This window comes from Lissotriton helveticus, chromosome 7, assembly GCF_964261635.1.
Source record: "Lissotriton helveticus chromosome 7, aLisHel1.1, whole genome shotgun sequence".
Classification (NCBI taxonomy): domain Eukaryota; kingdom Metazoa; phylum Chordata; class Amphibia; order Caudata; family Salamandridae; genus Lissotriton; species Lissotriton helveticus.
The window spans coordinates 478686588-478758676 of record NC_136068.1 but is presented as its reverse complement, the minus strand read 5'-3'; the positions used below and the strand labels follow the sequence as shown (position 1 = coordinate 478758676).

Genomic DNA, 72089 nt, shown 5'->3' with positions numbered 1-72089 from the left:
TCACATGTCTATGTGCACACCCAGTTACACCCTCTTATCTTTCGCGACTGTTTCGCGTCATGCCTCTTGTTCCACCCACTGCTACGCCTACTGCAATGTAATGCTATGTGTTTGCGTTATGTATATATGCTCATGTATTGTTATTAAAAGTCAGCGCGCTCATCCCAGATCCAGCCCCAGCAGCTGCTGGGCCCTGTCATCCTATTCCTATGCAGGTTGTCCTGTTCCTGTCCTTATGCTGTAATAAACCTGCAAAACTCCTACTACCTCGAATTTTGACTCTTATTTATTGAGCTATCTGTTATTCATTCATTCATTCAAAAATAGATCCGGTATTATTTATTTATATACCACATAATGGCGCCCGAACAGGGACTTGCCCTTTCCCCACGCGTCGGTGAAGCCACGCCGACCCCCTGACCCTCTGCAGTCGTGACGGAACTCTTCTGCGCAGTGGCAGATATTTCTGCTCAAGTATCCCTCAGACCCACGGAGAAGACGGAGGAGGCGGTCCAGCATCCAAACGAGACGGTGGAGGAACGCGGCGAGTCCCGACCAGAGCCCAAGCCAAGAGTACAAGGTCCGAGGTATCCGGAGGTCCACCCGTAACTGAAGTCCGAAGTTCGTCGTCATCGTCGTAGCAGTCCAGTCCAGTCTGAGGCTTTCCGTTCTTGCTGCCCGGTGAGTACCGTTACTGGGGTGGTATCTAGACAGGGTCAATTTAATTGACTCTGGTCTGTGGGTTGGTGGTACACAGTCCCACAAACGAAGTGTTCACTTCGGTGGATGCGGGTCCTGACGTGTCTCTTTAAGAGACCGGTAAGTTTCGTACTGTTTCAGCAGTGCATCTAGTTTCTGTTCTAGTCAGTTCTGTTCTCGAGAAATTTCAAGTGTTCTGTTCTCAGTATTTCCAGGTAGTATTCTGTTCGAACTGATTATTTTAAATGTTTTTCATGTATTTTAATGTCGTGGTATGAATGGGGAATAAGTATCGTGTTTATTGTGTATTGTATTGTGTCTAGATTACAGTCCAGTCATGCCCATATTTTCCAAGTTACGTCAGTTGAAAACTAGAAAGGGTCTGCTGGAAGCAGCAGTTCCCGTCCCGCCTAGGGACAGTCCAGGTCACTTTATGTATCAGAAACATGGCATAAGCGCCATATTATATTTAGATTTATGGGTAGAGTATACAAAGGAGCTAGAAGAAAAGTATAGATGGCCCGTATCGGGTACATGGGATGCCGAATGCATCATGCGAGTAGAAGAAGCATTATGGAAAAAGAAAGCCAGACAGTCACAGAAAGATGCCATCGAGTTATGGCGTAAAGAAGCCCATAAAAGAACTGAAAAAGAAATCAGAAAATCAGAATTAAGTAGAGAATCCTTAGAGCTAGCCCAAGAAAAAGAATTAATCGAGATAGGTGAACAAGTCAAAACTGAACAGAAAGACAGACAGAGGCATGCCCTTATAAAGGGTATGTATCCTCTTCTTGCCGAGGGCTTGCCAAAAGCGACCCCGGAGGCATCCAGTAAATTCCCGCCACCACTAGTTCCGACCAAGCTACGTCACAAACCGACCGCAGCTGATATTTTTATTTCGTCCTATCTGGACGACACAGTCCCTGAATATGCAGATCCTGTTCGCGCTCCGCCAGTCCCTGTAAATCAGGCACATCCTGCTCCTCCAGACACCGGGGCACCCCATGCAGTACCTGCTACGGTACCCCCGGTCCAGCCAGCATTTCAATTTCCCGCTCCACCACGAAGAATATCAGTCGATGATTCTAGTCTAGGGGCCGCAGGAGGAGGTCCTCCTCAAACCCCGCCGCCATACAAGCGTTTATCAGCACTCGAATTACATGCTCAAGCATCACAGCGTACTCCTAAAAATAATAAGTCTGTTGCAGAGATCAGGCAAACCCTTGGCGAATGTGTCTATGACCCAGTTCCAGGCGAGTTTAATATGGTTTTATATTCCGTACGCGTAAGGAGAGTGACCGAGTATCTAGTCACCCTGCCGAATATGAAAGAAGATCTAGACAGGATATATCGTTTCATCCGTACAGGGGATGACCCACAAAGTATTAGTGATGCCATGTCTCAAAGGAAAGCCGAGATTCAGCGCATGATATTAAAGTTCTTAATTAACTGTCTAATAAGAGAACAGGATCATCCGTCTAAAGACCCGGAAGAAATGAAAACTCTGACAAAGTGGAGTGATAATATAGCCGAGGGTAAGCACAATACCATTGGTGCCATGGAAAGTATGTACAAGAAAATCCGTAGAGAGATAATAAAGATACACGAACAGCGTAAAGCAGCACAAGTAAGCGAGAAAGAAAGTACCTCTGATCCTGAAGAAGAAGACGATGAGAATACCGCCAGAATAGCGTATGTAGGAAAACCTAGATTTCCAGATCGCCATTTACGTCTAGAACACAAGCCAATTTCCCATCATTCAGCACCAGAACAAGGTTCCCTAGAACAAGTATTCCAAGCTACCGATCACATTCTGAAATCACGAATCGGTTATAGTGAGTTAAGTACTATGCATGAACAAGAAATAGTTCGGTCAGCAGTCCGATGGATTACTGATTCTACCACTTTTCCAGACGAAATAGTGGCACAAATGTTTCTGAAAATGCCCCCAGCCGAGCAGCGACTGGTGGGTATGTATATGATTCAGCACCTCATTACTCTGTATGAGGGTCAACATTCTGATCCAGGCCCGTTACATGATATCCTGAACGAGTTACTCCAGTATAGATGGAGAGGTTTAGGTACCGATTTAATTAGTGTCATTCTAGAACAACGCCATAAATATAAAATGTTCTTGAACCCGCATTTCGTTCATGTCTCACCCCCAGAAAGTAAATCATTCTACATAGACAGACAGAATCCGTTACGAGAAGTCCACCCAGTCAGAGGAGCGGGTGGCGAAATGCAGCGAGTGTTTGTTTACACCCCGATTACAAAGATGGAACTCCTCGAAATGAAGAAATTAATTCCCTGTCATGACAAAGATCCAGCAGGGTACCATAGAGAATTAAAAGATATGCTCCGTATGGGAGAATACACATACCCGGATATCATTAAAATGTTAAAGGTCCTGTTGCCCGCAGGGGTGTATGAAAAGCTAAAGGAAAAAGAATGGGAGGTGGGAGAGAAAAAGATCGATTGGGCAGTTCTAGAAGCTGAAGACAAGGCACGAGTACCAGGTACTGGTCTAGGAGAGAAATGTAAAGAATTACCAGAATTATTGATTCAAGTTTTACCCAGATTATTGACAACTAGAAAAGAAGACTGGGATGCAATCTCAGCCTGTAAACAGAAACAAGATGAAGATATTAGTGATTTTTATTCTAGGTTTGAAAAGTGCTTTAGTATCAACAGTGGTCTCAAGACAAGTAGTGAGTCGTACCCTCACCTTTTCGTTACTAAATTAGTCGAGAATTCAAGTCCACCAATTAAAAACCGAGTTCTGAAAGTCGAAAGTACCTGGCAAGCTAATACTCCGTCCCAGATGCTCCAGATGCTCCAGTATCACCAGAATAGAATCAGAGAAGAACAAGAACACGAAAGAAAACGTATGAAAGACACAAAAATGAAAGTGCTAGTTGCACAATCTGTTCCTCACGACAGTCAGAAGAGGGGTCCGAATCAAGCCAGTCATCCTGCAGCACCCGTTAAAGGGAACTGCAATTATTGTAAACAGCCAGGTCATTTCATAAACGAGTGTACAGTTCTGAAACATAACATAGCTACTGGTAAGACTAAAGAAAGACCACGTCCGCCTAGACAAGAACAAGTTTCACAGACTCCTCAGTCACAGAATGCACCACAGACAGTTACAGCACCGCAGCCTATTGCTGCAACACAGCATGTTACATCGCAGATGTACCAGTATGCACAGTCTGAGTATCCAGAGTATCAGCAGTATTCATGAAACAGCCTAGAGAGGGAGGTAGGCTTGCCTCTCATCGAGATACCTGTAGATCAAGAGGGTCCCTATGTTCACAGTCAAGTATTAGGGAAAGACAGAAAGTTTTTGATTGATACAGGGGCAAGTAGGACCACAATTAGTCACGCCGAAGTTCCAGGGGCTCCGCTCTCAGGCTCTAGAAATGTTTCCCTTGGATTTTCAGGAAAGCCTATCGTAAATGAGATTTCAAAGCCAGTCACTCTAGAAGTAGGTCCATTGTCCCGCACTACTGATCTGTTACTTACTAAGTCATGTCCAGAAAATCTGTTAGGCATTAAGACATTGAAAGAGTTAGGTGCAGTTATATGTTGTTCCCCCGAGGGAATACGATTGTTCCTACGTGACTTTAAGGGTCACTATGTATTACGAGATTTTGATCCGAGATTGTCTTATGTCCCGCAGCATTTATGGGCGCAAGGTCCAACTGATGTAGGTTACATGCAAATCACACCCCATCGTGTGACTCTCAAACCAGGTGTAGTGTTACCACGAATCAGGCAGTATAGATTGCCACCTGAGGCTGTAGCAGCCTTATCCAAAATTATAGACGAGCTCATGGCTCAAGGAGTAGTTGTAGAAACTGACTCCAATGTATGTAACTCTCCGATCATTCCAGTCATGAAACGTACTGATCCAAATGCACCCCCAGTATATCGATTAGTGATTGATTTACGAGAACTTAACAAATGTATTATTCCTCAGTACCCAGTTGTCCCAGATATCTCTTCCCTATTGACAGCCATTGATTCCGAAGCCATGTTCTTTACAGTAATCGACCTCAAGAATGCATTTTTTAGTGTTCCCATCCATCCAGACAGCCAGTTTCTTTTCGGATTTTGTTTAAATGGAAGGAGCTATATGTTTACACGAGCTCCTCAAGGTTTCACAGAAAGTCCTAGTATTTACAGTCAAGCACTTAAGAGACAACTAGACAATATTCACATGCCAACTGACACTGCCCTGCTCCAGTATGTCGATGATCTACTGATCACAGCCCGTTCCGAACGTGACTGCGAGCGAGCGTCACTGACGGTTCTGTATTTCCTAGCCGAGATGGGGCACAAGGTGTCCCCTTCGAAGCTTCAATTCTGTGTCCAGCAAGTGGTCTACTTAGGACACTTGCTGTCCAAGAGGGGTAGGCAGTTGACACCCGATCGCATCCAGTTGATAGCGAGTCTTCCTCAGCCCAAGACCCAGAAGGAGGTACGTGCCTTTATTGGCCTTACTTCTTATTGTAGACAATGGATTCCTCAGTATGCGTTTCTAGCCAAACCACTGATACAGTTAACGACACAGGAGGCAGCCGCATCGACTGTTCTCCCTTGGACATCTGAACATACACTTAGTTTCAACGAGTTAAAGAAAGCTTTATGTCAAGCTCCAGTTCTAGCTACACCGAACTACAGTAAGCCTTTTACACTTTTCGTCACTGAACGCGAAGGTACAGCATTATCTGTTCTCACACAAGATCAAGCAGGACAATACAAGCCGTGTGCTTATTTTTCTAGCACATTAGATCCAGTCGCCCAGGCTTTGCCCGCGTGCCTCAAGTCAGTTGCAGCCACAGCACTAGCTATCAGACAAAGTGATTCCATAGTTTTAGGACACTCCCTGACAGTACAAGTTCCACACTCCGTGGAAGTTCTTTTAAATAGAACACAAACACAGCACTTGACAATTGCACGTTTAACGGGTTATGAATTGACACTGTTCCAGCCACACATAGAAATCAGACGCTGCAACGTCCTGAACCCTGCTACACTGTTGCCATCAGCTAGTTCAAATTCTGCCGCACACAATTGTGTGGAAGTAGTCAACATTACGACAAAGCCAAGACAAGACCTGACAGACATTCCGTTACCAGACCCTGACCTGACACTTTATGTGGATGGGTCATGTATGAGAACAAGTACAGGAGAACTAGTCGCCGCGTATGCAGTGACTACTGACACTGAAGTTATTGAGACACACCGCATTGACACTCTGTCCGCTCAAGCAGCAGAGCTAGTTGCTCTGACACAAGCTTGTATACACGCCAAGGAAAAGAAAGTTAATATTTACACAGATTCACGCTACGCATTTGGAGTCGTTCACGACTTTGGAGTGCTCTGGCAGGAGAGAGGTTTCATGACTTCTCATGGAACCAAAATTCAGCATGGTTTCCTTATCCAAGCTCTGTTAGATGCAATACATTTACCGACATCCATTGCTATTATGAAATGCAAAGCACATACGAAAGTTACTGACATTATTTCCCAAGGTAATGATCTAGCAGATCGCACAGCCAAGCTTACAGCACAGACTCCAGACATTCAAGTTAATCCGACACAGACACAAACTCCAGATCTGACTACATGTATGACAGTTAAGGACCCCACCCAGGATGTCATAGATATCCAGTTACATGCTACTCCCGATGAAATCAAGAAATGGTCTGAACAAGGAGGGGTCCAGACAGATCAAGGATGGGTGACGAAGGGAAGAACCACATGGTTTCTCCCCGACTCTATGGTTCAAGTCATCATTAATACCGCACATAGTCCAGCACATTTAGGAGAAAAAGCAATGTTAGACAGTATCCAGAACATTTGGTTCAACAAGCATTTACGAGCTGCAGCCAAGCAGAAAGTCCGTACCTGTATGATATGTTGTCAGTTTAATCCAGGTAAAAGTGTCCCGGTGGAACAAGGGGGATTCCAGCCTCCTGACCACCCTTTTGAGGTCCTCCAGATGGATTATATTCAGATGGAGCGATGTCGAGGTTTCAAGTATGTTCTTGTAGTTGTATGCGCTTTGTCCAGATGGACAGAAGCATATCCAGTCCCAGATTACACAGCCGCGACCACTGCCAAGCAGTTGGTTCGTGAGTTTTTCCCTCGATATGGACTCCCTAGAGTCGTATATTCTGATAACGGTCAGCCATTCTCCTCAGAGTTAATGAAGCACGTTTCCCTGTTGTTAGGGTACCAGTGGAAGTTTCATTGTGTACGCCATCCTGAAGCAGCTGGTCTGGTCGAGAGACATAATCAGACTCTGAAAATCCGAATTGCCAAAATATGTAAAGAGAAAGGTGTGGACTGGCTAGTAGCTCTGCCAGTTGCTTTGTTTTATATGCGCATGGTCGCACATTCCAGATCAGGTCTGTCCCCGTATGAGGTCGTTTTCGGCCGCCCCCCTAACATGTGGGGTACTCCTAGACCCCGAAGTATTACTGATGTTTCATGTAATATGCTGACAGATTACCTAGCTTCCTTGATGTCTGCCCTCAACTCATGTCGTTCACAGGTTGCCGCCGCATTTCCAGACAATACCGAGGTGGCCCCGCATGAAATCGTTCCAGGTTCAATGGTCCTCGTACGTAACTTCGACAGATCAAGTCCGCTGGAGCCACGTTGGAAGGAGCCCCGTCAGGTCCTCCTCACCACCCGTACAGCCGTGAAATTGGAAGGACGCCGCGGCTGGGTACACCTTTCGCACGTCAAGAAATTCTACGGATTAAAGCCGGTCTCCAAGAACATTTCCCAGGATTTAAAAACTTGTCAAAACATTGTTCCTAAGGACTGTCCCGCAAATGACATTGGCACAACCCCTCCCCTGTTAGAGAAAACTCCGCAGCAGGAGTATAAGCAAAAGCTACGGTCTAGTAAAATAAGTCAGCCAGTTTGATTGTCTAAGTCCTCCCCTAGGTGAAACGGTTAGACTGTTTCTGACATGTATAAAATAGACCCCCATAGTGAGAGAGTCAGTCAAAACTCAATCCGATGTATCGTTTTTCTAAGTTTCATATTATTTCTCAGCCTTTTGACTTCCTGCACTAGTTACGCATTTTATCTGTGTTTTCCAGTTCCTCATGTAAATAAGCATTCTAATGTTACAGTAGAGCACACGTTTAGTGATCTGCCTCCTCATGAATATTCATACCGCCTCGCTATGCGTAATAACTCATTTATCCGCATGTTACATTACTCACACCAGACCAGCAATGCCACTAATTGTTGGGTGTGTGGTCGACTCCCCCCTTTCCAGACCCCGAAGGGAGTTCTGCCACTTTTTCCTTATCCTTTTTCCCATAATGGTTCGTGTGGAGCATGGTCCACGTTAACGTCATCCTCAACAGATATGTCTTTTCTTAACAGTACATGTTTTCCAGACAAGCAAGGTCTTCCCCACAGAACAGGTTTAGATCTAGAAAATGAAGTGTATAATTTAGGTAACTATTCGTCGAATTTCATGGTCCTGAATGTTCAGTCTGATACTACTCCAGACTTACCTGCTATTTCAGTACTACCAGTCAAAGGCGAATTATGTGTCCGAAATAATGGTTCTGTACATGTAGGACATAGTGAATGTACTACTATTGTCAAGTATAGTGACAGTGGGAAATCTATCTTTAAAGCTTCACGTCATTCATATTTTATTTGTGGTCAGACCGCATATGTTCGTCTGCCCCTCGATTGGGAGGGAACCTGTTACATTGCCTTCCTACTGCCACCTGTTTTTCTAGCCCCACCTGATTATCATAGAAACACACACCTAGTACATACTAGACACAAGAGAAATCTCCCGATTGTCGACTATACTGAAACTGCTGCAGAGCAATTCATTGATATTGATAAAGGTGTTTTCCCTTATTTAGGTACAGTTGTAAATAGTAAGCTAATCCGTAGGTTAACAAGAACCCTTGAAGCTGTAGTAGATGAGACTGCCTCCGCTCTAGGTAACTTAACCGAAGAGCAATCCTTTATGAGAATTGTTGTGCTCCAGAATCGTCTCGTCCTTGACGTCATACTGGCCGATAGGGGCGGGGCCTGTAGACTCATCGGATCCAGTTGCTGCATTTTCATTCCAAATAACGCGCCGTCTGTTTATTCAGCTATAACCAGACTCCATAAAATTGCCCATCTGATACACCAAGATCCAGGCACCTGGACATGGTCCGGTTGGTTCTGGAATATAATTTCCGCCTGGGGATGGAAAGTCTTGTCCTTTCTAGGTATCGCAGTAGCGATCATATTCAGCTGCTGCCTCTGTATACAATGTGGCCCTGCGATTTGCGGTATGTGTGCTACCTCTTGTATTCCTAGTCCCAAGCCCCGTTCTAAATCTCGTTCCAAGACAATTCGAGATGAACAAATGGTACTGTATGAAATGATAGATGGTATCATGAATATTGATGTTTCCTGATGGAAACGTAGTGACAAGGAGGGAATGTGGAAAAGTAAATTTTGTCATGTTCTATGTCCCTACGTGTCATCCATCATATGTTATGTGTGCATGATTAAATATGCATATGTATTCCCCATGTCCGATTCAAGACGCAATTATAGTTGTGTCCACCTCTGGTATGTCATTTCCCAGTTCTCGTGAGTAATATGAGTGTCAGGCCTATGTAAAGTTATGTTGCCACGTTTCTCAGTGTGCACGTTAATTCATTGAAAATCCCCGTTTCTAGGCCTCAACAGGGCCCGGACACCAGATTCAGCTCCTGTCTCCTGAAGCCTCGCTGAGGAGCGATACAGCCCCCACCTGTATCCTCGACCTTTCACTTACTTCCTGCCTCGCAGTGCCCGGTGCAGCTTGGCTCTGCCTCTGAGTCTGCCAAGACTATGTTATGATTCCAGCTATCAGTTTAGTCCTCCTTCTCTGCATTCCCAAGCTACTGAACTGCATCAATAGTTTCCGTCATTGTCTAGCCTATTCGGCCCCATGCTAAGAGAAATACTGTATTTAATGGTCATTTAATATTCTTCATCACGCACTACATGTAGAATAAATGCATGCTCTAGCCTTAGAGTCTGTTAGCTTTTCCCCTCATGACTTCTAGTTTATATCAACATGTTCCCTAAACATTAGATACCAGATAGGGTTTAGGTACATGTCGCTCCGACCCTCCAGACTTTAGTCTCTGCTCCTAGCACAGAGTTCATAGCCCCCAGCTTCTCCTAGTAACACGTCATTGCCAGTTTGCGCGCACCATCAGGTTAGAGGTCCCGGCTCCTTAGGTAGCCCCCTCCAATGTTTCCGCCAATTCATGACATATTCTGTTACATTTGCATCACATGTCTATGTGCACACCCAGTTACACCCTCTTTAGCCCTTATCTTTCGCGACTGTTTCGCGTCATGCCTCTTGTTCCACCCACTGCTACGCCTACTGCAATGTAATGCTATGTGTTTGCGTTATGTATATATGCTCATGTATTGTTATTAAAAGTCAGCGCGCTCATCCCAGATCCAGCCCCAGCAGCTGCTGGGCCCTGTCATCCTATTCCTATGCAGGTTGTCCTGTTCCTGTCCTTATGCTGTAATAAACCTGCAAAACTCCTACTACCTCGAATTTTGACTCTTATTTATTGAGCTATCTGTTATTCATTCATTCATTCAAAAATAGATCCGGTATTATTTATTTATATACCACACCCTACCCTTCAAAAATACTTGAAAAAGTCATAAATAAACAGCTGGCAAACTACATCGATCAAAACAACCTGTTAGATAACACCCAGTTCGGGTTCAGGAGTGGACATGGAACGGAGACGGCGCTTATTAAGGCCTCTGAAGAGATCAGACAGATCATGGACCAGGGCGGTTCAGCCGTACTGATCCTGCTGGATCTATCAGCGGCCTTTGACACGGTCGATCACAACATCTTGATCGACCGTGTCAAAGCCATGGGCATAAGGGGTAGGGCTGCGGAACTGCTGACCTCTTTCCTGGCCAATAGAGAACAGTCAGTGAAGATGGGGAACTTCTATTCACCATCGTTTGTACTGCCTTGCGGAGTCCCCCAGGGATCCTCGCTGAGTCCGACGCTTTTTAACATCTATGTGTCGGACTTGGCGAGGGTCATTAAAACCTATGGAATGGGAGTGACTTCGTACGCCGACGATACTCAGTTGGTACTCGCAGTACACAAGAATGGGATCGAAGTGGCAGCCAACTTTCAGACTGGGATGAGAGCCATTAGTCGCTGGATGGACAGTAATTGTCTAAAACTGAACACGGATAAGACCGAGGTGATGGTGTTTGGAGATCTAAAACCATCCTGGTCTCCGATCTGGTGGCCACCGGAAATGGGCAACCCACCCATCCCAGTCCCAAAGGTTAGAAACCTAGGAGTGTTGTTCGACAGCAAACTAAGTTTCACCAACCACGCAAATGCAGTAGTCTCCTCTGCCTTCTTTACGCTGCGGAAGGTGAAAAAGATACTACCCTACCTTCCATTATCGGCAGGGAAAACCCTGATGTCCTCCTTGGTGTTATCCAAGGTGGACTACTGCAATGGGCTTCTGCTGAATGCCCAGGAGCAGGTCTTTAAAAAGCTACAAATGGTGCAGAACGCCGCGGCGCGAATTCTGACCAAAACTCCCAAGTTCGCACCGATCTCATCAGTCATTTACCAACTGCACTGGCTCCCAGTAAAAAAGAGAACAAAATTCAAGGCTTTGTGCATCATATACAAGGCACTGAATAGCCAAGGACCCGACTTTTTTAGGGAATCACTGCAGCTGTATGCTCCCAAAAGAGCGCTAAGATCTGCCTCCTCCACATCACTATGCATTCAACGAGTGAGAACAGTCAACTGGGGAGATAGACGCTTCTTGGTGGCTGCCTCGAGGCTCTGGAACTCCCTCCCCCATCACATAAAAACCAGCCCCTCACTGTTGCTCTTCAGAAGGCAAGTGAAGACATGGCTATTCACTCAATAATGCACAGGTAGTGCCTCTCTGTCTGCCCAGCGCCGAGACACCATTCGTGGTATTTGTTCGCGCTTTAGAAATTTATAAATAAATAAATAAATAAATAAATAATTATTGCTGAAAGACCATAAAATGAAGCACAATGCAATTCCAAAATTAAAACTCATGCTTACCAAAGCTATGAAATGCATCTTATTTTATATATATTCCAAAACTGACCTAAGCATGTCAAACCTTAAAAAAGAATTTTAACAAAAAATAGGAAAACTGCTTTTGCCAAAATCTATTAAAAAAAAAAAGAAATATATTGTAAGTAAAAAATGGAAAATGTCAACAAATATTTAGTCTTACCGTATAACATTATAAAATTACTTGTATTACATCTATTTTTCTCATAGGTTCCAAAATAGTAATTTCTGGCTATGTAATCATCGTTACAGAATGGGAAAGCCCTACTGACCTTTGTAGCTTATAGAAACACTAAATAGAGCATTACCACTGAAACACGCTCTGGAAGTGCAGTAAGTGCTACTCTGAAGGCTGTTATGGTTGATCAACTACTATTAGAACATTGGAATGTTGATTTTGATTTTGGTTTTGGTTTTGATTTTTCTGGCCCCTAATCCATTTCAAATCAAGAAAACAAATGTGTTATTTTAATGGTTGACTATTTTTCAAAGTGGAAGTACCATGATTTTGTAAAAACTCCTGATTCTAGTAAGATAGTAAGGTTTTCCATTTAGAAGGTTCTCCCAAAGTCATCATTACTGATAACGGTACCCATTTTGTGTCCGAAAAGATGTGCAATTATTTGAAGGAATTAGATATTAAACAACTTAAAAGTCGCTTTGTATTCACCTTTACAACCGGTTTGGTGGAGAGAGGAAATAAAGTGATCAAAGAAGGATACAAACAGCTTAGGCCTCTAACCTTAACGTTGAAGATTTCATTAAACAAAAAGTTTGGAGTTACAACACAGCGCCTCACTGCACCACAGGTATCTCACCTTTTAATTTATTAAGAGGGAGGGAGGCACATTCCGTTTTGTCTCCAACATGGTTACAAGATATTGCTGGAGAGAAGAAGATTAACTTGAAGAAAATATGTGAGAGAGTGAATGAGAAACAAGCTCAAATTAAAGTTTATTTTGATTAAAAAAACGCAGTCCCTCCATTGCAGATGTTCTGGTAGGTAACTGGGTTTTAATTAGCAGAACATAAAGGGCTTTTTATGGAATACTTTTCACCATTGCAGTCTAACGTTACAATTACGTTGTTAAGCGAATTGCTGCAAGCTTCAACATCTGAATCAACACAGCTCACGTTAAATGACCTTTTAACATTTCTACATACCCCCTGGAAGTTACTCATTTTTTCACAAATTACACATCTTTTGTTGATGGATTGGCAATTTGGGGAATTGCTAATGTGGTTTTTGGATCAGCATCTGTAGCAAAACAAAAAATGTGTCTTTTGAACAAATTAAAAAATTTTGTTTTTAACATTTACTGCACATAAGGAATTGTCTTGGTCAGTTTCTGATGATGAAAAAAGATTAATTCCGCTTTTAGAGTTATCCTGCATTGCTTTACTGGAGAGAGTGGTACGTTCAATGCTTAAAGCTAGGTTAATTACCTCAGAAAGAGAAGGGTTTTTGCATCCTAAAATTCTCTCTTTAATTTTACGTGAAGCGCAGTTAAAAACGGACTGATCCCTGATATAATTATCAGACAGTGGTCCGAAATCACATGTGGTTGCCAAAACTCTGAGTGCAGATATATAGTATGAATTAAGATCGCCAGGTGTCGCTGTTGAATTTACAACATCAGCGCGTGCGGCTTTCTCAAAAGAAAACAGTTGTGATTAGCAACTAGACGCTTAACCCCTTCCACGCTCATGACGAGCTGGGCTCGTCATGAGGTAGCCTCCTCGCACGCTCATGACGAGCCCAGCTCGTCATGAAACAATGGGAATGAGAAAAACTCAGCACAGGAGGGGAAAATGCATAGCATCGATGTGGTTAAGGAAATGCGCACTATCCAATTACAGGCGGTAACGTAGAGACGGCAAAGAGTGGCAAAGATCACTGGCCAATTAGAAAATGTCTCTTATGAAAAGTGTAACCGCTTACAGTCTAGGCACTCGTTAGATCCGAATATGTCAATAGAGTGCGGGCCAATGGGAGCTCTGTAAAATTAAAATTTCACGTACCTTTTCTGGGTCAAATCCTTGACAAACAGCAAAAACAAAGTCTAATCAGAGGACGTCGAGGAACCGGACGTCGAGAATAACCGGACTTAATGAGATGGTAAGTCAAAAAGGGTTGACGAAGGATGTAAAAATAAATAAATCCTCGGCGTGGGTGTAGTCACTCCCGGATCGTCGCCAAATGTAAAATTAAGTAATCCAAGAAATCTTGTAGAGTTTGAAAAAGTAGTTTATTAACAAATAACTCCACCCAGCGTACGGAGCATCCCTTCTGTGGAAAGCACGACCGGTGACTGAGAAGCATCGTTTTAACCTCCACCAAACGGATCCACCATGCTTGAGCCACATATTCAAAACACAACAAGATACATTGCAATACATGAGACATCATGTGCAACACGTGCATGAACAATTGAAATACAATAAAGCATTGCGAGCTACTCGTGCGATGCACGCTTACCACTACACCATCATACTCGACTGCTTCCTTTGGATCAGCCTCATGTACACAAGTTAATTTGATGCAAGAAGATTTAAGTGAACTAAAAGAAGTATAGGGATCAGCACAGGAAGCTTTGGAGAAAGCAAAAGCTTGTTACAACTCCTATGTTGATTGTAAAGAAATCCAGCTCCCCTGTGGGGTTGTGATGTGAAATGTGGTTACCTACAAAAAAATTACATTTAAAGAAAATTAAGTTTCCACTGAAATATGTAGGCCTATTTCTACTGGCTAGATTGTGAATTCAGTTACCGTAAGACTGAAGTTGTTTCAATAGATGAAAGTTGCTTTTCAGTTGCACAAGATGCTTATTACGAAGACTGAGGTTGATATCTTGTCAATATAGAAAGCCAGTTGTAGAGATAAATGGAATTACTTAAATACTATGTTAAGGGGCGGTTCCTCCTTTCGGTGTAGGATCGTTGCCCCACTGCTTTCTCGCAGTGCGAGTAGCAGAAACAATAAATGGTAAAGAAAGCAGAAGGCAGAGTATGCGGGCGGGCGGGAGTGTATGTCTGGTTCTTAGCGGGTCGGGTAGGAGTAGCTTGCCCACTATTGTGGGCCCTGACTGTTTGGTCAGCCCTCTGGGGCCAACCAAACCAGTCATGCACCCTCTGTATTTTCTCTATGTAGGCTACATGGGCCTACATAGAGAAAATGGCCTCTCTTCAGTCTCCCGGCTGGACGCTGTTGGCACCAATCACAATGTTGTCATTACAGCGTTGTGATTGGGTTAGGGGAGGGGAGGGAGGATGCATGCTTCTTGTACAGGAAATGGGACCTGGCCAGGAGCGGAGGCGGCACGGGACCCGGTAAGATATGTTTTTTACATTTTATTCTTAACCCCCCCGCCCCACCCCTCGCCCGCACACCCGCGAATCATGAGAGCCGCAACTGTGTAAAAGGTTTAGTTTCAGGAAGGCAGCTTCACATCAGGAAAACAGAGAGTTAGTTACACAGAGATATATTTAAGGTATATATTTCACCATTCAGGTTAGATGCAGAATGTTCAAGGTAGCTTAGTAAGATATCTTTTCTTGTATTTAGATACGCATTTCAGCCTGCCGACATCGGTGCCCTGCAGATTGATGAATCAGAGTGGTATGTCTGATGTCTCTGTTATCTCTCTAGGCCCATTCTCCTCTTCTCGTGTTCACTACTGTCAAACATATTACATAGTGTATTGTCGATGATGGTTGGTGTGAGGGCTGGGAGAGTGCATCGCTCCCACTGGATCTAGAGTTGGGTACAGGGTTTGTGCTTTCTGAGATGGACATGTATATGTTGTCCTATAGTGTAAGCAGCGATTAATGCAGTTGTTTGCCATTTAGATTGTGTTTTTCAATTGTGAACCCAACAAACCTGCATGCTGATGTCCTTGGGGCTGAATCTTTAAAGACCCCATAAATGACTGGGTACTGATGCAACAGAAATATGCACATCCGGCCAGGTTCAGGACAAATGCTCAGCAACATCTCCTGAGCTTCAGTCCGTCTACGCTGGGCTCTGCCTAGCAAAGGAAATAGATAATTAATTGGTACCTGCTGCCCTCACTGCAGAAGTTTGCAGCAATGAAGTCTACTCAGGTTAGGAGTTTGGATTTTAAATAATAGTTTGACTTTTGGTTGGATCTGTTTTTCTTACTGCAACCCAATTTAGGAAAATGTCCTTGCCCCCTCAGGTACTATTTGTGTTTATCTTGACTTCAAGGAGAAGATCTACTGCACCAACACAGAAGAATGTTTGCCGAGAGCATGAATCTGAGTGTAGTTGTTTCTCTCAAGATGAGGACTTTGTCATGGAAATAGGGGAAGGTGTACTGCCCACTTTGTAGATAGAATCTGCCTTTTGCCAGTGGGTACATGAGCAGATGTGTAATAGTCTGGTGCAGTAGACTGAAGTCTGCATTGAGATGGTTTTCAAGAAGCAGGCCCATTCTAGTGCCATGATAACCTTTCAGTCCAACTAAGACGTTCACGTAGGAAGAGGGTAAAGAGTCTATTGGAAGCAGACTGGGATGCCTAATACGGGGATTCGGGATTGCATCACCCATCATCATTGCTGACTATATAGACTCCTTACCGAAACGGCTATGGTGCAAGGGAATGGAAAATTCCACTTCTCCCTCAATTTCAGAGTCATCTTCCAATCACTGCGACTTGTTGAATTTGAAAGGGGTGGTATCTATTGGAAACACTACCCTAGCTTTTTTAATTTAAAGGAAAGAGTTCCTAAACGTTTTTTGTTAAAAAAACAACTTAGATTTGGTGATGCAGTGAGCGCACGGTAAGTGGTTTTATTTATTATTTATGTTTTCTATCTTGTCGTCTGTCGACTCCGCCCCCTTTGGCTCTGACCCGCAGCACCGCTCTTACCTGTACCGGCCGCTAGTTGCGGCCCACACAATGAAGAGGTGGTGAGGCGGAGGGAGGGAGTACGGGGAGCAGAGGAGGGGGAGCGTGCGGGGAGGGTTTAATAAAAAAATTTTAAACACTTTCATGAGCAGAGGCCCCCTCCTGTGTCGCGTCGCGCCTCCGTGTTCTCTTCCTGGTCCCAGGCTCCCAGTATACACTGGGACAGACTCCCTATGCAATCCCTAGCTGCTCTCATGCTATGAGAGCAGCAGGGGATTGGTCTTAGCGGGCTGAAAAGATGCTCCGCTCAGACCAGGGAGTCTGTGGGGTTTATCCAACCCGGCTGTTCAATGCAGCCGGGCTGGAAAAACCTACGTGTGCATGTTTGGCTGGCCTGAGACGGCCGGCCAAACACATATGCGTACTTAGAGAGTGCACATAGCACTCCTCCTCACCCCTCCCATGCCTTAACCGCACCCCTCCCTGAACGTGCGGGCTCTGAGCTGGCAAATGAAAAATAAATCTATTTAGGTCATCATTTTATTTTACACCTGCTGGCTCAGAGCCAGTGGGGCAATGCTTCTCCAAAAATTGCAGAGGAGCTGCCCAATTTGGCCGCGCCTGACCAGCACTTATTTTTGAACATCAACTATTTAGGACCTGCAAGAGGAGGAAAAACACACACAGATCTGCAAAATGGAGGAGGAGAAAGACGCCAAAACTGTTACAAAGGGAGAAAGCAGAACCTACAAGAGCAAGGAAAAGGGTAAGGGAGTGTCTGGTAGTGGATTAAAGAGGCATAATGTGTATGTAAGACTACCAGCCTTGGTATTCAATGCACCAACATTTAGTTCTACTGGCTGCCTGTTTCTGAGCAGAGTGGCACCAGCACTTCTGTCACAAATTAAACACTGCAATCTCCCTACTTAGTTTTACATTTTCTGCCTTATCCAAGCTTGAAAAATAAAGCTCTCCCCAAAATGAGTTCTGATGCCCACAATCTGAAACCACCAGAACAAATAAGTAAGCTTTACCCTTCTCCTTTACAATGCTATAGCGTTAGGGGGTCGGACTAAAATGGATTGTGAATTAAAATCCACAACACTTTTCCTTTTAACCGCTTGCAAATACCAGTTGGGTAGAAAGAGACCATTGTCTCTCTGGTGCCCATTGTATGCAGATGCATAGGAAACTAGAGCATCTTCAGAGAGCACCTCTGCACAGCTGACATGCTGTCTACATCAAATGCCATAGCTAGAGATACCCTAAAACCCTTTTTTGGTGAGGAGGGTATTAATTAATCGAAACATGACCGACCCACTTTTTGTGAATCTTGTATTCAACACGTGTGCATACTCAAAAGCTTATTTTAACCACAGTACTTGAAGTAGGAGTTAATGGATGGTACATTTTTGACTGTTTACAAAAATGTGGAATCAAAAGAGGCCCTGTACTGCACGAAACTGTCAGTATGCCAGTAAATGTGCTGGGTTGGCACCAGAATTCGTGTGATGCTTACACCAGCAGCTTCAGCTGAGGTAATCTTGAAGCTTCACAGACCACGTAGATGCCAGTGTCCTACCTGGAGTTTCAGTTTCAACCTGCTCAGGTGTTGGGTTACAGTTCCTGGGGACAATCACCAGTAACCCTCTGCAAAAGTGTGTGAAAGCTGTGATGTTGTGACCTGACATATATGCTGTACTTTTAGGCACTTAGGGCCACATGTATCCATTTTTTTCTCCATTTGCGACCTCAAAAAAGCATTTTTATATGTATCAAACCCAAACTGCGATTCAGTAGCACGTTACCGAATGGCAATTTTGGTTTTCAACCAAATACTGATTCAGTATTTGTAAGGGGCATCCTTTCCAAATATCTAATCGTAACAATATGTATTAATGCTTTTTCGACCAAAGTCTGGTTGCAAAACATTAATAATTTACTGACTACCGAAGTATAGTGGTAATGCATTTGCAAAAAAGAAGGGTCCTCTTGGGACTCCTTTCCATTTGTGAATGTAAAAAGAAAGTTTGATTAAGAGAAGGCAGTGGTCCACGGGACCATTGGTCTTCTTAAACAAACAAAATAAAATACAAAAAATAATAATCTTTTTAAATGCATCTTGTTTCTCTTTAAGGGAAACCAGATGGGTTGTAAAAAAAAGACTGCTTTATTCAAAAGCAATAACAGGCCTGGTGATTTGCTGACCATAGCTGGCCACCCTCCCTGTGATAACATTAATTCCTAATGAGTCGCCAATTACGACCTACCCCATTAATATTCAAGACGTCGGGCGATTTGCGACCCGCTAGTATCATACATTAGGAATTCTGATTTCAAAATTGCGAATCGCAATTAGGTAATCCGTATTCCTAATATTGATACATCTGGCCCCTTAGCTCTTCCAAGAGGTGAGGAAGCCAAAAGGCACTATAAAGAAACGCAGGCTTTTTATCCCTTTGCCTATTTTTGGGTCACAAGGTTATCTCAGTGCTTTGGACAGACTAATTAGATACGGTCTTAAGAGGTACTGACTTAAATATTATCGTTTAGGATTGCATTTGTGCCCATGCTTGCCGTGTCCCAGATTTCTCCCTTTTATTTATAAACATTTTAGGGCTGTTGTTTTGAAAAGTAAGTGGGATTTAGAAACAGCTTATACCTTTCTGTATTATCTTTAATATCTGCTCCTATTAAGATAATGAACTAATACCTGTTAAGTGAATACTCTGGGTAGTTTTCATTAATATCTGCTCCCATTAGGATAAAAAGCTGATAGATTTTAAGTGAATACACTGGGGGGGGGGGTCAATCCTTGGGCTCTCTGGTAATGCAAGGTTGGTTTTCACTGGTTCTCATCTCACTCTGCTGCTTTATGGTGGGCTTTGGTCTTGGGAGCTGCCCACTGACATTAAGGAGAATTGGAAGGCTTTGTTTCCTTGGCAGACATTTTAACTAGCCCACAGTGTTGGAAGGCAACATGGGTATTTTAAAGTACCTGGGTCTACTTTCAGGCTACAGACCAGGGAAAGACAACTATCGCTGGAAGCCGTGTGATTGAGTGAGACCACGAACATGCATTATCAGTGACATTAATGCTGATCTGTTTAAGTCAGTGGGAAAAGGGAAATTATCAAATGTTGACACTGGACCAGTCTATCCTCCCAGCAGTGCTTATTAAAGATCTGAGGGAAACAGGCCACAGAGAGACTTGCCTATGTGGCTACTGCTCTCCGTGGTTAATAATTATGTTTTGTAGGTCGAAGCCTACCAGTTAGCGTAGCTGTGTGGTTTGCTAAAGACATCTTGGAGACATTCAGAAAGCTGATCTAGCAATTCATTCCCCCCATTGTTTATCCTTTGGCTTTGTGGTTTGTAACTCACATTTTCTGCCTTTCTATTTGCTGGCTTTATTTACTTTACGCTGTCCAGCTTGAGTTAGTCCCTCCCATTGTCTGAACTTTGTTTACTGTATTCTTCCACTAACCCGCTTTCTGTGAACAGGCCTTTAAATCTTGTTCTTATCTTTTCACATTTGCTGTGCATTCAATGACAGAGGTCAAATATCCAGCTCTCTCTTAAAGGGAACTTGGTGTATTAATTTCTTCCACAGACTTCAAAGTGAGAGAATTTACATGAAAATCCTGCTGAGTATCTCTGTCAGAGAAGAGGATGTAGGATTTTTTTTTTAGCACACAACACAAAAAGGAACTGTGCTTATGTTTTAGAATATATCAGAATTAGTACAAATGAAGGACATTTTTTGTAATTCTGAAGTGTGGTCACACATATTTGAATGCACACATCACCACACTAGGTAATGACATTTGCACACATTATAGTTTGTTTGCAGTAAAACCATTTTTCAGTGCAAATGTAATGGTCATTTCAACTGAAAATGTGTTGTTTGTAATGGCAGTGTGCTACCACACTATGCACACTCCACACTATGCCACGCCACTCCATTCTTTGACATTTGACTCCACTCTACGCCCCTCCGAACTAAGACACTCTACAACATGCCACAACACTCCATGCCACTCCAATCTACTCCACTCACTCCATGACACAACATGCCAGCCCATTCTATGCCCATATACTCCACAACACTTAGCCCACACCACTCTAGCCCACTCCAATCTACCCCACTCCACTCCAATCTACCCCACCCCACTTCACATCACTACAATCTACCCCAATCTACTCCACTACAAACTATCCCACTCCACCCAATCTATCCCTCTCCACTCCAATCTACCACACTTTAATCTACCCTACTCTTACCCCTACCCCAATCCACTCAACTGTGATCCACTGACTAAAATCTACCTCGCTCCACTCAACTCCACTCGTGTCTTATTTATCGTACTACACTAAATCTAATCCTTTGCTGGGGCATCTGTGCGCTCTATAAATACGGATAACATAACATAACATAACATAATCCAACTATTCTACCCCCCTCCACCCCAATTTACCACACTCCACTCAGATCTACCCCATCTGCTCCAGTCTACCCACTCCATCCAATCTTCCCCAATCCACCACATCCCAAAGTACCCCAATCCAACCCACTCCACTCCAATCTACCTAACTCCATTCCAATTAACCCCACCCCACTCCACTCTACACTCCACTGCAATCTATCTAACTCCTCTCCATTCCAAGCTACTCCACTCCATTCCAATCTACCCCACTCCACCACCAATATATCCCATTCCAATCTACCCCACTCCAGTCTAACACAATCTCCCCTACTCCAATCTACCACAATCGACTCCACTCCACCCAAATTTACCCCACTCCAATCCACCCAGTCTACTCCACTGCACTCTAATCTACCCCATCCACTTTACCACAATTGTCGCCACTCTACTCAAATCTATCCCACTTCACTCCAGCAAAACCCACTCCACCCCAGTCCAGTCCACCTCAATCTACCGCTCCCACTCCACCCCAATCTACCCTACTCCAAATACCCCACTCAAACCAAACCCTCTCCTCTCCACTCCAATCTACTACACTCCACTCAACTCCAATCTACCCCACATCACTCCAATCTACCCCATCCGACTGAAATCTACCCCACCCCACTCGATCCCCACCTAGTCTACCCCACCCAACTGTACCCCTCCACACTCTACCCCACTCCAATCCAACCCACTCCACTCTAAATATACCACTCCAATCATCCCTCTTAAATCTCCCCACTCCACTCTTCTCCAATCTCTCACTCCATTCCAATCTCGACTCAACTCCAATCTACCCAATTCCACTTGAAATCGACTTCACTCAACCCTACCCCAATCAGTCCCACTCCAGTCTACCCACTCCAAATCACCCAATTTATCCCACTCCACTTCACTCCAATCTTCCACATGCCACCAAAATCTACCACACTCCAGTCCAATCTAACCCACTCCACTCCAAGCCAACCCACACCGATCTATACACCCCAATCTACTCTACACCAACACACCCCATCCAATCCACCCCACTCCAATCTCCAATCTACCCCACTAAAATCTACCCCAATCTACCCCACTCCAATCTACTCCATTCCTATCGACCCCATTCCTATCTACCCCACTCCAATCTACTCCACTGCAATGTACTCAACTCCAACCTACCCAACTCTAACCCAATCTACTCCACCACATCCTAATCTACCCCACACCACTCTATTCAGCTCCACGCCAATCTACTCCAATCCAGTCTACCACACTCTACTACAGTCTGCCCCACTCATATCTAACACACTCCAGTCTACCCAAATCCACTCCGGTCTACCCACCTTCACCCCAATCTTCCCTACCTTAATCCATCCAATTTATCACACTCTGATCTACCCCACTCCACCCTAGTCTACATCATTCCACTCCAATCTACTCCTCTCCATTCCTATCTACCCCACTTCACTTCAATATATTTCACTCCTATCTATCCCACTTCACTCCAGTCAACTCCACTTCACCCCAATCTACTCAAAGTCAATCTATCCCACTTCCCCACTCCATTCTACCCCAATCGACTCCACTCCAATTCATATCACTCCATTCTACCCTACTCTACCGCACTCCAATCAGCCCCACCCCATCCCAATCTACCCCACACAACTTCAATCTAGCCTACTCCCCCAATCCAACCCATTCCTCCCCAATCTACTTTACAATAATCCACCCAATCTGCACCACTCCAATCACCCCATTTCATTCCACGCCACTCCAACCTATCCAACTCCACTTCAGTCCACCCCAATCCACTCTACTCTACTCTTCCCCAATCTAACCCCACTCCACTCCTATCTACCCCAATCCACTCCAATCTACCCCAATCCACCCCACTCTACTCTTACCTAATATACTCCACTCCAATCTACCCGAATATATCCTACTACACTCTACCCCAATCTGCCCTACTCCTATCTACTCCACTCCAATCTATCTGACTCTAACCTGCCCCAATCTACTCCACTCTAATCTAACCCACCCCACCCCAGTCTACTCCATTGTAACCTACCCCACTCCTATCTACTGCACTAATGCACCCACCTACTCCACTCCAATCTACCCCATCTGCAATCTACCCCACTCTAATCTACCCTAACCTACACCAATTCACACCACTCCATTCTACCCCACTCCAACCTGAGCTAGCAATGCTGAGCAGCAGCCACACTGGTGTACATAATGGCTAGAACACATTGCCAAAGCCAATAGCTCTCACATAGGGGTCTTGTTAACCTTGCACTGCCCTGTGGCGTTAAAACTCACCGCCTAGGCTGCAAAAAAGAAAACAACAAATTTTGCAGTGGAGGTCAACCATCCCTACAGTATTATCAATAACCAATAAAAGGTCACGTAACAAAGAGCCTTGAAAATAATACTTGTTTGTTTGCCACAAAACTCAGGTGATTAAAGTCTGTGAAGATGTGACATTATATTGAAGCCATTAAGTACTATGAATCTGAGGCCAGTAAGAGACTGCTGGATCTTAAGTACCAAAGGTACTTCATTTTGAATTGATCACATGAGGTCCCTCTTGCCGGAACCTCAGAGTAAAAAAGAAAATGGGGGCAGAGAAAGAGGAGGGGAGCAGTTTTTTTCCTTCTACTGGGCCACCATGGGAAGGAATGCACGACCTGTCTGAGATATTGAGCATCAGATAGGTTGAGAGTTTAAATACTGGTCCATCATGCAGTGGTGTTACGTAAAAGTCTGCCCCCTGCAGAATTTGAAGAGGGGCTTCTGAGTCTCCCATATCTTACAACTATTCATTGGCTTTGGCTGGAATGGTGCCCCTCTGAATGATTTGGGGTCCCCTCAAGGGTTGGGGGCCCCCTGTTGTCTAGACAAAAGAATAGCTTGCTACTCAGAGGCCATGTTACCCAGACATGCACCAAAGATTGATGTGGAATTGATACTTGATGTAGAATTGTCACTTTGGACGTCACCGTTTTGACACAAACGCTGTCCAAAGAGGAAGTAGTTGATGGGTATCCTCGAAGCCTACTGCAGCCAGAAGCTTATCCCAATTGTGATACCATTAAGCCAGATTAAACTAGAACTGTAATATAGGTGACTTGTTTAGGTGATTTAGGGCCGATGTACAAACCAAGGTCTGTGTTGAGAACTGTGCTAATGAATGGTTTGCAACCTCAACTGCAGTCGCCACTGATATATTGCATTCAGAACTGCAGATAGGACAGGGGCGTCACTTTCATGTCCAATCCCATTTGTAATTTAGGAGGAGGAGCAACAGGTACTTTGAGAATCGTAAAATCTTTTCCGACTTGTAAGGTACCTTTAGTACATTTGGCACGATCTTTTGCAGTTGCAGTGTTTGTGAATTTTCAAATTGCAGGCTTCCTGATGGCACAAGAGCTTCATACATCGGCCATCTGTTACCTTATGATTTGGGCCGCCCTACCTGTGCATTTTTTCCAGATCGCATAATCTTGAGCCCACGTCCAGGATTTCTGCCCAATGTACCTCCAAGTTCAATAGGGAAGACAACATAGTCCTTTAAAGTTTTTTTAAGGATTCTAATTTCCAGGGGAAGTAGTGCTTCGCTCTATTAATATCTATAGGGTGATTTTGAGCAAGACGTAGTCATTCTGACATATCGATTATCACTTGTTAATTTCGGTCTTGGTTGTAATGGGCTCATTTCCGGGTACACCCTTAGTCACTGGATTAGATCTATTATTTCATTGGCAATACCTTGGTTCAGGAAAGCAATCATTGGAGGTCTTTGGAGGTATTCCACGAGTAGCACACCTGTCTCTTAAGCAGAAGTCCACAGTGCTTTCCAGCAGGATATTTGTAGGGCATTTGCCTGGTCTTCTGATTTCACTTTTGCCACTCATCAAAGACTAAAATCGGAGAATTATTGGGAAGGGGGATTTCTTGGTGTGATGCTACATCAATTAATGCGACAGCAGACAACCGCCTTGTTGCACCACCACAAATTACAAGAAAAAGGCAATACATTGCAACAAATGTTCAAAAAATAATACCATGTCGCTAATAGAAGTGGAGCACTCCAATAGCAAAAACGCCATCTTGCTTATGGCTTTTTATATCCTTCTACCTGAGGAGGGTCTTTGGTTGTAGAGTCTTTTCAGCAGTATCACATGGTTGAGGTGCTAATGAATCACAAGTGTTTCCAGTTTCAATATCTCGTGAGCCCCTGTTTCCGACAGAATCGAAGCTGTCTGGAATAGTGTGGGTGCATCCTGAATGGATGAGGAGATAGAATTTTTTTTAAGTGATGGCTGCATTAGAGGTGTGGACAAACCATGTCATTGCATTACAGTACTGGGTGAGAAAAATGTGTCAGAGTAATACGTAATTGTAACCCTGCTCCAGATACGCGCCAAAGATAGCGCACGGTTCATTGGACAGAGTATGTGTGCGAGAGAGATAGAGGAGAGAGCGGTGCTGCGTAGTCTATCATTAACTTCAGTTGTCCCTCTTATCTTCCCGTCCCCATGGCTCCTGGCAGCTCCCGTCCCCACGCCCTTCCCTGATTGGTCGGGCCCTCTTTAAACACCCCATTCCTCGGCTCTGCTGTAATGGCTATTAATAGGCGCTTGTTAAAGCTCGCGCGGTTTCCCAGGATTGCATCAGACAGGCCGGCGGATTCCTGTGGGCTGAGTCCAGGTGCGCTGCTTAGCTGCCGGCCGCGCTCCTCAGGTGCCAGCCTGGAGGCAGGAGGAGCCGGGGCGGCGCGGGACGTCACGCGGGCACGCCCAGCTCACACCACCAGCCTTTGGGAGAGAGGGCGAGGGGTGGGAGAAAAGTAGACCAAAAGTTGTTTGTGTGTGTAAAAGGCCGCTTTATTAAGACACAGGTGCACATTACAAACACAAACCTTGGCAACGCCTTACAAAACTAAACCTCACTAAATAATTAAATAACTACAAATTCAGCCCCCCGGACCCTCCCCCACCCCTAAAACATTTGAGCCCTCCCGCTCCCAACAATACATCAATAAAAATATAACAGCATTATAACATTACGTCATCAATAAAATTACATCATCAATAAAACATTTCGTCATTAAACAAACATACGTCATCGTTAAAACTTTATTCGTCCAACCACAATTACAATAACAACGGTCAGGTCCTCCATAACCATAAACCCTGCCTGACCCTGCACTCCTGCAGATACCCCCCCCTCACAAAACTGAACGGTCAAACCATGACCAACATACCCCAGCACTTGTCAAAGAAATACTTGAACTAATACTCAACCAGCAATCTGCCTAAAAACCGTAATGATACCCAAAAACACCGCACAGCACCTGTGTCAGCGACGGATACAAATACAAGAGAAACAACCCCTGCACACCGGTAGCCCACAAAACAGCCTTTTACTTAAAAAAGAAAATAGTGGCAAAAAACGCCCAAAAATTGGGGAAAAAACTGAGCAGCGAGGGGAAAAGCGGAGCATTTAAAGCGAAAAATTGAGGGAGGGAGGGTGGGACAAAAAGCTATGAGCCCACCTAGCCACCAGGTCACCAAACCTAAAATGGTGGCTGGTAGGCAGTGGGCGGGGGGTTTATAATTGGGCTATGCTGGTCCTACTGGACCAGCCCAATTCTGGAAACTTCTGTCCCTCTTAAAGGGACACCCCTCGCAGCTCTCCCAAACCGCCCGGGGGAGGAGACCTCCCGGCGGTCGGCTCCCTCCCCCAAGCCCCCCTTGGGAGAGAGGGCGAGGGGTGGGAGAAAAGTAGACCAAAAGTTGTTTGTGTGTGTAAAAGGCCGCTTTATTAAGACACAGGTGCACATTACAAACACAAACCTTGGCAACGCCTTACAAAACTAAACCTCACTAAATAATTAAATAACTACAAATTCAGCCCCCCGGACCCTCCCCCACCCCTAAAACATTTGAGCCCTCCCGCTCCCAACAATACATCAATAAAAATATAACAGCATTATAACATTACGTCATCAATAAAATTACATCATCAATAAAACATTTCGTCATTAAACAAACATACGTCATCGTTAAAACTTTATTCGTCCAACCACAATTACAATAACAACGGTCAGGTCCTCCATAACCATAAACCCTGCCTGACCCTGCACTCCTGCAGATACCCCCCCCTCACAAAACTGAACGGTCAAACCATGACCAACATACCCCAGCACTTGTCAAAGAAATACTTGAACTAATACTCAACCAGCAATCTGCCTAAAAACCGTAATGATACCCAAAAACACCGCCACCCAGAAAGGTAGGCGGGGGAAGCAACGCCTCCCTTTCTGCCCCCCAACCGCAAAGCGAAAGACAACCAGAAAATCAACGCTGCATGGCCAAAGCCCGGGCTAAAACCTCACGAATCTCCAACAAGTAAAGTTCCATGCCCACCCGGGACAGATGAACTCCATCATCCCTAAAGAACTCAACAGCCTCAAACTTAATGTCCCTGTGTGAAATCCTACTGAAACCAAGGCTCCTACAGCAACGAGACACCTCCGAATTCACTTTCTTCCTAGCCCGATCGACGGCCCTGGGATTCACTGCTCCCCTCCATATCCTGCGAGGAATCAACTCTGTCCAAAAAACGTGGCACCCAGCCCATCGTTCCTTAATGAGGCCTAAATCTCGTTTCATAGCTCGCAGCAAGACTACACCTTTCGTTGCACATAGGTCATTTTCTCCCAAATGAATAACTAAAATATCCGGGCAGACACCGCCCACCATGTTGTTGTTCAAACAAGGGATCAACTCTCTCCAGAGCATCCCACCTTTACCCTTCCAAAGAACGTTAAACATTCGATCATTGAAACCAAGTAGATCTCCAAAGTAACTCCTCGCCGCCTGGACTCTGGCCCACTTGACAAATGAATGCCCCACTATCCAGACCGTTACCACCGAGGAGCGAGGTCCAGCAACGGATCCTGAAAAAGAAAAAAGAGTTAAAATCCTGTGAAGGAGGATGACGCATGCGCCTCCTCCGCCGAGCTCCTCACGTAACGCTGGAAACAGTTAGAAGACCAGCGCCCCAATCGCTTAATATCCCTTTCAGACCAATTCCTGTGAAAAGCTTCAGTGGCAGCACCTATTCTGAAAGAGTGAGTCCCATAAATATTGCTATCGAGACCTATGTGCTGTAGCGCTTTGCGCAAAACCATACGTAATTGATAAGGTGTTACAGGGGTGCCAGTGATATGTTGGAAAACCAGGACTTCATCGCCACCCCCACACAAGGAACGCCAGCGCCGCGCAAGCAGTAGAGGGCAAGTAAGCTTCGGAGCACATGCCTGTAACCATACACCTTTCCCCTTCCCCGTCTGATCCGTTTTAGAACTGGCCAACCATACATGAACTCCCTCATCATAACAGAAAACGTCCTTCCAAAACAATCCACACTTATACTTTGAACCCAACAACTCAGATACCCTGAAAGCACCAAAAAACATGAAAGCCATCAACATAGAGAAAAGACATGCCTCAAAATCATCTGAACAAACTAAAGGCAAAACCGTAATCAACCTGGCCAGAACTTGCCAAGATAGAGGGGCTCTGGATCTACCAATGTGCCCTTGCTCCCTGGCCCATCCCTCAAGCATCCTTCTACCAATTTCCCCCGCAGATGGAGGATAGCCCCACCACAACTTCCCCATGAAAGCAATCCCCGCCAGTTTCCCAGCAATGGTTACTTTGGTCAAACCCTTATCCATGAGGTCCAGTATAAAGTTGACCACATCATCCGACCGACTCGACAGATCCTCCCTTCTGACAGCACCAGATTCCAGAAATTCCTTCCACGCAAGGGAATACGCAGAACGCGTGGACACAGACAGAGAACCTACCACCAATTGAACGACCCGACCTCGCCGACGTGCCACAGATGACTCGGCATCGGAGTCGGGGATCTGTCCGCATCCTTCGCCAGACCACGGAATCTCTCCCACTGTGAACGAGACAGAGCATCCGCAATGTCATTGTCCACACCAGGAATGTGCAACGCACGAAAATGAATATCGTGTTTCAAACAACCAAGAACAAAAACTCTCATAAGTTTCAACACCTGTCCGTCCCTGGCCGATTGGCGATTCACTATCTCCACCACCGCCATGTTATCCACACGAAACAGCACTTTCTTGTGCGCCAATTCCTCCCCCCACAATGTCAAGGCGACCAATAAGGGGAACAGTTCCAGAAAAGTGATGCTGCGACCTCCATTCAACCATTCATCAGGCCAACGTTCTGCACACCATTTGCCATTCCAAAAGAGCCCAAAACCATCACTGCCAGCAGCATCCGAAAACATTTGTACATCCCACTGAAAGTCAACCTCTCTGACCAAGGGGACACCATTGAAGGAGTTCAGAAAAAACTTCCACATTCTCAAATCCTCCTTGACACCAGCAGACAGACGAACACGATGGTGGGGCAAATGATGACCTGCCAAAGCCCTGCCCAGTCTCCTACAAAAGGTCCTGCCCGCTCTCACCACTCTGCAGGCAAAATTCAAATGACCCAAAAGCACTTGAATCTCTTTCACCAACACTTTTCTCTTTGACAACATCACATCCAGTAATTCAATCATGTTGACCCTTTTGTCTTCCGGCAGTCGAGCAGACATACACACAGAGTCAATTTCAATACCCAAAAAGGATAGGACAGTGGCAGGGCCCAGTGTTTTCTCGGGAGCCAAAGGAACTCCCAAATCCTCCATGAGCCCTTGGAATGTGTCCAGAGCCTTCTGGCACTCCGCGGAGCCCGGGGATCCAACAAAGAAAAAATCATCGAGATAGTGAGTTACCAGGGTATGACCGGACTGATGGGAAAAATACCATTGCAGGAAAGTACTAAAACACTCAAACAAGGCACATGATATGGAGCAGCCCATCGGCAAAGCCTTGTCCACGTACCACTTACCATTGAACTGAATACCTAAAAGGCTCCAATCGTCCGGGTGGACAGGCAATAGCCGAAAAGCAGACTTGATGTCACACTTAGCCATCTCAGCGGCTGCGCCCGCTGTCACAACAAGTGACATGGCCACGTCAACCGAAGAGTAAGAGACAGACACTGCCTCTGGGTCAATGAAATCATTAACAGACGACCCTTCAGGCCATGACAAATGTTGAATCAGGCGAAACTGTCCCGGTTCTTTCTTCGGGACAACCCCAACCGGTGAAACAATCAAGTTATGGATCGGCCAATCGTGAAACGGGCCAGCCATCCTCCCTTCATGTACTTCCTTAGTAAGTTTGTCTTGTACCACCGTGGCATGTTCAGAAGCTGATTTTAAATTGGCAGACCATCTCCGTTCCCTAACACCTAAGTAACCGAGTCGGAACCCAAACTGAAAACCTTCCAACAGTGTAACTTTTGCTGACTGATCATCGAAACCATGGAGGGCAATGCGCAGCCTTTCTAAATTAACTGGCGTACGAGCCCTTGGACCCAGCACCCTTAGCACCTCTGTATCCCCTTCCTCCTGAAAACTGTGCAGTCGTATTTGATGTTCCTGAAACCGATTGCTTTCCCTGTGTACCGTCCGATGGCTGATTGTTCCAACACTTGGACAACGGGTGTTTCTTACCACAGCCTGAGCATTCATGTTTAAATTTACAATACTCCCTGGTACAGGAGCCCCTATTAAATTCCCAACAGAAACCAGACCCTGAGTACAAGGTTGCAGTGGCCCCCACCCCTCCCCGGGTGGGCTTCCCCTGAAAGGGCCGATAAACTAACGGCAAACCACTTGCCGTGAAAATGGTTTTACCCCCTGACGCTGACCCCATTGTGTGTTGCCACAAGTCATTATCTATCTCCCCCCACTTAGCTTCCGGGTCCCAAGCCATCCTGGCCCGAAATTCCTCATCATATTGAGACCAAGCAAAACCACCCCCGGTGATCTGGGCCTTGCGAATGACGTCCATGTATTTAAAAAGGGACACGCTGCGCTCAGGGAACTTTTCGCAATATACACTGGCATAAATTAAAAACGCAGCTGTCCAGTTTTCAATAGTTAAAGGCACTCTGGGGCGTTTTGCCAGCTCAAACTCCTCCTCCTTAGACCCCTCTTTGGACCTGACTTCCCTGTGGAGTAGCTTCAGTAGTTCCACATACTCACCATTCCAAATTCGGTCCTTGGTACTTAACATGAGATGAGCACCTAATGGTTTCGTAACCCCCATGTAAGGCAGTTTTTTGATTTTGAGTTCTTTACTGGCCACAGGCTCTTTAACCTTGCTGGAAGCACCAGCCATAACATGACCTACCACTGTGTTCTGAATGTCTACCACATCATCTGTACCAACTGCTGTGTCTTTTACATATCGACCTTTGACCAGACGGCCATCACTACTAATCACTTCAGTTTCACCACCAGTACCCACAGACACCATCTTAGGTTTGGCCTGTGTGGCTGATTGCTCACCTGGCAAAAGAGAGACCACTCTCGATGGCTCCGCCCGTGTCTCCGAGGTCAATGCATCCGGTCGGCGAGGCGCCCTACTCGATGGGCCGTGCTCTCTTCTCCCTTGCACTTGACTTTGGACCACTGGAGCCTGTAACACACTATAAGAAACATGAGAGGGCACCCCCCTTTCCGTATCCCGCACTTCACCTTCTTCAGGACTGTCTTCATCGTAGTCCAACACTACTGAATCGGCACTAGTGTGCAACAACTCATCACGGGTCTTACCCAACCCGGTATCAACCACCGTACATTTAAATGATTTGGAAACTCCAGGAGGGGGAGCAGGCTGTACACGCCCGTACCTCCCTGCGCGTTGACTCTGTAGCTCCTTAGCCGCCGGCAAGGCCTGCCACCTATACCTGCTACTCGTTGGGGCCAGCGGGGTCACGCCAGACCCTCGTGTGCTGGCCGCGGCGGGATCCCTCGTTGGAACAGAGAGGGCCGCGCTAGGCACTCTCCTCACTTCCCCTTGGCGTGATGGGACTGGACCGCGCCCTGCCAAGTCTGGACCTCCACACCTATTCCTATCCTGAAAAGAAAAAGTTTGGACTGGTGTGCTAGGGTCCCTAAAGGCAACACTCGAAACAGACCTTGACCTCCGCAAATCAGCATCCACAAGCGACCCCTGGCACCTCTCCAAAGAACGTCCCCTAATGCAACCCTTCAATGGCACTCCTCTAACCGGAGAGTCGCCTATCATCTCCTCCTCATCACTGACATCCAAATTAGCGCCCGCCGCCACCGAAGAAGAGGTCTGCAAAGGTACCCCCACACCCCTCGCATGGACCCCAATATCCTTGTGAAAACCCCGCTGCGCCAAACCTGCTGTACCAAAATGCTCCCATCCAGGAGAACCTAACATAAGATAAGGACCTCCAGCATCCCCATGTACAGACTCTCCACTCACCTGCCTGGAAAACCCCTCACGCTCCAACAACGTACTTGAGAAACCCCCAGCCCCTGTAACCCGCACACCAGGGTGAGCCAACCCCACAAACTCATTCCCCACAGCCCTACCCAATCCCCCTAAACCTGTGCCATGCACAGGTGCAGACCCCCGACTCTCCCCATAAAAAGCTCCCTGACCCCCCTGTGACAATCCCCTGTCATCCCTCCGCAAACGGACACTCCCCTCCTGAAAACCAGGAAACATAACAACCCCTGAACTTACCGTGTCCTGGCCCAAAACCTCACCATGCATGGAACTACTGTCGCCCACCTGGGCCCACTCACCCTCTCCTCTGGATCCCCCTCCAACAGACATAGCAGAACCCACATAAGAACCAGGTGTAGAGAATAATAACGGGCTGCCCACATTACTGTTCCCATCCCCCCGGACAGCACCAACATCCTGTGCAAAAACAACCTGGCCAGCATGATGCTCCATACCAACCTGCCTGCCCAATCCACCTGTAACACGCTGGCTAGACTCCCTATCATAAAGCACATCCCTCTCTGAGATAGCAAGGTGTGAAGGGGTTAACCACATACCAGAGCGTGGGTCAACAGTCCTCTGCGTCTCTGTTACAACCTGCTCTGTAACATTCAAATCCGGCATAACATGCTGCTGCTCTGCCACCTGCCAACCATCCAATTGAAAAGAACCCCTGCGCGCACCTCGCGCGGACCTGACAAACGCAGGCTCCACACGGCGTTCCCCAATGGGGTCAGAAGCGGAGCGCTTCTTACTCCCTCTCCGTCCCCCCCTCCCCCGCTTGGCCGGTATAATCGGAGCGGGAGCGGGAGCTTCTGCCTCCAACCCGTCACCCGCCCGCCCCGCCGAAGCAATCAATTGCGCCTCAGGCGCCTGACCCGGCTGCAAGCGAGCCGTCTGCCCTGCCGCCAGAGAGCCTCCCGCCCCACCCCAGGGCTCCGTAACCAACCCAGAAGCCGGTCCCGCGCCAGCACCCCCGACTACGGGAGCGCCCAAAATTACCGGCGCTCCCCCCTCCCCCGCCGCCACACGCGCCTGTAAAGTGGGGGCCGGTTTCCTCGAACGGGACCGGCCCCTTTCACTTACCTGAAGAGAACGCCTCTTCTTAGGCGAAGAACACGCCAAAACCGCGGCGGACACGCCGGCAGAGGCCTGGCGCTGGGGGCGCGCCGGCCCCCCTCCCACCACCAAATCCATGCGACCTGCTTCCGATAGCAGACGCATGGCTTCCAACACGCGGTAGTCCTCCATGCTACTAAATGAACAACAAAGGAACAATAACGCTGTCGAACACACACCCAAAGCACCTCACAATTACCCTCGACCACAAAAAGCTATGAGCCCACCTAGCCACCAGGTCACCAAACCTAAAATGGTGGCTGGTAGGCAGTGGGCGGGGGGTTTATAATTGGGCTATGCTGGTCCTACTGGACCAGCCCAATTCTGGAAACTTCTGTCCCTCTTAAAGGGACACCCCTCGCAGCTCTCCCAAACCGCCCGGGGGAGGAGACCTCCCGGCGGTCGGCTCCCTCCCCCAAGCCCCCCTTCTCTTCCTTTCACTCCCCTGGGCTGCACACCTGCTCCCATCCCTGGATGGTGCAATAAGACGAAGGTCAGGGACTTTCCCTCGCCTTTTCTGCTGTGTCAGGAGGAAGGATGGTTGCGTAGCGGAAGTTAAATGTCTGGGGAGAGGCAGGGCTGCAACTCATTCATGCTTGTCACCACTGGACTCAATACCAAATAATAATTAGAAATAAATCCAACGTGGGTGCGAACAAGGATGTAAACTCAATTATTGAGAACCGTGAGACCTAGGGGCAGTTTCGGATTACCAACTAGGAAAGTAGGCACCGGCTTATGGGCCCACTCCTTTTAGCAGCCCGAGACAAGGGATCAAAACTTTAAGTACATAAACCAGAGACCTCAGATTCACATAACAGTTTGTCTCTTATAAGCTCATCTTCTGTCACCTTGTAAAAAAATAATGTAATGCATTGGGTATTAGAAGATAATTTGCGAGGGGGGCCCCCGAAATTTCGACTGTCAGGGGCCTCCTCAGGGTTTAATCCTGCACTCCTTAGGGGTGCAAATAGACTTGAACTTCGCGGGTTGGAGGGTGGAAGCTAACACTTCTGGCAATGGGGCATGATACTCATTCCCAGAAATGGGGTTGGAGATATCTTCACAGTGAACATGAGTAAAAGAAGTGACAAACTGTGCAGTTTAAGCATATTGGACAAACCTGATATCATAATAAACATGTTTTTGTATATTTGACACTGTTCCTAGGCTACACACAGCGATCTATAAAATTAGATTCAGTGAGTAGACATCTAAAAACACATCCAATAGATGTTATTCCAAAGCACATAAGGCAAGTTTTCGCAAAGTTATTTAACCACATCGCTGCGGCGGCTATTCCGCCGCAGCGCTAAGGGGGCGGGGGGGCCGCGCGGCGGGCGCATGCTGGTGATGGAACCGCTCCGTCACCAGCTGCGGTTGAGCTGTGCTCATGGCGGAGCGGTTCCGTCATGGCCCCGCCCGCTCAATAGAACGCGCCGCGCAGGCGCGTCGGGCGAGCCATGACGGAACCGCTCCGTCATCAGCACAGCGCCACCGCGGCTGATGACGGAGCGGTTCCGTCATCAGCACGGAACCAGTTAAAAGACAACATCCTGTTTGGAATTCCCAGATTCTTTCTCTGGCAGGACAACTTTCCTGGGAAAGATTGATCATTTCAAGGCCTAGAAAAATGTTTGTGATCCATTGTTGACTGAAGGTACAGTTTTAGTTTACCTAGGACGTTGCAAACTATTCATGGCTGAGACTGCTCTCATGTACAAGTTTCGAAATATTAAGCTTAGTGGCAGTGCTTAATTTGAATGGGTTTTTACAGATGCTGCCTACTTGCACTTATTTTTGTGTGCTCACTTCATCAGATTTTGTTCTAGAAGAAGAGAGGAAAACACACAATAGGGGAAAGGAGAGAGAAAATGATGGGGAAATTGTGACAACGTGAGAAATCAAAGACAAAAAAGAACCTGCATGAGTGAGCTAAAGGGGCAAGAAGTGCTTGGTTGTTGATGAAAGTGGCACACAGTAGAATCAAGTCCAGGCAGTCTAGGTATTCAGCTCTCCCGACATTTAAAATTGATGAACACGGGCTCCCGAGCAAAACTTTGGGCCCGAGATTTATTAGTGGGTTACCGCACATTGAGATGGGGTGTGCGACTAATAAGTCACAGGTTCAATTGTAAAAATAAAATTCCTTTCTCCTGAAATAAAATGGGGCAGATCTATTAATATTTGGTGCAATGCAGCACAGCAAGACAACTTGCTCTGCTGTGTCAAATGGAGAGGGCAGGACTGGGCCATATCAAAGAAAACATGGCGCATTCCTGCTCTCCCCCTGCTCTGGTGCACTTGTGGTTGCCAAGTGCTGTCGTGTCTCACTGGTGGGCGCCGAACAAACACAACGCTTCGCACACAGATCAGTTTCTCAAGTATTCTTTATTTGCTCATCTCTGCTGCGGGTTACATACACGTCCGTCCCCTCTGCCCGTCCTGGTCAATCTGTCCCCTTCCTGTCCCCTGACCGGATGTGGTGTCTGGTGACCTGGTCACCTCCCTCATGACCCACAGGGTCCTAGTGTCCTCAGTCCCTACTTGTCAAGTCACGACATCTCCCCCTTTGTTGCAAACAAATGTTCATGATACTGTTCTTCTGATCATTTCCGCCCCTTCAACCCTTGACAGCATTTGCTTATTGTTGTGGTCAGAAAAGAAAGAAAGAGAGAGAGAGAGAGAGAGAGAGAGAGAGAGAGAGTGTCCATAGGTCTGGTCGACCCTTCTCCCACCGTCTCTGACTCCTACGTTTTATTACTTAGTCTCTTTGTCCCCTTGCATTCCCCTTTTGGTCGCTGTTCTCTGCGACCAGCTTTCCTTCTCTTTTTCAGTTGTTCTCTTTCTGCTCTCCGCTTGCCAGCCTCTCTTTGTCTGCTTCTAGCTCCTCTCTTTCTACGGCCGCTCTTTGTTGTGTTTGTTCCCTTAGTGATTCTTTTTTGTTCTCTTCCTCTTTCTCTGGTCCCTGCATCTTCTCTCCGCTTGCTCTCAGTATTTCTTTCATTTTCCTTTTTGTCATATGTCATAGTTATGAGACCCATTGTTTGGGCGGTGCTGTTGCTCAGCAAGCATGGTCCTGGGACATCGCCTTTCAGCACATGAATGTCCTCTTTGTTCCGTTTTCCTCCATATTTCAGTTCCTCTGTGAACTTTCCCATGTTTGTTACCTCTTTCTTTGACCCCCAGGTGAAAATCTTCACCTTGGACGCTCTCAGTGTCGGCTTTGCTTCCATCTTCTCGTACTCCGATACGCACATGACATTGCATGTTGCACCGCTGTCCAGTACGAATTCCGCTTCATGTGTTCCTACTTCTATCTTTGCCAAGTCCGTCTTTTCCTGGGTGCTTCCGCCTGTACAGTGTGTTTTTTCTCCTTTTTCGTCTCCCTCACTCAGTTCTGTGTGACCCTCTGACATGTGGTATAGTCTTTCCACTTTCTCTTCTTCCTCTTCTTCACCTGACCCTCGTGATGAACTTCTTCTTTCTCTGTCGACATACCTGACATGTCTTATTGTTGGCTCTTGTTGTCTTCCTGTTCTTCCTCTGTCGTCTCTGAATTGTACGCCATGGCACATGCTGGCGTAGTGATTTCTTCCATTACACCTTCTGCACGTCTGGCCAAACGCTGGGCACGGGCCTCTGTGTGGAAACTCCATTCCGCACCTGTAGCATGTATCCTCATGCTGTCTCCTCTCTTTCTGTTCCCTCCAGTCATTCTTCCACCGGCCTGTGCGATATTTGTTTGTCATGAGGTGTGCGTGTTCTATTTCAACCTTCTTCCCTCTTTCCATTTCCTTGGCATGTTCTGTTCCTCTCGCCTCTGCTCTCGCTAGTGACAGGATGTTCTCCAATGAGGTCGGTTCCTTGAGTATTCTTGCCCTGAATCCCGGTTCGCGACAGCCTTCTATGATCCGTAGCCTTATTGCTTGTTCGTTATCGAATTTGTCGAACTCACAATGTGTCACCAGTTTCCTCAGCCTTGTCGTGAAGTCATCTAGCGTTTCGTCGACTTGTTGACACGCAATAGTAAATGTATATCGTTCGAAGTCAATGTTTCGTTGTGGGTCGAATTTGGCTGTTAGGCATTTTTTTAATTTTTCATATGTCTTTGTTTCTTCGGTAGGCAGTGTCACCAGAAGTTCTTCGACGTCATCCCCTGCTAAGTTCAGCAGTGACCCTAGTCTCTTTCCGTCTGTTACATCTGTCGCTTCCATATATCTTTCAAACCGTCTGATCCACTTCTCCCACCTTATTCCTGTTTGTGGCTCCGATAAGTTGAACGGTAGTGGTCTCCTGTATTGTGCGCTGGGCTTTGGATCTGCCATTCTTGCCTTCTTCCCTTTATCTGCTCTTTCTTCTTTTTGTTCACCTTTTTCTTCCTTTCTCTTTTGTCTCTTTTATTTCCTTTTTTCTTCTTCTTCTTTTATTATACTTTATTTTAGCCTTTTCTAGGCTTTCCTGGTCCTTTTGCCTTTATTCTCTTTTCTTTTGTCGCTTTCCTTGTTCTCCTTTTGTCTTCTCCTTGTATATGCCCTTAATTCTCTTTCATTTATGCCCCTTTATTTACTCCTTTTTTTTTCTTTGTTCTGTTGCCTTTATTTTTTTTATTTCTTTCTTTGATGCCCTTTATCTGTCCTTTTGTGTCATTCCTTGCTTTTGTCTGTGCTTGTTGTGCACTTCTGCCTTCCTGCCTTGAAAATCGTCACTTTCTTGGGCAGATCGATTTTCCTGGCCTTAAAATGGCCGCCGAGCCAATCTCGCTTCTGATTGGCTTATTTGCCTGGTTTCAAGATGGCCGCCGATAGTCTCGCGGGACTTCGCAGCCAATAGAAGTGCTGCCTGACTCCAAAATGGCCACCGAGCCTTTTTCGCTCGCTGATTGGCCCTCTCGCCTGACTCTAAGATGGCCGCCGAGACTCTCGCGAGAGCTCGCGGCAAATCTTTAACTTCGCGCTTTCTTGCACAGTGCTTACCGGGGCAGGCAGTCTTTCCTCGCAGCGGCCGGGGTGGGCTCCCGCATCGCTGCGTTCCGTTTTCTGGCCGATTTCTCCTTCTGGGCACGCCGAGATCCTGGTCACCGGTCCCCTGGAGACGATCCTTTCCGCCGAGGTGTACAAATTTACGCAGGTCGATGTCGCCGCCTTCGTCGCCAGTTGTCGTGTCTCACTGGTGGGCGCCGAACAAACACAACGCTTCGCACACAGGTCAGTTTCTCAAGTATTCTTTATTTGCTTATCTCTGCTGCGGGTTACATACACGTCCGTCCCCTCAACCCATCCTGGTCAATCTGTCCCCTTCCTGTCCCCTGACCGGATGTGGTGACTGGTGACCTGGTCACCTCCCTCATGACCTACAGGGTCCTAGTGTCCTCAGTCCCTACTTGTCAGGTCACGACAAGTGCCAAAGCAGAAACCCTTGCACCATGGTGCATGGGTGCCTGCGTTACAGCCAGGATTCCTGCACAAAAGCAATCCTCTAAGGCCTTTTCATCTTTCAATGTATGCTGCAGAGTACCGCACATGTAGAAAGAGGAAAAAACGAAGAGATATAAACATATTTCCCCTTGTTACGCATTCTCTGAGAAGGCATACTATTTTGATGCATTCCCAGGTTTACTAGTGTTAATAAATCTGGGAATACGCTAAAAACCATGGGTGAATGTGTGGCAGCATGCTCCACCCATGAGGCACATTCCCAGGGCAGAGTAGCATAAAGCAGTGACTTGCGCTGCTCCAGATTTACTATGCTATACAGAACCTAACCAGGTGGCTTGGTAAATCTCACTTAAGGGCTCGTGTTGCCCTTGCATCACCTTGCGTGATGATAGGCAACACAAGCCCGTAATAAATCCGGCCCTAAATGTGTGTCAATGAGTTGGTCACTTTGCTGCCTGTAAATGCACTGCAACACGCCTGTGCTACACTAAATCAAAACATGTTAATGTTAGAACAACATACTGAGCAAAACCCATATATGTAGCATACTGAGCTACATCCAAGCAAAAGTGTGCCAAGCTGTTATTGACAAGTTGGCAAGAAAGGTTTCCCTGTAGGGAGTATTATGGGTAGAGGTACCAGCCTCGATGGTAGAGGTCCAGCTAGACAACACATAACAAGGTATTTTTCAGGACAATTGGTCTAATTACAAATCTGTTTAGAGATCAACAGAGAATCAAAAGCCAGGGAGAGGTCAAGTAATAGGTGTGCCTGTAATCCATCTGAAACCATTTTAGTCTTCAAATCTTTCCGTTCGGAAGTCAGTGCTGTTTTTGTGGGGCAGCCATACCAGAATCTGTTTTGGTAAGCTGAGAGAAGGTTACTTTCTTGGATGAATGTAGCTATTTGTCTTGAAGCGGATCTTTCAGTCCTTTTGCCTAGAAACAGTTGGTTATTGGCAAAAAGTTAGAATGAACCCTTTAGTGAAGGCATCTTTGTTTTAGGAAGTTCTTCTGGGAAGAGATCTTAATCGAAGCATTAGCTGCAGAGCTTTTAGTGAGGGTATTCTTGCATATATAAGCAGGACATGGATCCGCGGGGGTTTTTGCTGGCCTACAAGCTTTTAAATCAAGGTCAGCAGAGAGGGGCCCCACTTTCACAAAGGGACAGGGCACCGTATTAGACTATTAAATCAAAAAGAAATTTCCCAATAGGTTTATTTGTCAAATCATTCACACCCTTGTCACTCTTTCTGCGTTCACAATCAACAATTTGTATGCTTCCCCAGTTACATAGCAGTTTGAACACCACACATATATGATATTGAAGGATATTATCACTTTATTTGTAAATACATCAACAAATCTAATCCAAAAAAGCATGTACCTTATTCACAATTCATATAAGTATCACAAAGATAAAAAACACTATCACATTCTATTTTAAAATTGCATAAAAATACCCCATCTTTGGAAGCTTTTTGTAACACTTGATGAGGTATTTCTCTCTTATGCCCTTGTTGTGTTTTTTTTAAGAGAGTCAGCAAAACAGATTACAACAGACTTTACAATTTGGTATATATTACACATCAGTTTAATACATTTCATATAAATACTCAGGCAAGCAAACTAGATTATTAAAACTAGAAGCTAGGAAGTAAAAAAAGATTAGTAAGGATTTAGGATCTTCTAAAAAAGAAGACATTAGTATGCCGGGTGATAATAAAAAGCTCTTACAGCTTTGTTCGCTGAGACCATCAACAGCTACAGACCCGACCAGCACCTCCCTCAGACGTCCAGGGCAAACCAGTCCCCATTCCCTCTATGCCTATTATGCCACTTTGTCAGTGGGGACCAGATCTTGTGGCAACTATTGCTGGGGCACCTACCCGTACAGTTATACAAAGCTCTTCCAAGGTTGTATTTAACAAGTAGGCGGCCCAGCCAGTCTTGATAGGTGGGGGCCCGCATCCTTCCACCCCGTTGCTGGGCTACAGCAACCACAATGAAAAGTTAATCTGGGTTATATCGGAAATCTCTTCATTATCATACCCCAGAAGCATCAAGAGTGGAGTTATGCACACCCTCTTTCCCATCACTGCAAGCAAGAAGTCCTCCATCCCTTCTTTTAAAGAGTGCAATTTCACGCAGCTGAAAAACATATGTAGCAGATCAGCTCGATCTTGGGCACACCTGGGGCATTGGTCATCCTCCCTTTTGCCCCAACTGATTAGCTTTGCTGGAGTAAAATAGAGATCAAAGATAGTTTTGCAATGCTGGGCTTTCAAATTAGCAGACAAAAAACGTTTGCTGCCTAATGCGATTGACCTATATAAATCTGCGTTGCAATCCCCCAACTTCCTCCCCCAGCTACCTTCTACATTCTCCAGGTTGTCTGGTATTGTATCCACTAAGATTTTATAGATGTGCTTTATCCTAGACTGAGGGTGACTGATTACTTCCAGGAGAAGAATTTTGTCTTGGGAGAATAATTCGATCTTAAGTTGATTTAAGAACTTTCTTATCTGTATATACTTAAGATGCTGGAGTTAATCCATACCCATGCTGAAAGTCTGTGAATGAGCGAGTTTGTTTAGCCACATATAGATCTCCTATCTTAATTATACCATGTTGTTCCCATTGCCTAGAAGTCAAAAAAAGTTTTAAAAAAAAAAGTTATTTAACATGCACACCTATTACAGAAACTTAGTATTTTATTCTGATTCACAAAAAATTGAACCTATTTATGTGTATTTAGAAACATTGGTGCAACCTTGGGAAACCCCTGACTAGCCCCTGTCAGGTGAAGTAAAATGGACAAAAATACGAACAGAATCTGTTCGGGTACCAAGGTACACTGTTCACAAGCCCCTTTGGGTGCTCTGAGTTCTTAGTAAAAAACTGTTAAAGAAAGGATGCTACACATGCATCATGTCTAATAATATACGAATTCAAAGTTAATTCACAATGTGATCAACTTTTAGAGCCACATTTTCATACAAAGCATTAACTTCGTAAGCGAAAACAAGAGAACAAAAGAAGCAAAAACATATGCAATGAGTACTCTACACGATATGAAAGACACAGGAGAATCAATGAGTCTTCATATACAGTTCTTTGTATTTGAAAGGTAATCGTAATTCAACGCTTCAATGGAGTGACCAACATCTCCCAATGCATTTCTGACTGAGATTAATTATATCGGCATGCGGTTCACAAGTGTCGAAGTTAAAACAGGGTGAAGAAGTTGCTCTGTTCCTACCTAAACGGAAAAAACGTTCCTCCGCATCTTATCAACACCGGTGTTCGAAAAGGTAGTCCTTTGAACGCCCGTCAGGGTCGCTTCTGACTTTAAAGTCTGCGCCTGTTTAGGTAAGAACAGAGCAACTTCATCACCCTGTTTTAACTTCGACACTACAGAGGTGATTATGTGACTGATGTTCCTCATTTGGCTTGCAGAACACGCCGATACTGAGATTACTTCCTAAAATCCACAGTTTTGGATATACGCTTCATAGACACGTGAGCCGACTACTTTATTTAAGACACTCTTTCGATGTCTCTCAAAACCCTTTTTTTCCAATCGTTCATCACTCTTATTTTTATTTTTATTTATAGAAACCACCGTTTGTAGCAAATAATAGTGGCGAGGAGGTAAGCGTGACTGTACAGCTCGTTTGTGAACCGCATGCCGATATAATTAATCCCAGTCAGTTCTCACCGCGTTCACATCTAGGGTGCTGGCTTATTGTACGGTACGACACACTACATGAGGTTGACTGCTTACGGCACTATCTTGCACTTTTCTTTACTCCATCCTTTTCCACACCACATTTCAGGTGTCTTATAGAAAACAGCATACACCCATAAACACTGAAAGTAGGTCATTCAATCCTTGTATCACAGTTGGTACATTGATATATAACTTTTCTAGCTGGGGAACCTAATGATCCAAGTTTACTTGATATGTTAATCTTCTAAATATTTGATTTTGATGTATATACACCTTGATGTTTAACAGCACGAAAATATATGCAAAACAATGTATTTGTACATATGTATTTTTGCCGTGTTCCCCTGACGAAGGTGGTTTCACCGAAATGCATTGGGAGATGTTGGTCACTCCATTTAAGCGTTGAGCTACGATTACCTTTCAAATACAAAGAACTGTATATGAAGACTCATTGATTCTCCTGTGTCTTTCATATCGTGTAGAGTACTCATTGCATATGTTTTTGCTTCTTTTGTTCTCTTGTTTTCGCTTACGAAGTTAATGCTTTGTATGAAAATGTGGCTCTAAAAGTTGATCACATTGTGAATTAACTTTGAATTTGTATATTATTAGACATGATGCATGTGTAGCATCCTTTCTTTAACAGTTTTTTACTAAGAATTCAGAGCACCCAAAGGGGCTTGTGAACAGTGCACCTTGGTACCCGAACAGATTCTGTTTGTATTTTTGTTCCCATTGCCTACCCATTACATCATAGAGCATCGCTAGGAACAAGGGAGATCGCCACAGAGGTGTATTTCTACTATACCTGGGTATCTTCAAAAGTTTTGCAACTTTACCCCACACTTTTCAGGTCGCTATTACTCATTTAAAGCGCTTTTTTTGTAATAACTGGCCTCGAATTGTCGGAGAAGCACACCCCATGCCGTTCTTCCTATTGCCAGCTCGTATATGGTGGGAATGCTAGGAACAGACTCCTGATGCCCAGTACGTATGCTACTGTTTTCAGGTGTAAACAAAACGGCCATCTGTTGTAAAAAAGCTGCACCGTAATAATATCCCAGATTGGGAGCCGCCCACCCTCCCTGTTCTTGCGGTTGGGTTAATGTTTAATCAACAGGTTTTCTTATATTGCCAGATAAAATTGATAAAAATAGAATCTAAGTTCTTTAAAAAAGACCCTTCAATCTCGTGGGTGATGGATCAGAATAAATAAAGAATCTTGGGGAGGATAACCATTTTAAGGATATTACCTCTTCCTATTATTGAAACCTGTCCATATGTCTTAGATACGTACGGATCTTATTTAACAAGGGGTTTAATTTTATCAGCCATATAGAACGAATCCTGCTACTTATCCTGGCTCCTAAAGCAGATCGCTACATCCTGCCTGCGTGAATCTGAAAAGGGGACGTTGGAAGTACAAACAACCTGTGTTTTCCCTTTAGTTAGGAGATAGGCTGACTTCTGACCATATTCCCCGGCCAAGCTTTCTAATTCTACTCTTGCGGCTTTCAGAACCGAGGTCAATATGGCGATATCATCGGCGTATGCCATTACTTTGGTATCAAAGCCATTAGCATGCACTGGCTTTATTATCTTATTTTGGAGGATTTGCTGAATACATGGATCAATGTATAGGGCAAATAATATTTGGGAGCAGGGACACCCCTGCCTTGTTCCCCTGGCAACCTTAATACTACCTGATTCCTGACCCATTACTTGAAGTTTGGCAAATGGTTTAAATTACATTGTGCGTATGGCCATTATAAAGCTTGGGCCAATCCCCTTTTGTGCCAATATTTCCCATAAATACTGCCATGACACCCGGTCACAGGACGTTTATGTGTCCAGGAGGATCATAGCCATTTTTTCCCTTGTTACTTCTGGTATTTCAAATAAAGCTATGGCACACCTGATATGGTCAGTGGTGCCCCTACCAGGTATAAAGCCATGTTGCCATGGAGAGACTGGATGAGCTATGATCCTACCTAAATGAATTGCAAAGATTTTTGAATAGAGCTTCCCATCTTAATTAATAAGGGATATGTGGCGATAGGATGCAGGATTATCTATTGGTTTGTCTTTCTTTATAAAGATAACTATATCCGTTCCTTGCCAGGATTCAGGGGGACCCCATTTTGCTGTACACCTAAGAACAGATCCAAAAGATCCTCCACCTGTAGTGCTTTGTATATTTTGAGAGGTCTAAGGCCATTGAGTGTAGAGCATTTAAAACTTGCTGGAGTGTAATGTTTGCTTCCATCTCCTGTCTTATCTCGTCATCAATTCCTCGTAGGTCCCCTGCAACTCTTTCAATCCCCTTAATAAAAGAGGAACTGAGGTTGTCCTGATGATATAAATCCTTATAAATTATTTTGAATATATTAATGATACCCTTTAGATGTGTAACATATCGTCGATCCTTCCCTTTAATTCCAGAAATGTTATTCCTGGCAAGCTTCTGCCTTTTGCAGAGTGCTAAAAGCTTTCCCACAGATTCTCCAAATTCATAACTTTCATTTTTACACACCTGAAATCATTCGGAGATCCTCTTGCTATAATAGCTACCAATTTCAGCTTTTGCAACCACTATTTCTTGTCAAAGCAGCAATTCAGTCTCTTCTTGTCAATGGCTTATTGCTAGAGTATGATATTTTTCTAAGGCAGCTAATCTTCCAATCAGGCCTTTCATTTCATCCTTTTACTGTTTCCTACTCCTTCCCACAAAACTAACGACCTCTCCCCTTAAACCAGCGCTAAAGCTGTCCCAAACTGTTCCACAAGAAGTGCTATACTAGTTTGTGTCAAAGTAGTGTACCGCCCAATGCCTAATGTGTTGAACAAAAGAACTATTGGAGAGCAGTTTCATATCAAATGTCCACTTGGACTGGGTCTTAGCAGCCGCCTTAATTACCATATCCATGATCAAGGCGTTATGGTCAGACAGAGGTTTGGGTAGTTTATTAATTCCCACATTAGTGGGCATAGTGGAAGAGACCAGGAAATAGTCTAGTCTAACATACTTCTTATGTGGACATGAAAAATATGTATACCCTGGATCAGTAGGATTCTTAGTTGCCCAAACATCGATTACATCATAACTGGCTTTTAGTGTTGCGAAGCCTTTGTGAACTTGCGGTTTCCTGCCTTGGGATTTATAGATTTGACCCCGCTCACCTTCTGATGTATATTCAGATCCCACATATTACTAAAGGATCTGGCCAGGATGCCAGTTCGACCTTCAAATTATTAAATGCATTTGGGTCATCCTGGTTTGACCCATAAATGGTAAAAACTGTCAATCCCATTGGCAACAGAACAACAGCCCATCTGCCCCACTTATTCTCCAATGCTCGTTTTACTGGGCCAATATTGTTTCTAATATGGATAGCAACCTCCCTATAGTGGAGGTTTGAGTGAAGTAAGCTGCTAAGGTGTAGCTTTTGATCATCAAGATTTCCTGTTTGTCCCATGAGATATGTGTCACCTGTTGACAAATTATGTCAACACCATGGGATCTTAAAACCTCAGCCACTCTTGCTCATTTGGGGCCAGATGTACTACCATTCCAAATTGCGACTCACAATTTGCACTCAATTGCGAGTCGCAAATTGCGAGTCACGATTTGGAATGTACAACAGTGTCAGAGACACTTATTGCAATTCCCAATGGGGTCGGAAAATGCGAGGCGCATAAATATTAATGAGCCACTTGCAATTTGCGACCCCATTGGGAATGGCTGTCGCTCCCAGGGATGGTGGCCTGCTGGGCTCAGCAGACCTCCATGTCTGGGACTGCTTCTCAATAAAGCAGTTTTTTCAAAATACATCCTGTTTTCCTTAAAGGAAAACGGGATGCATTGAAAAAAAAAGAATTGATACGTTTTCGTTTCATCCTTTAAGGGCAGGTAGTGGTCCCTGGGATAACTGACTGCCCTTAAAAATATTTTCAGAGCCAGTCACAAAGGGAAAGGGGTCCCCTGGGGGCCCCTTCCCCTTTGCGACTCCATTACCTTCCTCTTGAAGAGAGTGGTAATTTGCGCGTGTTTTGTGACCGCAATTGCGGTCGCAACATTGGTACATGGCTATGCGGTCACTATTAGGAAGGGAACGCCCCTTCCTAATAGCGAGTCGCAAAACCCATTTAGTGAGTCACAAATAAAATGTGACTTGCTAAATAGGCTTTGTACATGGTCGTGTAGGTTTTTGCATGCACAAAGGGGCTGCAAACTCTGGCCTTTTCATTTAAGCCCCACACATTTCTTGAGCATATATATTTTACTCATTTACAGAGTAGAAAAGTATTGCCATTCTTTGTGCTCCAAGTTGCCTACACCCTCTGAGGCCCCATCCCACAACTCTGCCCAGCCCATCACCTCCCTATTCTTGCCCTTCCCACTAGACTATAACCCCCCAACCCCTACCAAGCCACCAAGGTCTGATAAGCTTCCAGACCAACAAGCGGTCTGTAATTGAAGAAAGCGGGCTCCCTGGCCAGTTCTCAAACCATTACTGATCCATCTGTTCAAGACAGTAACAATGACAACCAAAACAGCAAGAAAGAGGAAAAACCCTGGAAAAAAGAAAAAGAGTAGAATAAAAGAAAAAAAAGAAAAAAAGGGGAAAAAGTGGGGATATATAATCCCACCCATATTAGCACTAGATACCGCACAGACCCCATTCCACCTAATATCTCTGTTAACATTTAAACACCTGACCCCCCCTAGAAATTCCATTTCCTTTACCTCTGAGGTAAAGAACCAGGTCTTATCCCCCTGAATCACTTTAAGGCAGGCTGGATTTAACAAAAAGGCTTTGTCCCCCTTATCTTGTAACGGTTTGATCAACTGTCACAGTCGCCAGCATCTCTCAATTGTAAAGTGGCAAAAGTCTGGCCTGACGAAGAAAGAGAAATCTCCCCCATTTCATTTCCCTTCAGGTCTGGCCTTTTCATAGATGGATTGTTGTTGAAGAAAGTTACCAAAATAGACTAGGATTGCATGAGGTTTCATATCTGGTCTAACTGGTTGTTTAGATTAAGTGGCACCAGATGCTCCCTCTGTACTTCCAGAGACCAATTCCAGCATTGCAAATCTGGAAAAGCTTTAGCCAATATGTCCACCACATATGAACGAGCATCAGACCCTTCCTTGCCATCCAGAACACCTAGAACCCCTAGATTATTGTGACGTTGGCGGTGTTCTTGATCCTTGAAGCTTACGTATAGCTGCTGTGATCTGCAACTGTCGTGTCAGGTTTCCTCGCAGCGGGAGAGTATGCATTGTAGAATGGTATCCTAGGTCGGGGGTATTGAGGTAGGTAGATCTTGGTGGGGTTAGTTATTGAGGTACCAAGCAGTTGGTCCGTGGGTGAGAAGTCCCAATTAAGATCTTTCTCATGCTGATTAGATCAGCCTGGATTCCTAGCTACTTTACAGGCTGTTACAACCAGGTCGGCTTTACTTATATCTGATATACTTTTATTCTCACTAGATTCAGTTAGTGAGTCCGTCCCAGACCTGTCTGCCGGCCACGTTTCATCTGACAATGAAAAAGAACAATATTTGGTCTCAAAGTCTTGCTCATTTGGTTCAAAGGTTAGACCTGTAGGATTTACCATCGACTGCCGCACTCTCCGGGGCTTCTGCTGTATGTTAGCTTCATTGTGAGAGTCATCTCCTCTCCCCACCTGCCCTACCGGCTGACCTCCTGCCAAGCTAGACAAGTCTGCACCTTCACCTGCCACCTCTAGCTCCAAACTCTGAAGTCAGGGCTGAAAAAAACTTCCTCCATTGTCCTCTTTAGTAACTATAGATGTAATAGCCGTTACCTTTCAGCCTGCTCGTATTGCTAGTCCTGGGTTGGAGTCTCGTTTAGATCCCTGGCACCTCTTGCGCCAGAACAAAAAAAGGTGACAGAACTACCACGGTCTCAAAGCAGGAATTTATTGTGATCCGGCATAGAGAAACTGAAAAGAAATCACTTTAGGTCCATATTATTGGGACCAAATAGAAATGGACTGACATGCAAAGAAACTGGATGTCATATTAAAACATAAAGTGGAATAGTGTTTTAAGTATTGTGCGAGAAATTCATTTACCCTGAAAAAGGTGGATTTTTTTATTGGGACCCACCAAAATGCATCAATGCACTTAAAGACACTAAATCTGATGGGAAGTGAAGGACACAGTGGATATTAATTTCCTGAAAATACCTTGTCTAACAAGCAATGATCATAACAGATTAGTGATTGAAAATACATATGCAATTGTCTATTGTATTCTCCCTGTTTGTTTTTGTTTTTCTTTCTCAAGTTTAATATTGTATGTTCTTATCTAATGAAGTATTGCCAATTGTGAACTAGGACATAAGAGATAAATACCTCATCAAGTGTTACAAATAGGTTCTATACATGGGTCATTTTAATGCAATTCAAAAAAAGATAGTGATAGTGTGTTTATCTTTGTGATACTTTTATGAATTGTGACTAATGTAAATTTATTTTAGATTCAATTTGTTCATTTATTTATAAATAAAGAGATAATATCTTTCAATATCATATAGGTCTTCTATGTAAACGGGGATGCATACAAAGTGTTGACTGTGAACCTTGTAAGAGTGAAAGGGTGTGAATGATTTACAAATAAACCCATAGGGAAATTTATTATTGTCTACAAGCTTTTATAGCCTTGATGAGGCCTTTGTGGTCAGGCGGTTAAAGATGAGTAATTGTGGTTGTTTTCATTTGTTTTCTAATGTACTGTTCTATTGGAATTGTGATTGAGCAATGATTCAACAGTGGGGAGGGAAACATGAGGTCCAAAATCATTTGGAGGGTTGGAAGAAATGGACACACCAAGAACAAGTTTTGAGGCTTTCAACTATGCTGCGAAGGCATCAGGATGTTTTAAGGTACTGCCACGTTTGATTCTTTGGTTGGAGGGCCCTTTTTCCTGTGATCTCTTCTATCAGGTCTGTTTTTCACATCTTGAGGCCCATCATCAGCTCTCCCTGTTAGATCTCCTGTCTCATGTTCAGGCCTCTTGGCCACTGTTCCAGCCACAAGACAACTCTCCAGGACATAGGATAGGTTTCTCTAAAGCAAGGCAGTCATCAGCTCTCATGGCCTTCCTAGCTCCAGTCAGCTTTCCCTGTTAGCTTTTCCTGGGTTGTTCCTCAGAAGAAAAACAAATGAAACATCCATTTGCTCACCATTTAAAGGTGGAGCAGTAGCTATTCCTGTAGGTGTGTCTTTAATAGACATGGGCAAGTATTGGAAAGAATATATACTTAGTTCAGTGGATTAGATTGAGACACAAATATACATCGGTTAGTACCCATTCAATGACACAGTTAACGGAGTCCACTAAACATGTACAGTGTGAACAAACCCTAAGAGAGCCCATTTTCATTTAGAAAAAATATTAGGTTGCATGAATATGCTCTCTACTTGAAAGGATACATATTCCAACAGGAAAACGGTGCACTGTACACTACCTAGGTCCCTGTAGTCACTGCAATTCACTTACTAAGATTTCAATGGAGTCAAAGGTACAAAATGTGCAGATAGGAACTGTGCAAGTTTCTAGGAAATAAATGCACGAAAAGAAAGACATTAAAACAATGAGATTTTGAATAAAACTGACAGTGTTATAAAACCACTGCACTGTTCGCGATAGTGACCAGTGTTCTGCAACACATGACATAACTCCATGCATTAGTCTGATATGTTAAGATACATGCATAGTGCTGTGATGCACTTTTTAAAAGCACCACAGATCATGGATATATATATGTTTCAGAACTTTAATTTTTAGGTCTTGGGCTAGCGTACACTGCGCAGCAGTGTTCGCGCAGCCAGAGTCCTTTTCTCGGGGTTTTGAAAATGGACCTTGAAATTCCACACAGCTCTTGTGTGTGCATTTCATAGTTCCGTTTTCATTGGGCTTTGAGTGCGTGTACTTTTTAAACAGAACACACAATAGGCCATGGGCGGTCGCGTAGCTCCGCCCATGGCCTATTGGTGTCTGTTACGCGCACCAAAGGCCATATATATTCAATTATTGAAGACATATGCTTCGCAGTGGCACGCAGGCGCACAACTCGTGTTTTTTTTTTTTCACAATCGCGATCGCTTCAGTGCCTGCCTTCGGGTGATGCTTGTTTACTATAGCGATCGCGAAATCTGTTGTCTCCATTATGCCTGATTGATTGGTGTTCTGAGGCCCTATTGCTACAGACAATGCGCTGCATTGTAGGAGACACACTTTTTGTTTCAACTTTTTTGCTTTGTTAAGTCATGGAAATGTAACCGCCACTGTCAGTGACATATTTTTACATCTGCAACATACTGCCCGGCTACAATTTTTGCGGTCATAGGAAATATGGAAATAGCGAGATGTACGCTTCCCGGGAAACTAGACCCCTGCCAACAATAAGCTGGTTTCTTTAGTGCGAGCCGGGCTGATTTAGCCGCCCTTGAGAAGCATCAGACGGTGTTTCAAAAGTTTAATAGTTTGCGTTTAGAGTTCATGGCGCTTGGGACAGGTTTGTCACGTACAAAAAAAAGCTTCATTCTGTGGAAATGATTGCGAGTGCCATTCAAACAGAGGGCTACAGGGCACTTTTCTAAGCGCTATTATTTTCCCCAATGTCAAATGAAATCTATTTAAGTACAGCTAGTTTTGGGTATAACACCTCCTTTCTTTCTCTACAGTGTATTACCCCCACACCTAGTCCTTTTTAGTTGACGAAAATGCGTCTTTTTAAGTTTTTTGTTTTTTTTAGCTCAAGGGAGTCTTGCAAACATTTCGCTGCTGCCCCTGCCGTGCCCGGGTGTTCGCAGTATCACATTCTCCCTGGAGAGGAGGAGCCCCCCTCCACCTCACAGCTGGACCGTGGGGTGTAGCGTCTATTCTCGACAGGCGCAGACACATGCACAACACTATGTAACCCACCGCTGCATACAACTGTCACCTCTCCTGTTCTGGGGGAAGATGCACCTCAAATCAATCATAAGACACAGTCCGAGGGTGTCGTGTCCAGCATGAGGCTGCAGCCAGGGCAGTCACAGTGTGTGATTATACAATACATGCACTAATACTGAGACACCGCGCCAGAACTCACTGCTCTCCGTATCACCCTCCTCCCCCCCCCGCTGGGTGTGTGCCCTTGGGGGCGCCTGCCCCATGGGCTGCGCACTCTAGACCGGACTGCCCTAAGGCGGGATCTGGATCCCACTATTCTCAATATCTCCCCACTCAGGGGTCTATCCGTGGTCCGTCTGCTGGGTACCTTGCACTCTGAGAAGGGCATGGTGTTCCAGATAGTCACCCACAACACCCTGTCCCCCTTATCTCCCACTCGGAGGTATGTAACCCTTCAGGGACGTCTGACACCGTGGTATGCACTCTAGAAAGGCAGGGAGTTTGATCTAGAACACATCGCCCGCCCACCCCGTTATTGCCCGCTGGGGTGTGCATCTCGAGTAAGGACTCCTATCACCGTGTGCTGCCATGAAGAGAGTTTGAGTTTAAAATATTTATATAGCGCACTTTCACCAGCGGTTTCATGGCGCTGCAGCAGGCAGGTCCCTAGTACGGGAGCCACGGGGATAAGAAAGGAGAAAAGGGAACAAAAGCAGCTAAACAATTATTTAAAAGATTCTAGCAAATAAGTAAGCTTTGAGTTTTTTTCGGAACTGGGGGTAGACAGTTATAGATCTGAGCTCCAAAGGCAAGGAATTCCACAGAACCGGGGCAAGGGTCCCAAACTTCGATCCTCCTCATTTTTTCCTCCTAAAGCGGGGAACTGACAATAAGGATTGTGTGGATGAGCGTAACTCCCTGGTTGGAACATAGGGAACGAGCTCCGATGAGATAAAAGCCGGGACCGCGCCCAGCCGAGCTTGAAAGATGATAGGAGCAAGCTTGAACTGGACGCGTTCGCGGACAGGAAGCCAGTGCAGGGATTTGAGGAGGGGTGTTACGTGATGGGATTTAGGGAGATTAAACACCAACCGTGCCGCCGGGTTCTGGATCAATTGCAAACGCCTTAAACTATATGCAGGTATACCTGCGTATAAGGCGTTGCCGTAATCCAGGCGGGAAATTACCATCGCCAAGATGATCAATTTCAAGGCATAGAAGGAAAAAAAATCGGGATACCTTACGGATGGTGCGTAGGGACAAAAAGGAAGAGGACACCACGGAGCTAACATGGGAGTGAAGGGTAAGCTGGGAGTTAAGTTTAATGCCCAGGGTTTTAACAGAGGCAGAAGGGACCAGGGGAGAACCTAAGGAGGGGGGCCAAAACAGTGGGGACCAGGGACTGGAGCAACCACCTGTCAAAACCAGCTTGGTCTTATCTGGGTTAAGTTTCAGGTGGTTGTAGTTCATCCAGTCCCGGATAAAAATCATAGTGGACTGAAAATTAGAAATGGAAGCAGAGGAAGAAGACAGATTGAAAACAAGTTGGAGGTCATCCGCATAATTGTATATGTTGACCTCCATTTGCTGCAGGGAAAAAATAAGAGGGGCAATGTAGAGGTTAAACAAAAGAGGTGAGAGGGAAGAACCTTGGGGGACCCCGCACTGAACTTTCCGGAAGTCCGCAGAAAAACCACCCAGGCGAACAGCCTGGGTGCGGTCCCTCAGGAGAGTCGGCGGTGTTTGGTTCCTGATAATATGCTCAGTAACGCCCGGTATCGTGTCCAGGACATGGGCACTAGGACCCTGGGACAGCGCAAGGGCGAGGGGACACCGGACACCACATCCGGTCAGGGGGTGGAGAGGAACGGCACTCTGATGCTAGACCTCGAGGCAGGAGGTCATGATCCAAGCATGATGTAAACGAACACATAAAAGAATACCTGCAAGATGCACATCGTGTCCTGTGTGAGTTCCTGGGTGGTAGGACACGACAACTGGCGACGAAGGTGGGATGCGGAATCCAGCGCAAGAAGAGGTAGAGGCGAGGCATCATCAGGAGGCCAGCAGCGACGTGGAAAAGATCGTGATTCTAAACAAGGAGCCCACCCGGGATCACAGTGCAGCGAAGAAGAAGAAGGAAGTGCTGAAAGAAGACGTGCAGCGACGTGGGAGCCCACCCCAAGCGCTGCAGAAAGAAGACCAAGTGAAGCGGTAAGCGCCGAGGCAAAGCGCGAAGACTTGAAAGAATCGGCGCGAGCTCTCGCGAGAGTCTCGGCGGCCATCTTAGAAACAGGCGTGAGAGCCAATAGGAACAGAGAACAGACGGGCGGCCATTTTAAAGCCAGGCAGAGTCCCAATTGGATGGGAAAGAACGCGAGAACAACGGTGGCCATTTGTAAGTCAGGCGCGGGAGCCAATAGGAAGCGAGGAACAGCGCGGCGGCCATTTTGAGGCCAGGCAAAGCGCGAGAAAGGACGAAAAGTGCAAAAGAAGTGACAAAAAAGGGTGATTTAAAGCAAATTAAAGGAAAATAAGCAACAGTAGTAACTTAAAGGGACAAAAGAAGTGGAAAAGAAAGAACACAAGAACAACAAGTGGTGATAAAAGAAAAGTGCAAAAGGAGTGTCAAAAAGGGTAATTTAAAGTGAAGTTAAAGGGAAATAAGTCACAGAAGTGACCTAAAAGGACAAAAAAAAAAAAAAAAAGGAAGAAAATAAGGATCAGGACCTCGGAGCAAGAGGTCGGGGATAACGCAGGCCAGCGAATGCATGCAAGTCCATAATAAAGATCAAGTGCCAGAAAAGGCGCACCTAAAAAAAAAAAAAAAAGAGAAATAAAGAGAAAAGGAGAAGACAAAGAAATAAAAGAAAGAGACAAAGAAATAATACAAGTGCATACCAGGAAAAAGAAGGATAAATAAAAGGCAAAAGAGCAATGAGGCAAAGGAAGATGATGGTGCAATAAGAAAAGAGATTACCAGAGAATAACAAAAGGACAAATAGAGAAAGAGAAAGAAGGAAAGAATATATACATATACAAGAAAGAAGAACAAGAGAGTGGAAGAAGCCAGAGAAGGCTAAATAAAAGACAGAAAAAGAGACACAACAAGGAAAAGAAAAGAAAAGGAAAGAAAGCAGAACAACAAAGAGAAAGAAAAGGACAAAGTTTGCACAAGGACAAAGAAAGAGCAAAGGAGAAGCTACAAGGCAGTAAAGAAAAGAAGAAAGTAACGAAGAGGAGTAAAATAACGAGGAAAGAAGGGACCAAAGAAAAAAAGGAAAAAGAAAAGGGGAGCCTAGAAAAGCAAAAAAAAAAAAGTAAGGACAAGAGAATAACAGAAGAAGAAGAAGAAAAGGCTAAAAGGACAAGGAGAGCCTAGAAAAGGCTAAAAGGACAAGGAGAGCCTAGAAAAGGTTAAAAGGACAAGGAGAAGAACAGAAGAAGAAGAAGAAAAAAGGACACAAAAGGGACACAAGAGAAAAGGACAAGGAGAGCCTTCCAGCAGAGAAAGGCGGGGCCGGTATCAGTCAATCCACAAAAAGATCCCTCTACCTGGGACAGTTAGTATTGTCTATCTAAATGACATGAGTACACATGTCTCTGGTTGTATTTTTACAAAAATACCAGAGCGAACCGCCGCTGGTATGGCGGGGCACCAACCCTCCTCCCCCTCGCCTACAGTCCATGGTGGGGCGCTCCCCGCCACGTCATCATGACGCGGTGAGCGCGCCTCACCATTGATTGGTGATACAGCTCCCAGGTGACCCGGAAGCGATGGGTTCACTTCCGGGTCATCGGGGAGCCAGGGGTCAGACCAGTTGGAACTGGCTTGACCTCCATAGGGTTTAAAAAGGCCGGGGAGCGCGGGAGGCGTTCTCTTGTTCCTGCGCTCCCAGGCCTGCCGTTACCTCAGCCTCGCAGGAGGCTGCTATCTTTTTTATCTTATTTTCTGTTTTGCAGGTTATCATTGGCGGAGAAAAAGCGTTCGTGGATCAGCACGGGACAACGGCGGTGTAATTTTCTCCCCTTTTTTGTTCGGCAGGGACAAGCAAGGGCGAGAACAGGAGTGGCTTCGGCGGTACGGTCGGGAGGACTCCGGCGTTTGTAGGGGGTCTGGAGCATTGTTCTGGGCAAGGTTTTGTCGCCGCGTCGGTGAGTGCCGCTGGGTGTGGTGCAGCACGTTTGCGGTTCAACACGGTAAGCTCCGGTTGGTGGAATTTTTTCCGCACGCAGCCCTGACCCCCGGTGGAAAAAATCTTACGTATATCAAAGTGAGGCTTAACTGCTCGTAGCTGCATTAGGTGGTCTTCTTGTAGAAGCAGTAACCTTGCTCCGCAACCCGGTTTTAAGTCTCCGCACCCCCGCGCATTTCGGCCACCCTGGGTGTAATGCGGTGTTCTTTCTAATCAACAAAGAAAAAAGGCGGTGCTGTGGCTAAGTTTCGATACACATCGATTAGTTGATCTTGCATCCTGAGTTGTACAAAAGGGTTGGTTGACTTGAATATAGCCTGTGTGCCTTGTATTATTACAAAAACGAAGGTAGGGGAAAGGGTCCTGGGCACGAATAAGAGGCTTTAACAAATGCTTGTGAGTATTGGTATCCTTGTGTACATGCTTGTGCAATGTGTCTGATGCTCATGTAAAGTGCTCTGATACCTGCAATTTTGGGTCTGTGCCAATAGAAAAACAGGCTGCTCATTTTTTCTTTAAAAGGCAATGACTCCGTGAATGCCACATTAGCAGGGTGGACTACAGATAACGCTTGTGTGTCCAAGTATATGCTATATGTTTTACATCATAGGAGCACGTAAGGGGGGCTCTGCTTGCAGGAACGATGTGGGAGCCAGGCTGTGGACATCGCTGGAAGGGGACACAGTCAGGCCTGGACTTCACTGCTTCTGAGGGCCGCCGGGCTAGAGTGCGCTCGCCCACCACCCAGGCTAGCTGATGTGGCACGGTCCCAGTTGCGTGGTGCTTACGGCCAGTTTGTGTACCTCCATCGTGTGCAGGTAAGGACCTGGATAGGTTCTCAAGTAGGCAACAAAAGCATAGTATTGTGCCTGAGGTGTTATTACAGAGTCAGGGGTCAATTAGCTTCAAAGTGTTGGCGCACAGGAGTATGGCTAGCAAACGGGTGCGAAGCGTTCCCGCATGGAACATATGTTGGAATCCATGATGCGGAAGATTGCAACAATGGATTGGGGGAGATGGGAGAAGGTAGAGCAAATGGGGCATAGCTTGGCAGAGATTAGACAGAAGGTTGATGGCCAGAGTGGCCCAGCTGGCAGGCCCAGGCGTACAATAGTGCCCCCAAAACCCAGAGGGGAACTAGACCCACTCCCAAAGCAAGTTAGAAACAGGAAGGGTAAGAATCAAGATCCCACACCAAGGCAGCAGGTAGAGGACATTCCTTCAGGGGAGGGCCCATCAGGGGTTCCAAGGGCACCAACGAATATCCCTGTGACCCCGACCATTCCCCCGCTCGTGCCTGGACCGGTGGCAATCCCATTGGTACCAACCATAGTTCTGGCGGTGCCCCACCAAGCCCCCTTCCATCCCCAGGGCTTCCTGTCCCGGACACAGTGGTCCCAACTTCGGGGTTAGCATCAAAGCCAGTTAACCAGGTTCCACCGGAATTAGCAGCACAAATAGCGGCAGTTCTCCCTTGGTTTGGAAAGGGGGGAATGTTACCATCTTCAGTGGGCGAGGACCCCTTGGCAGAGGCACAGCCAATGGTGGCAAAGATTATAGCTGCCCCAAGCATGGGGTCAGGCCCAGGACCCAGTACTCCTATTGTACCCCAATCAGGGCACCAGGAGAGTGGAGCTGATAAGGACAAGATGGCGGCGCTAGCAGGAGCTGGAGAAATGGGTAAGGAGGTGCTACTACCATTGCTTAGAGCTGGGGTATTACCCACTAGGAGGGAGCATTTGGCAAGACACGTAACCCAAGAAGTGAAAGACGTGATATGGTCAGTGGCCTATGTCAATATGTTTTCTCTGCTAGTGAACAATAGAGAAATGGAGTATGCCAGGAAGCAAAAAGATTGGATGCTTCCTAGCGAATGGCGAGTAAAAATGGCCAGATTCAGGGTTGAAGAGACAATAAACAATTGGACTAGGGCATTCTCAGTATTTATGGCAATTATAGCTGAAGGTTCACCTAATTTGCAAGCAGAAATGGCGTGTTATCAGAGTAGGGTCACGATGACCCATGATAAATATGGCTGGAAGGATTATAATATGAATTTCAGAAAGGCTAAGGATATTGACCCTTCAATCACCTGGGATCGGGTGGAATAAATTTCATGGTGTGCCCAGTTTGGCCCAGGGCAGCCGGGCAATGCAGTACAAAATTGGAACAAGGGTAACACATCACAAACACCTCAGCCCTATCGGCCACCACAAGGGGGGGGGGGCACGAACCCGGGTGCAGGGAACGGGGGGGGGGCGAAAAGGAGTATGTTGGGACTTTAATAGGCGGACATGCACCAGGGCCCAAGGCACGTGTAAATTCAGACATGCATGCTCCATTTGTAATCACCCCTCTCATCCAGAAACAAAGTGTCTTAAGAAAGGGAACTCATTTGCAGGAAATAGACGAAGGAAAAAACAGGAGTAAAGATAAGGAAACACCGGTGACTCCTTGGTTAAACAGGTATCCAGATCACTCCACGGCTAGGATGTTACAGGAAGGTTTTTTGTATGGCTTCAGGATTCCGTCAGGGGACTTCACAGGGACTCCAGTATGTAGAAATCAACTTTCAGTCAGGACCAACCCAGAGGTGGCAGCTGTAAAAATAGCAAAAGAATTGCGCATGGGCAGAATAGCAGGGGCCTCATTTATGAGGCCTTGCGTGAGTTTTGCGCTTCCGATGCGTCACTTTTTGTGACGCATCGGCGGCGTAAAACATGCCTCCTGATGCGCACTATTTACAAAGTGACGCATCTAAGCAGATGCGTCACTTTGTAAACCCCTGCGCTACATTATACCTGCGTCAGGTATAATGTATGCAGAGGGGGCGTTCACCCGCAAAAAGCCTCGTAATAGTGACGCAATGAAATCTATGAGATTTCACTGCGTCACTTTTAGGACGCTGTTGCGTCAAAATCTTGCGCCTGCCTCACAGCAGGCGTAAGACTGACGCAAGCCCTTTCACATGGGGCTTTCCCCATGTGAAAGGAAGCATTGCTGGAGTTGCGTCACTTTTGTGACACACTCCAGCAATGCGTCACTTTTGCGCCTACAGATACGTCAGAAATACTGACGTATCTGTAACTCCTTGCGACATGATGCGTCATATTATAAATATGACGCATCAATCATGTCGCAGGGAGAGCGCAGTGAAAAGTGACGCATCGCTGTTTTCACGCAGCGATGCGTCACTTTTCATAAATGAGGCACCAGGTCCTTTTGGTCACATCCCTGTGCCCAATTTTGTCTGCTCACCCTTTGGAGTGGTCCCGAAGAAGGAGAAAGGGGAATTCAGGTTAATTCATAATCTATCAACCCCTAGAGGTAACTCCAATTTTCCAATTTCAAAAAGCTTTATTCGAAATGTAAAAAGAAATCCATAAAAGCATACAATTAAAAATTCACAGTTAAAATTTTTACAATTCCAAAAATAATTAAAATACCACATTGACATTTCATCATTAAGATACAGAATTAAAAACGAGAAGTTTCATGCTTTGTTATCATGACCATATAAGATGATTTAAATTGAGCCAGTAAAAGCCCACAAAATAAAACATATTCGGGTACCATTTTAGGCCTGCATCGTGGTTCTTTACCTGATAACAGCTCTCAATAGGGAGGATACAACAAAGATAGTACGTTCATTATATAATGATCTTAGTTTGTCGTAAGCCCCTCTACATGACCTCAGACCCCAGAAAACAAGTAAAGGTCTCAAGATTTTTTGCCTCGGAGCACTATAAAAGGCACAAAAGAAGGTACAGTGAATATTAGACTGGTAGGACACGTTGTCACAAGGGCAAAGTCGCTTTTCTTTACACCAGTCATTACTTTGTGGGAAGGTTATTAACCTATAAAAGGTTTCCAGCCTAAAACGAGTCAAAAGCATACGAGAGAAGGGGGGTTGTTCTATCAGGAGGTACAACTGAACACCCTTGTTAGGAGTAACCAAATCGTGAGCCATGACCGTCTTCTTATGCCTCTCTTCCCGCCATCTTTTGCTTTCCAAATGTGCCAATAGGTGTTTTTTGAGAGCAGATCTTGAGATGGTTACCATGCTTTCTGGGTTAGTAAAAAATTGGGAGAGACCAGTTTCTTCCAGCAAGGCTTTAACATATGAGAGCCATTTAATATTAGTGGCTCCATCCATTGCTAGGCAGTCCATTAAGATCTTTCTATTCAGAGGGGTCTGTTGGTTTACCCATACATTGTGCCATAGCAATACTGGTGATAGCTTGATGATATCAGTGACATATGGCATGGCTACTTCCATGTGTATCACATATGTTGCCGTGCTCTTGGGGGTTAATAGCGTAAGAAACGGTTCTCGGCGCGTTGGATGGTTTCCACCTGCTCGATCCCCCAGAGCCCGGCCCCATATGTCCCTGTAGAAATGCATTTAGCCTTAAAAATCTGGAGTAGTTCTTTGACTGGCCTCCCGCCTAATCTCTTAGCAAAGTTCACCAGAGCTCCGGTGGCTTTTGTGAAAGCTAGAGCCCGTGCAGCCACAGCGGGTTGCCAAGAGCCCTTCCTCTCAAAGTGAACTCCATGGTAACAGAATCTATCAGTGAGTTTGACCGCTCTGCCATCCAAGGTTATTGAACAATGTAATCTTCGGGTCTTGGGTCCACACGGCATGGTATAGGTTTTAGAAACATTCACGTGTAGGCCCTTACTTTTCATATAGTCCGAGAATTTGGACACCGCCTTTTGTAGGCCTACCCTCGTCTGGGACATAATTGCTGCGTCATCCGCGTAGAGCAGTATGGGGATGGGAGTTCCGTTTGCTGTGGGATAGTCATAATAAACCTCACTCAAAATTGTGCCAACCGTATTAATATAGAGCGTAAAGAGCAGGGGAGCAAGAATGCACCCCTGTCTAACTCCTCTATGGATTTTGAACATATCGGAACACTCGCCCTTTCTACCAAATCTCACACAGGCACCAGCGCCATGGTACATTTCCTTGATGAAAGTAAGTATTTGGTTGTCCAGGCCGATGTCCGCTAATGTCTGCCAAAGCGTTCCATGGTCGACGCAATCAAATGCGGAACTTAGATCCACATAAGTAACAAACAGGTTTCTCCTTTTCGCATGGATGTACTTGGCTGTAATTATAGCCAGGTTGAGTCCCTGCTCGATGGTCCCTTTACCTATCCTGAATCCATATTGCAGGTCGGACACGATTTCGTGTTCCTCCAACCACTCCTGCATGCGGTTAAGAATGATCCTGCCTGCGATCTTCATTAATCCATCAAGTAATGAAATTGGCCGAAAGCATGCAGGATCATTCCTATCGCCCTTTTTATAAATCGGGACTACTATGGCTTCCGCCTAGGTAGGGATAAACCCAATGTTATTTGCGGAATTAAGCACGCAAGTCAGAAGAGGAGCCCAAAGATCTGGAACTCTTTTGAAAATGTCCACAGGAACACAGTCCGGCCCTGGGGCCTTCCCTGCCGGGCTTTCTCTAATTGCCTTACTCACTTCATCCAAGTGAAATTGACTGCCCAATGGGAAGGAGGTACTATCTGTATCTGGCGAGAGTGCCCCACAGTTATCGGTGGACAGTCTAGAGGGTTCAGCTCCGTTGTAAAGGCCTTCAAAATGTTTGACCCAGCTTTGAGCTGTAATAGCTTGGTCTATTTGAGGACCCTGGTGGTCTTGGAGAAACGGAGCGTTAACAGCCTTCCAGAAGGCAGTATTGTCATTCCAGTCGGCTGCTGCGCGAAGATCAGACCACGCCGGCATTTTTAACTCCCTTTTCCTACTATTTAGGGCTCTCCGATAGACACATCTAGCTAACTGGATCTCTTCTTTGGATTTAGGGCTAGAGTGGAGGGCTTTTTTCAGGGCAGCAAGCGCCTTGGTACAGTTCCCACTAAACCAGCTATAGGATCCCTTAGATGGGTTACGAGGAACTTTTGTCAATAAATGTTTGATACCCACAGAGATTTTACTAAATGAACCAACAATGCTGTGGGCATCGGCTTCTGCTGAAAGACAGATTTTAAAATCCTCCTGGTTATTTTTAATAAGTTTTTGTAAAGAATTTGCAGGTTCAACCTTATCCCATTTAATGCGGAACCCATTTTTGGATGCGAGTATTGGGGTTAAGCTGTAAACAATATTGCTCTTGCGGCTTAAGTCGCCGTCCCTCGTCTTCAGTTCCACAACGAAAGGGTAATGATCACTGAATACGGCGTCCAGGGTCTCCCAATTTAATACCGCGCCTGCATAACGGGTTGAAAGGAGTGTAAAGTCAATAGTAGAATTTTTCCCCCTCCCATTAAATGTTGGTCTGAAAGATTTAATAGGAGCACACACCTCATTGATAAATGATAACATAAATTTGGCTGATATAGTATTATATAACTCCCCAGCCCTTGTGTGGGAGAAGTGGCTCGCAGGCCCTTCAAAATCCTCTCCCAGGCCACAAATACCCTCAGAACCTTGGGAACAGAGAGAACAATTAAAATCCCCAACCCATAACAGGGCCATATCGTTGGTCATTTGGTCCTCAATTTTGGTTAGGTCCTTCAAAAGATTATTAAGGGTAAACTCAATTTGGGGAGGGGGGATATTGTTGTAAAAATTTACCAGAGCCATATTTTGCAAAGGTCCCCATGACGTGATCAGGATTTGATAGTAGACATTAGAAATAAATTTAACATCTAGGGAACCCGTATTAACTGAGATGTAAGTACAGAGGCCCCCCTTGTATCTACCTCGAAGGCTAGGAATGGCTGGAGTAAAAAAGGTTTTATACCCAACCATATGGAGTTCTGTATTAGCCCAGGTTTCTTGAGCGCAGATGATGGAATAATTTGATATCATTGACTGCCATGTGGGATCATTCATTTTGGCAGACAGACCTGCGACGTTCCAGCTGATTATACTATTAGTAGATGGGATTATCAGTGGCAAACTAGTCTTGGGGGGTTCACCCTGGGAGACTTCAAAGGTTTCCACGCAATCAGCAGGTGCGATTGTTAGTGGAGACCTTTCCCAATTTTTGTTAGCAGATGGTCTTATTCGTTGGACCCGTTGAGTAGTGGATCTCACACCGGTGTTAAAGGACTCAGCAGCTGGCCCAATAGAAGATCTTAAGATATTTGCATATTTACTTAGGGCACGCTTTGAGATGCTGTTGTTAGAACTACCACCTATTGTAGGGGCCATGATAATGGGCATATCTATATTAGGTACAAGTACCTTGTCCACTGTACTTTCCACTTGCACTAACATCTTGTCAACCCCCACTAAAAGCTAGGGGGTAAGTCAGTCTACGCCATCTGGCCATTCAGTGACTCATATCTATTTCTAGTAGGTACATTGAAGGCTGGGGCCCCCCAAGTTGTTAAAAAACAATTGGATTTCTTAAGTTGATAGGGCTGGAGAGACCTTGGATAAAAATAACTCAAGTCGTGGATCTGAATACCCTCTCCCCTACTTTCCTGATACCAGTCATTAAAGAATTTTATAACTTTGCGGTCTCTGAAGTTAATTATTACTATGTTCCCTTTGGAATCTTTGGGCCTCTGGCCTACCCATTTAAGCCTTCGCACATTCTGTATTTCCCCGTTAATATTAGGGGGTAATGGTCTGTTCATCCGCAACCAGCACATGACCTTATTTTTAAGTTTCCGATAGCTTTCTAATTTCTCTTGAGATAGTTCTGGTACCCTGGTCAGTACTGCAAAGGGGGGAGGTCGATGTGTTGAATTGGTCCATTGTTCTTTCTAGAGGTTGAATTGCCCCTTTCATTGTTGCATGGTGTGGTCCTTGCTCTGGTTACATTACTCTTAACTCCCTTGGTCCTTGGTGATCCTATAGCCCTGGTGGTAGTCTGTATATTTACTGGAGCTATGTGTGGGGGGTCTGGCGGCGTAGTAGTCTTACTGGTGGTATATATCATAGGGACTGGGGCAGAGGGTCTGATATTAGTATTAGGTGTTAGATCCTTCAATAAGGCTGTATTAACACTTACAGCTTTCTCTATAGACCCCAGTTGGGAAACCACCCTCTTGAGCCTTTCCACAAGTGGCAGGATGAGAGATTTCATTAGAGTTTCAATATTCCCTGTCAACTCTTGTATTAAGCTAAGAGGCTGTAGGCCCTGTTCTAGATTTACATTCATGACCGCTTTTCCTACTCCATTAGAATCTTTATTAGGAGAGCATAAGTTTGTCTTGGTCTGTTTAGCCTGTCTCCCCATTTGTTTATTACCACCTCTTTTTCTTTTTAGCGGTCGTCCTTTAGCTGTGATTTGGGCCCGCCCTTTATTGCCAACCCCAGGATTGGGGGGTCTGGTGAAATAGAGTCCCCCAAGACTAAATCTATAACATGATCAGGACTCAAGTCAGTGCTACTTAAGGACCTGTTAGGGTCAGGAGGCGTGATAACATCTTTAAGCAGATGGGGTATGCTAATGTCGCTATGACGCGATCCTTCTGTGACAGGTAAGGATGCAGGTGAGGCCGCTATAGGTAAGGGACTTAAAGAAATGCGTCTTCTGTGAAATTCAGACGAAATGCGTCGCTCCGTTATAGCGATCTCGTGCTCCAGCATGGAGGTCGCTCTGATGATGAACTGGTCGAGCGTCCCCCTTGCTGGCCCCCCCACCAAGGATTTTCTTCCCTTCTGAGCCCTCGGCGACATGATTGTTTCCTTATCTATACCAAGGGCTTATGCTACAGAAATCACCAGCAGGAGACAGGATCAACTCTGCCAGTACAACAGTAGTTAAACACAGGATGGAAAAGTAAGTCTAACGGTGCTTGCACCAAATGTAACAGTACCTTAATGTTCTTAGGGCAGTGTAGTCGGGTTACTGATAGAAGAGATATGGCCCAGCCCAGTCTCCTCAGGCCTCTGAGGGCCCGCCCTTTGCCCGGGCTCGCCCGGCGCGTCCCGCGCGTGTCCTCGCGGGACGAGGGACCTGTTCAGTCTTTATGCGCCTCCTGGGGCGTTCCTGCTCACGTCATCGTTGCCCCCCTAAGGATGCTGGGGGATGTAGTGCCAAGCTGGACCGGCGGAGCCAAGCCCGGCCGGTCGTCCACGGTGCGAGAGGGGGGCGGAGCCAAGCCCGGCCTCGAAGAAAGGACTTTGGGAGCACTGGTGGGGGAAAGCAGCCCAAACAAAGAGAAATCAGCCAGCAGCCAGCAGGACACCAGGGGACTCGGCCCCTGATCAGTCTTTATGCGCCTCCTGGCGCGTTCCTGCCAGGTAACTCATTAAATAACGCCATCAAGGAGGACATATGTAGCGTGAAATATTGCTCCTTTGACCAAGCGGTTAACATGCTAAGAGTATTAGGACCAGGGGCCTTGATGGCTAAATCTGATGTTGAATCTGCCTTCCGGTTACTGCCTGTTCATCCTTTGGACCACCATCTTTTGGGTTTTTCATTTCAGGGAAAATTCTATATGGATATGTGCATGCCCATGGGTTGTTCGGTCTCATGTGCTTACTTTGAGAAATTCAGTTCATTCATGGAATGGGCTCTGAGACAGGCGACAGGACACCAGTATGTCATGCATTACCTGGATGACTTTCTCTTCCTGGGGTCAGTGGGCTCCCGGGAATGTGCTTGGGCATTGCAGGAATTTTGCGTGCTCATGCAGGCTTTTGGGGTCCCCCTGGCACCGGGGAAGACAGTTGGTCCAGCAACTACGATAGACTTCTTAGGTATTGAATTGGACTCAGTACAGGGATGTTTTAGGTTACCTCAAGAGAAGATACAAAAGTTTAAGGAAGCACTCCAACAAGGCTTAGCAAAAAATAAGGTCACCTTACACCATTTACAACAGATTGTTGGTCAGTTGAACTTTGCACTAAGGGTAATGCCTATGGCACGTCCATTCTCACGTTCTATCTCGCAGGCCATGACGGGCCTAAAGGAGAAGCACCACCGCACCAGACTGTCCTCTGAGGTTCGCCAGGACATGCGTATTTGGATGACATTCTGCAGGGTTTCAATGGCAGGGTAGTGTGGCCTGGTCCACCCACTACGTCAGCGGAGTTAGGTTTATGGACTGACGCCGCGGGCAGTGTTGGTTTTGGCGCCATACTCGGGAATGCATGGGTGGTGCAGCATTAGCCGAATTGGTGGAGTGAGAATGGTCTGACAGCTAATATAGGTTTCTTGGAACTGTTCCCCATCTGGGTGGCTTTTACTGTGTGGCCACACCAACTACGTAACCAATCTGTGATTTTCTGGTCAGACAATATGACAGTGGGGAATGTATCAATCAACAGGCTGCCCAGTGTAAAATGATTCTTCGCTTGTTGAAGGAAATAGTACTGTTGTGCATGAAACTCACATACAGTTTAAGGCTAAACATGTCCCAGGTGTGCTAAATAATGCAGCTGACGCACTTTCTCGCTTCAAGATGCAGGTTTTCAGGGAACATTTACCAACTGCAGAGGCGACACCAACACACTTCCCGGAGACAGATTGGTGCCCCCAACTACAGAACCTCGAGGAAGCTAGCTTAGCGCTCAGGACCAGAAATGCTTATGAAGGGGCGTTATGTTCTTACTGCATTTTTTTGGGGCAGGGTTGGGCAGATAGCTGGCATAAATCAGGGTCACTCCTCCAGTATCTAGAGGTTTTGAATAAAGAGGGGCGCTCTGTGGCGACAGCTAGGCGTCATGTGGCAGCAGTTTCTTTCTTTGCACAGATCAGGGACACTAGGGATCCCACAAACAGTTTTATCGTGAGGAAGGCACTAAAAGGGTGGGGGCGGCTCCAGGGAGCCGCCCCGGACACAAGATTACCGATAGGATTAGAGCGACAGGCATCACTGTTAACTGCCCTGGATGGCATTTGCAACTCAATAGGAGAGGTATTAATATTCAGGGCGGCCTTTACATTAGCCTTTTATGGGGCATTTAGAATAGGTGAACTGGTGGCGCACAACAAACAGGATGGGCTAGGGGGGCTGCAACTGGAACACATAAAGATGCAGGGTAGCTCACTGCTAATAACCATTAACAAATCTAAGACTGACCAAGTAGCCCGGGGTGAGGGGTTCATGCTTCATCGGGCGCAGGGCAACCCATGCTGCCCAGTGATGGATCTAGAGGCGTTCCTCCACCAGAGGAATGAAGCAGCAAAGGGGAACCTATTAATACATATTGACGGTACCCCGCTCACCAGGTTCCAATTTAAAAGGGTATTGGCCATGGCTATTGAGAAGACTGGTTTAGATTCAAATGACTTTAGGACACATTCTTTTCAGGTAGGGGCAGCCACTGAGGCAACAGCTAGAGGTTTGCACAGCAACAGTGTAAAAAGGATTGGAAGATGGTCGTCTAATTGTTACAAGCGCTATGTACGGCTGCATATGTTGTGAGAGTGTCAAGACAGCGGTAGACTGATGCTTGTCCTCTTTGTTTGCTTATATTTCAGTTTCTCGAACCTGTCACGCAGGAGGGAAACTGCCGTCAACACGTCAACAGCAAGATTCTTAGCAAAGGAGGCCACCTCTTCAGGACAACGGACCAAAAGTTGTGTGGGCGATTGGTCATTCGTATGTACGGCTCATGAAATCTGTTTTTCTTGCAGGTAACTACAGGCAGAGGGCTGAACAGGAGGGTTTCAAGTTATCTTTCCCTGGGCAAGAGGGTCTCTGCCTCAGTCAGTTTAGAGGGTTTGTGACGGATCTGTTGGGCAGGCACAATCCGCCGCCCGCATCATAATCTTGCATTTGGGTGGGAACGATCTGGTGAATTTGGGGAGGAGGGTCTTGTTTGAGGAGTTAATATCTGAGGTAGGCTGGTTAGCTAAGACATGCCAGGGATGCACCATAGTTTGGTCCCACATGATACCCAGACTCAAATGGTGGGGCGAGATTCTGTAAGGGCATTGAATCACTCGGTAAAGAGGATCAACAATAAAATTGAGAAATTGTTCAGGTCATCTCAACTGCAAAACATGGTGTATCAGAGGAGAACCGTGCTTCTTAAAAGACGGGGTTCATCTGACTAGAATAGACAATGAGATCTTATTGGAGAACATTATGGCTTGGCTGGGGGTGTTAAGACAGGGCATGACCTTTCAGTGTAGGATGATGGGGGGGGCAGATAGTCGGGCAACTAGGCTGGCCTGTGGCAGTAAGGTCATGATTGGTGAGCAGTCAATTTAAGGTCCTTACGGGTGGCGCTATTCTTGAATAGGGTCGCACAGGGGGAGGGACAAGTGGTCTCTCCTAGTACTCCAGGGGCGGTACATCCGGTTGGCTGGATGGGTGTGGGGGAGGGAGGAGTCACGCTTTCTTTAGGCTGGTTAGCCTCCCCGCATGGGCACAATGACGTCAGTAAACGGCACAGAGTGCAAGGTCCCCCCTTTTTGGTAATGGGGTTCATGGAGCGTACAGGGGTAACCGGGGGGAAGAAGGACCCTCTTGGTAAACGGGCCCTCTGCGCATGCGCACTCCTATGGGAGGGCGTGGCTGAGTGATAAGGATCTGACACCAGTTAGCGACCTTTCCGTAGGCCCAATAGGATACGCAGAAAAAGCATAAATGTATGATTATGATTCAGGATATTAAATTCGTATAGGAATTTCTTTGTATTATAAACATGTTAAGGTTAGCCATCTGATATCTGTGTACATGAATTGTAATCTAATGTCAAGTACGTTTTCTGCGTAAATAATTGTGTAAATATTGTTTATTTCAAATTTATGTTGGGTTTCATATTTTAATAAATACGGCCGGGGGGGTGGACTACCCCCCGCTTCCAAAGAAATCCTCCCTCATGTCCAATTTTTAATGAATGCTGGTGTACACAAGGCGGGGGAGGGGGCGCTAGGTGGCGCACTTGCAAATGGCCGCATGTGAGTGAGGCTCCTGCTGCCTCAATAATCCTACAAATATCCTTTTATTGGCATCAAAGGTAACATATGAGACACCCGATCGAAGGAGTTGCCTCTCCTGCAACTACATGGCGAATATTGGGACTAATGACCGCCTCCTGCCTTCGTGAGACGCCGATGAAGTTGGCCCCAGTAAACCAACGTACTGTTGGAGATTGAGCGCCGGCCCCTGTAACTACTCCAGCCCGAGGCTGCAAGTGGGACGTCTAGGCCGCGCAGGCCGAACTCCACAGAATCGGCAACGGAGGGGCTCGGACTTCCACTGGTGACGTCATCGCCAATAGCGGAGTTCCCGGGCAGTTGGGACGTAGGGGAGAGAACCTGCAGTACGGCGGTGAGTTCCCGGGCCGGATATGACTGCTGTAATTTATAGGCCCTGATTTCAGCAAGTGTAAAGGCCCTTGAAATACTGCCCCGCCACTCAGGAGATTTCAGGACACCTAAGACCCCCGCTGCACAATATACCCCACTGGTGGGCGGACTCCAGGCTATTCCGGGAGCTGAGACCACACTGCCCGGGACCTTGCTGATTAACTGCGAAGGCTGTGGTTTGGGCCTGGGGTACTCCGTGTCGGCGCAGGGGTGGGCTTTCGGCCAGCGGGCAAACAGCTCCTCTCTGACGGTTCTCGTGGTGGCAAGAACCGCGATGAATATAGCAGAGGTGGCCTCACACGGCTGGTGACACTGGGCCGCAAGCCGACGGCGACACTGTGCAATTGGGAGTAGGGAAGGCCCGGGACACTGGCGTCTGCATAAGAAGACATACATTCTGTGCGTGTAGGCGTAGGACGGCCGGGACCCTATTGATATTTTTGAGTGACCCTGCGCTGCTGAGGGGTCTACTCCAAGCTGCCAGAACCGAGGAGACATAGACCAGAAGAGGAGAGCCTAATTGAAACACCACCAGGGAAGATACTTGCATATCGTTGCTTTTAAACCACGCGCCATTTGGCAGACCCATTGGCCCATCTGGCGTGGCAATCAACCTGCAGAAAATAGCAAGAGCCACACTTGGGAGCGCAGCGGCGCAATGGGTAACCCTGACACGAGGCAGCCAAAACTTAACTTTGACGCCGTCAAAAAAGCAAACCGAACTGGGCAGGATGATCATGAACACGCTGGGAACAGTGGAGCTCGCGATGGCGCAACAGCCCAGACCACTGATGTGCAGGACATCCTCCGAGAAGTGCGGCAGGGTTTCGCCACCATAGTGGATAAGGTAGACAGGATGTCATCGCGCATGGACGCCATTGCTCACAAGCTAGATGGGCATGACGAGAGGATCAAGGAAACTGAACGGCACATTTCAGATTCGGACGATACAACTGCTCGCCACACGTCGCAGCTTGCTCACATGGATAACTTGTTAAGGGTTATCACAGCGAAGAACGAAGATTTAGAAGCGCGTAGTCGACGCAACAACGTTCGCATTTTAGGTATACCAGAAACGACCAACACTGGGCGAATGGAAGATTATGTGGAGAAAATGCTTTTGACTGCGATAGGCTCGGAAGCCTTTTCCACTCAATTTATTGTCAAACGCGCACACAGAACGCTGGGCCCTAGGCCTAAACCTGGAGATACCCCGAGACCCATAGTAGCGAGACTCTTAAATTATAGAGACCGGGATGTGGCACTAAGAGCAGCGCGAAGTAAACAAACCTTTTCTTATAAAGGTAATTCCTTCTCCATTTATCCTGACCAGTGGTCCAAGAGGAGCGGCGGAAATTTATAGACGTCAAGAGCAAGCTGCGCAAAGCCCAGATTGACTATGCACTCTTGTACCCGGCACGGCTACGGGTTACACATCAAGGAAAGCAAAGATTCTTCACGAAGACGCAACAGGTGGAGGAATTCCTTAAACAGCTGAAAAAAGGGAGCAGAGGCGCGGCTGCTGAAGAACCCCGGCGGTCCCCGTTGGAAGAAATGGACGCTGACCCGCAGTAGGGGACCCTTCTGCGCATCGTGGACTTTGGTAACAAAATGTGTTGATTGAAATATTTGCTCTGTCTGTTGAGAGGTAGCTCTAATGGGAGAAATATGTTTTCATAGGCAACTGTAATGTACATGGACGTGTTGCACTCCGATTCTTCTCAAAGTATGTCACATTTTAAACCACACGATTCATCATTTGTGGTGCTCGCTGGTGACGTGCCAAGCCCAAACAGCACGTATAGAACTAAACATTGTCAAATTGAGCCTACTTTTCCCCAAATCCAATGTACATCGTTATGGTATACATGTAGTTGCATGCTTTTGGGTTTTAAATATATGTCCTATTGTTCATTTACAGTTAACCCTGACGAAGGGCCCTGAGGGGCCCGAAATGCATTGGGCTATAATAAACTGCTTTTGACGAACGTTGCCTTTTTACGTGTTCTTTGAAGAGGTTCGGATGGCCCACTTGGACATGAGAAATGTTGGAAATTGCATTTCCTTGCATGAGATGCAGCATGTTTAAAAGTTGCAGAAGAGAAAAAATGTGGTATAAAGGAGATGGATAAATAAAATGAAGGATAAATAAAATGAAGGACAAGCGTACCTGCAACTGCAGTAAAGGCTGTCACCACTGGATTTGGGGAAAAGTAGCCTCAATATGACGATGTTCATAGGCAACTGTGCCACGATGTGCCATATAGCTACTCGTTGGGCACCCCCTGCCTGCTGGAGCTGCGGCTTCGGCTGCTGGGCTGTGCGGGCGCGGGGTCGCTGTGTCGCCGCCTAGAATGGCACCTGATGGGAAATACCCCAATTTGGTTTGCTACAAATGGCTAGTGGGGACTATGATGTTGTTTTTCTTGTTGGAGGGGAAAGGGAGGGGATGGGTGGATGTATGATGCTGGCATGTTGGGGTTGCTCCAGTGGGAGGGAAGGGTGGGAGAGGGCTTTGAACAGGGAGGGGGTAGTATAGGAGGGCTTGATGTCCTACACTTCGAGCCTACAGGATACACAGTTGCTATGCAGGTAATGGTTGCAGCTAACAGCACTGCACTCGGCATGATTTACACATGGTCTAAACAACACAGCACTACACGGCTATGTAATGTCCATTTTATAAAATGTGCATATGACGACTTCTGAGAAGACACCACTAAACATTGTCACATGGAACGTCAGGGGGCTGGGAGACCCGCGGAAGAAGAGGCAAATTCTAG

General features: G+C 45.9%; 1 protein-coding gene across 1 annotated transcript; it reads right to left on the bottom strand.

Moving 5' to 3' along the window:
• Positions 1-27155: 27155 nt before the first annotated feature.
• On the bottom strand, positions 27156-37329 carry LOC144769122 (uncharacterized). Its single transcript, XM_078653122.1, has 3 exons — positions 36741-37329; positions 31657-32553; positions 27156-28159 (listed from the first exon to the last, which is right to left on the bottom strand). The coding sequence occupies exons 1-3, from the start codon at positions 37327-37329 to the stop codon at positions 27558-27560; spliced, it is 2088 nt and encodes a 695-aa protein (XP_078509248.1). The 3' UTR covers positions 27156-27557.
• Between the last annotated feature and the right edge of the window lie 34760 nt (positions 37330-72089).

Excerpts from the sequence above, each read along its gene's own strand:
- LOC144769122 (XM_078653122.1), bottom strand. The coding sequence starts at position 37,329 with ATGTGCCATGGCGTACAATTCAGAGACGACAGAGGAAGAACAGGAAGA. Across the intron at positions 32,554-36,740 it reads AAATGAAAGAAATACTGAGA|GTTCTCCTGGATGGGAGCAT; the intron begins GCAAGCGGAGAG and ends ATCTTATGTTAG. Across the intron at positions 28,160-31,656 it reads AGTGGTCTCTCTTTTGCCAG|GATCCGTTGCTGGACCTCGC; the intron begins GTGAGCAATCAG and ends TTTCTTTTTCAG.